This window comes from Terrapene carolina, unplaced genomic scaffold (assembly GCF_002925995.2).
Source record: "Terrapene carolina triunguis isolate 2854851 unplaced genomic scaffold, T_m_triunguis-2.0 Scaffold97, whole genome shotgun sequence".
Taxonomy (NCBI): domain Eukaryota; kingdom Metazoa; phylum Chordata; order Testudines; family Emydidae; genus Terrapene; species Terrapene triunguis.
Genome location: NW_020664448.1, coordinates 12186239 through 12258327, shown reverse-complemented (window position 1 = coordinate 12258327; position 72089 = coordinate 12186239). Strand labels below are relative to the sequence as shown.

General features: G+C 43.5%; 1 protein-coding gene across 1 annotated transcript; it reads left to right on the top strand.

Annotated features, from left to right (window-relative positions):
* The first annotated feature begins 18581 nt into the window (after positions 1 to 18581).
* Positions 18582 to 48838, top strand: RAB38 (RAB38, member RAS oncogene family). The gene is made up of 3 exons (XM_024215256.2): positions 18582 to 18786; positions 36138 to 36418; positions 48427 to 48838. Exons 1-3 carry the CDS (start codon positions 18582 to 18584, stop codon positions 48577 to 48579), a joined length of 639 nt encoding a protein of 212 aa, XP_024071024.1. The 3' UTR covers positions 48580 to 48838.
* The last annotated feature ends 23251 nt before the right edge of the window (positions 48839 to 72089 follow it).

Below are 72089 nucleotides of genomic sequence, written 5' to 3'. Positions count from 1 at the left end.
TATCCTTCATTCTTCCCACCCTCCCTAGGGACAGGGACTCTGGGAAGCTAGATGCTCTGTTGGTGTAAATTGGTGGAGCTTCATTGACTTCAATTAAGCTTTGCCGAGTAACTCTGGCTGAGGATCTGGAGCTCTCTTTGAGTTGCCCGTAGAGGGTCATGAATACCTGTGGCACTGCGGAGAGCATAGTCAATTGAGGATTAAAGGGCCACTTAGGTCATTTTACCAACCTGCTGAAAAATATTATACTTTGTATACGTATGGGTTTCTGATGTGTAAAATGCTGCCAGATTCCATACTCCTTTGGCTAGACTATATAAGCCACTTTGTGATACAGAAGTCCTTCTGATTCCAAATATAGGCTCTCCACTAGGCAAAGCAGTTTCTGTAAAAAGGAAAGCCTTAAATATGAGGCTGGAGAAATGGGGAGATGGACGGATAAGGTAAATTCACAGAATTAATGAGTTCCATTCAGTCAAAATAAAGGTTTTAATGAGAGCTGTGAGATACAAAGCTTACACAGTCTTTGTCATGCCTGTGCTGCTTCTCAGAGGAAAAAGTGTGAAAGGGCCTCTGTGATAATCCTTTACTCGGGCCAAATCCCATTGATTTTAATAGGAATGTTTGCCCAAGTGAAAAATGCAGCATTTGACCCTTGTAGAGATGAGATGGTTATTCTCTTGGGAACACGTTCTGTGCTGGAGATGCATAAACTGTATACATTAGGGCTAGAATCTGGACCACGGTAGCAGCATGCTCTACCACTTTGATTCATGGCCTATGTCAATGCCCACTGAAGTCAATGGAGGTCTTCAATCAGAATCATATAGAAGCTGTGTTCTCCATGTTAGCCAGGGAAAGCATCAGGGCTGGAACCACCTTTTACTTATATATATATATATATACACACACAGTACCTAGCACAATGGGGTCCTGAACCTGAAAGAGGTCTCAGGGCTCTACTGTAGTATGAATAAAACCCATAGAAATTGGTTACAGTATGCAACACGTTACACTTATTATCATACACCAAGCTGGAGTTCCCAGCAAGGTACCATAGTCATGTCTTCCACGCCAGTGGAATGTCATGAGAATTCATTTTTAATGTACCAGGGGAAGGATTATTATTATTCTTTTTTAACAATAGGCTCTTAAAAATGTTTCTAAATTAAGTTGTATTGAATCACTGCACTTTCCACAGAGGAAAAAATATAAAAGCCCTCATCTCTGCAGGTATAAAGCAATCCCTTTCTTTCTTGACCTTTCCCTTGCAAGAAGCAATAATAATCTTTTCAATAGCTCCTATAAATGGTAATCTAATGCACTCTGTGTCCCATAAAGGTAATAGGTATACAGTCCAATATGTCTCTGCTGCTTTGTAAGTAGTGGCAAGGGAGGGGTTGCCGCCTCTTTAACAAGTGTCTAGATTGGGTCATCGCTCATGCTGTGCCTCTCTTGCATATTCTAATTTTACACCTAAATACACCTCTACCCCGATATAACGCTGTCCTCGGGAGCCAAAAAATCTTACCGCGTTATAGGTGAAACCCCGTTATATCGAACTTGCTTTGAACCGCCGGAGTGCGCAGCCCGCCCCCCCAAGCACTGCTTTACCACGTTATATTCGAATTCCTGTTATATCGGGTCGCTTTATATCGGGGTAGAGGTGTATTAGCAATCTGCTTTCTTATCAGGAGAGAATGATGGCATAGTAACCACTTGGAGCAAGTGGTGGGTGATGGATCCATTTAGGCCTTTGAACAGTAATACTGGAAAGCTTCCGCTGGACTCTGGGCTAGAGCTGGGTGAAATTTTCCAAATTTAGATTTTTTCATTAAAAAAAATAAGGTTTTTTTTTTTTTTTTTTAAAGAAAACTTTTCCCAATTTTTATCCATCATTACTCTGGGTCAGATTACCCTTCCTCACAATTTCTAGAACCGTACCCCGAGAGCAATGCCATTGACTTCAGTGGGCCGACTTGGATAGTAACACATTGATCCTTGTGAGTCAGAGTGGCAGAATCTAGCTTTCTGGCACTGAATTTACTTGGAAATTGCCAGCAATGTTTGTTTTTGCACAACCTCTGTTGATATTTGTATGTGGTTATTGTCACAATTAAGCCTGTTGTTTCACATAATCAAGAAGAAAACATCTTTTTAAAAGATGAAGCTTCCATGATGGAGATTTATGTTTTCTAGCTTCTGGTAGGATTTGTCAGGAGAAGCACTGGCAATGATTCACGAATCCTTCACAGGTCTTTGAAGAGGAATGCAGTGATGTACACAACGGTATTTTCTTTATTTTTGCTATTGTTTTCTTTGCCTTTATGCCTTCCTTTAAACTTTAACATCTCATATCCATAGGCTGCATCACTCTCTCCTGCTGGAAAGCCACGGACGGGACTCATGGCAAGGAAACCTCCACTAGGACCTCCTTTACAGAGATCTTCCCTGACTAGTCTGTCACCGATGTGGTAGGGCTTGCACTCCCTCCTCTGTCCAAAATAGATTATGGACCCTATCAGGAGCTCCATGGAAGGCATGGGATCCACATGAATCACTTGGGATCTGCTGGGCTTTCCACACCTTATCACTGCAGCCTGTTAGAGGGCTTTCCCTTCACCCTCTCCCCTGGTTCTTGTCATGCAGACAGAAAGCAGAAGACCAGAAGTCCAAAGTGCAAGCAAAGCGATGTTTATTGGGGTTAGTTTCCAGCAAGCGTGTCCATAACTCAGACCCCAAAAAGCCTTGTTTCCCAGTGTCCAGTCCCCACCTCCTCATCAGGCATAATTATACCTGAAATGCACACCCTCGGTCCCACTCCTTACAATTTATAGTCATGTTCCATTTTGGGGGGGTCATGAGTCCAGGGTCTTCATCCCACCTCTTTTGTATCCCATGGGAGGGGTGAGGAGTGAGGTTGTGCTATGGTCAGGGGCAGGTATTTCTTTAGCCTTTTAGTGTTTTACCTTTCCGCCCAATTCCCCCTGGCCCCTCCTGACTTGACCTTGCCTTGAGATAGGAGTTGAGGCAGTCTTCAAGTGTGTCCTCGTATATTATACTCCCACCATGCCCAGTAACACTTTAACTGTTCTTATCTGTTCCCATTATACTAACAAACCCATCTGGCTAGACAGAAGCAACTTACCCAGTGTCTTTGTCCTTTGTTTACACATATTAGTAAGGATTCCTTTGTTCACATATATTAGTAAGAATGTAAAAAATCAAACAGGCAAGCAAGACCCAAAATTCTATCTCAGGCGAAAATACAGGCCTGAATTCTACATTGTCACTAGCACTCTTAACACTACCATTTCTACCTGTGAAAAAAGAAATTCTTTAGCAATCAAGAAGATGTTGTTAACATGCTCAGGAGTTTACCAGTGCTCCTTGCTGGGATTTCTGTTCTTCTGATTCATTGTCCTTTATGTTCTCATGCTTCCTCTATCCCCTCAGGTAATGTGTAACAGTTCCAAAAGCACCTATGAGCAAAATTTAGGCTTATAAATCACTTGGGTGTTTTTGAAAATTTTACCAAATGTAACTAGGCTCCATAGAGAGGTGATTGCTATTCCTTAAGCTTTGGTTATCTCTCATTTGACTGTTAGTGCCAGCGTTAGTTAATGGCATAAATTTAGGCAAGTACAATATGAATTACTCCGCTTTTGTCTTCTGTGCTCCATGGTTCCAGAGAGGCTCTGGCAATGGACATCAAGAGTTATAGATAAGAGACTCTCCAGCAGGTACTGAAGAGGTGAGATTGTGTGTTTGCATCACTGCGGAATCAGACCTGTTCAAGAATTTATGAATGCCTCACCCTCTAATGTGAATACTTCTGCCTCCAGGAATTTTTTATGCCAGTAACGTCAACCAACGGGAGTTTAGTCGACATTAGACTTGCCCTTAAGTTCAAGTTATCATTTGGAGGGTGGAGGGGGACAGAGAATAGAGGCAGTTCTGTGGAAGCCCCTGGTAAAGCACCAGGGACAACAGAATTCAACTCAGTAGTTTATACCTAAGCGTACAGCCCTACGCAGTCACATATCTTCAGGCCACTCTAGAATGCTATGGAATCAATCCTGGAAAGTAATTACTAAATTCTTTAGGTTTCAGAGTGGTAGTCGTGGTAGTCTGTATCAGCAAAAAGAACAAGGAGTACTTGTGGCACCTTAGAGGCTAACAAATTTATTTGGGCATAAGCTTTTGTGGGCTAAAACCTACTTCATTGGATGCATACAGTGGAAAATACAGTAGGAAGATATATTTCCCCATGCTAATTCCCCCCCCCCACACACACACACTGTTACTCACACCTTCTTGTCAACTGTTGGAAATGGGCCATCCTGATTATCACTACAAAAATTTTTTTTCTCCTGCTGATAATAGCACACCTTAATTGATTACTCTCATTATAGTTGGTATGGCAACACCCATTTTTTCATGTTCTCTGTGTATATATATCTTCCTACTGTATTTTCCACTGCATGCATCTGATGAAGTGGGTTTTAGCCCACAAAAGCTTATGCTCAAATAAATTTGTTAGTCTCTAAGGTGCCACAAGTACTCCTCGTTCTAAATTCTTTAGGTAAATGGCAAAGTCTACAAGAGCTTAGTAATAGGTTTTCACCAACTTTGGCCAGCAATGATGTTCAAGAGTTAGACACCATTAAGAGTTTAATTGTTCCTATGTGGAGGTTCTGGGGACTTGTCCACTAATTGTCAGTCTTGAGGACATTTGGCCCTTAATGCCATGGCCTGTTGGTAGAGCACTTCCCTTTAACATCCAATGAACGTTCCATCACTTCTACTTGAAGCTTATAGCACTGAGTAAAGCCAGAGCTAGCAACGTACCTTAGGAAATTGATCTATGTCCACTTTTCCACTGGACCACAGAGGACAATGCATTCCCTCACTGAAAGCTGGGCAGGAATTTCATGTTTCCTTGGAGAGGTTGTTTCTTATGCATCAGGTTGGATGCACTGCACCAGTGTAAACCTGATGTCACCAGCTTGTCACGGTTTACATTGGTGCAGCATGTCTACGCTGGAGGTTTATTTTAACCAGTGCAGCTACATCAGACATGGCCTGAGACAAGGCCTGAAAAGTTATTTTCCCCCTCCCAACTCTCCCTGCCTCTGCTCCTATGCTGATTCCCAAGCAGGAGCCTTCTTTTCTCTGGAGGAGGTAGAAGCAGCTGGATCTCTCACAAAGCCCTGATATACGAGTTGTTCATGATTTCTCACATTGACTGTTGGCAGTCTTACAAATCCTACTTCTGGCCTGATATGGAGAAGTGTTAGAACAGGAAGCACAGATTCTGAAACAGCAGAGGGACAGATTAGACTCCTACACAGTCAACTGCAGCTGGTTCCATCCCTACCATCTCTGCATGTGGCATTTCTCAAAGGAGGTGACCCACACAGACATATGGCCCAGTTTGCACTGATTTACAGAACCCACAAGTTGCCACCCACAGAGCAGACAAGGTGAGCGAGGTAATAACTTTTATTGGACCAACTTCTGTTGGTGAAAGAGACAAGCTTGTGAGCTTAAACAGAGTTCTTCTTCAGGTCTGAGAAACATACTCTGAGCGTCACAGCTAAATACAGTGTGGAACAGACTGTTTAGCATAAGCATACCCACAGAGCCATCAGTCATATGGATTATGCCCCACATCCTCCTAACAAATAGTTGTAGCTACAAAGGAAGGCCAAGAAATTCCATTATGCAGTGGAGGAAAATTCTTTCTTGGCACTTATATCATCCCAGTACCCGTGAGCAAGAGTGCCACAATTAAGCCTCTCATTTTGGATGACTGTGCTTCTTTCTATTCAAAATTAAAATGATCTGATATTGGAGAAACGTATGACTATGACGTGGCTGTCAATGGGAACTACCCTTACACACATTGCATCAGTAATATGATGTATGCAACCCATTACCCATGTCCTGTAAGGTTCCAAGCTCCTCTTCTGAAGTGCCAAGTGGCCTCAAATCCCGCTGGCTCCGAAAGGAGCTGAGAGTACATTGCACTTTCCAATAACGGGTCATAGGACCAAGACCCCTGATCAGTTTTCTTGTGATGGCTGTTATAAGACAGGTTATTAACGTACCGTACAGCTCCTTGAGGGGCTTCACTATGCAGACAATTCCCTGTGTGGTGAGACAATAGCAGCAGGGCACAAATGAAGCAAAGAAGATTGTATCTGACAGAGCTGTATAAATAAATTGCACACGTTCCTGTAGAAGTGGGCAACCAGTCTAACTCCTAACACAAATGACCCAAATCATTTTGCTGGATGTTCCTTAAACTGATTCTATTGCTCCAGGTCTTTTCCTGTTGGGCAGAAGAATAACCCTAGGTTTTCAAAGCCATGTCTGAAGAATGGAGTGTATAAACTGTACTCTCTTTTAATATTGTTTTTAGTTTCTTCACTTTGGGGGCCAAATTCTCAACTTGTGAACATCAGTGTAGTTCCATCAAAGTCCAGGAAGTTGTGCCTGTACATGCTAGCTGAGGATCTGCTCCTTTACATTTACATTTTTTTGCAAGTGATGGTAGTGCTGGATTGACAGCCTTAGAGGCTGATGTTCTCCATGTAACATGAACGGTGGCTGTACAATCTTCACCAATGAGCCTCCAGTGTCTTCTAGAGGGGCCCCTCTCTAGGGATGAGAGGATTCTTCAATCCACATGCCCATTCTGCCTGTGGTCTCTCTGATGAGATGCGTGTGCTAATTGTGGTGGTGGGTCATGGTTTGGGCACTGATCCATTAGAAGCTTTGCCAGCTGATTTCAGACATAGCTATCTGGAGGGCAGCTGCAGCTTATGTCTCTCTCTAAAAGTAACTCTCAAGCCTTGGAGGGGGCTAAAATGAACACACTGTTTGTTAGATGTCTGGTCCAAATTTTTGCTTGTAGCTTCATATTAGTGAGGCTGAAACTAGCTTGATTGGTTCACTAGACTCACTTCAGCAATTACACTTGCATCCAGTTAATTGAATCTGCCTTCACTGAATCTGTACTTTTCAGAATAACTGTGTACTATGGGATAGTTTTACTGCTGTACTAGCCCCAGGGACAAGACATTTCATTTTTCTCACAGTAATATTGCATCTTTGTTATTAGATTTATCCATGACAGATGTCCTTCCCTTTATTACTTTTCACTTGGACCACTTCCATGCTTTGCTAGGTGTGCATTAAAATGCACTAGCTCTAAATTACAGTGCAGCCCATCCACAACTTTTCTTTCCATTTACAAGCGGATCAGATCTGGGGTTTATACTGGCCCAAATCCTGATAAGTGGATTCAAGGGAGGGAGAGAAAAAGAAGTCATTGCAATGTCTCTTTCCCTCTTGGGAGACATTCATACTACAGTGATGGGCAAAGATACAGGAACCTCCATTGATAGGAGTGATGCACAGTGCTCAGCATCTCTCAGAATTTGGCCCATTTTAACCATGTTTGACCATTCCCGTCTAATTATCTTTCTAGTAGGATGTAAGTTCTCAATCATTTGTCATTTGTAGAGAGTCTCTTAGATAGGGTACCCGATTTAGTTGCAGGTTATAAGATATTGTTCTCTGTTTTAAACACATTACTTGTGTGTGAGTGAGCAGTGTGTGTGTGTGTGAGGAGGGGGGATTGGAGCCTTTGGGCAGCAAGACAAATACTAATGAAAGTAAGAAGACTGATAACAACATTAGCTTGACCTCCATATCATGCTACACTGTGCTATATAGCGCTTGGAATTTAGGATTCTTTGTGCCGTGTAGGCAGAGCCTGTAGTGCTACCTGTACTTAAGGTTGCCTGGCAGTTCCCATTACATGACCCTGTTACCAGTTGCTTATAGTTTTGCCAAACGTTATCAATTTGGGTTCTCATTTGGGTGTCTGCCTCAGACAAAATTATTTTTAAAAGTTTCAGCTAAAACAGTTCAGCCATTTCAGAGAACAAGTGTTAAAATTCTGGTGACCTTTTCCTTGAGATGTGCTAGCACACCCAAGCTTTGGAGCTGGAGCTTAATATTTGACAAAGGTGTGACCTTTATGTCAAGCATGTACCTTTTGCCAAACCACCCACATTTGACAGTGTTCTACGCCTTTGAAAAATCTAATTTACAGTTACCAAGTCTTGTGATTTCACTAGAGTCAGTCTCCCTATTATATTTAAATAAAGCCTGGGGCCACACACTGACTGAGGAGGAACAAAAGGAAGATTGAATACTTATTCTCTGAATGAGGCATGAGTCCTGTGGAAAAAAATAGAATGGGAGCATGTATTTAAAGACTGTGATGTCATAACACGCGATGCAAGCGTTGGAGTGCTTGACGTTGCAACCTCAACTTTTTTCGGAGGACTTGCCTGTTTTTAGAACATAAATCAGTTTGGCTATAACAAATTAGTTTTGGATGTAAAGGCTTGCTGGGCCTGTCTACCCTATCCAGCTCATAGGAATGCCATAGAATCATAGAATCATAGAATGAAAGGACTGGAAGAGACCTCGAGAGGTCATCTAGTCCAGTCGCCTCCACTCATGGCGGGATTAAGTATTATCTAGACCATCCCTGACAGGTGTTCGTCTAACCTGCTCTTAAAAATCTCCAATGATGGAGTTTCCACAACCTCCCTAGTGGATTTATTCCAGTGTTTAACCACCCTGACAGTTAGGAATTTTTTCTAATGTCCAATCCAATCCTCCCTTGCTGCAATTTAAGCCCATTGCTTCTTGTCCTATCCTCAGAGGTTAAGAAAAACAATTTTTCTCCCTCCTTCTTGTAACAGCCTTTTATGTACTTTAAAACTGTTATCATGTCCTCTATTGGTCTCCTCTTTTCCAGACTAAACAAACCCAATTTTTTTAATCTTCCCTCATAGGTCTTGTTTTCTAGACCTTTAATCATTTTTGTTCTTCAAAAAATGGCTGGTGTAAAGTGCAAATTTTACTTATCCACACTTTAGGACAAATGAAGAAGTTAGGACAAAGTTAGAAGAAGAGTAGGATGTGAAATCAGGGTTCAGGACTGACTACATACAAAAATATTTCAATGGTGAGGACACTGCAGAAGACAAACAGATGATAGGATGGCAAAGAAAATAATGAAGACACAACCTAGGTCATCTGATCTAGAAGAGGACCACTGACTAGATGGCAGGACATCGTACACAAAGACATGACAGGGCTGGGCTTAATGAAGGAACAAGCTATCGACAGGAATGAATGATGATGCTGTACTGCTCCAAGTTTCTGTAAAGTAATGCACATTGGAAAACAAAGCTTATAATCTACTGAGTGTGATCATCCTATTTGTATAAATGTACCACTCTTGTATCTAAAACTAGAAATATGAAATATAACTCTGAGGGCCTAGTGTAATTATGCAAAGTGGATGGACTTCTTTGCTGCACTGGGCACTAGATGGTCAGCAGCTTAGACTGCCTTAGAGTTACTTAGAGCAGGGGGTCAAATTAGGGGGTGGAAAAGGGTGGTGGTGCTCTTTCAAACTCCAATCACAAAATAAATTCCACCTATTTGAGTCATCAGAATGACACACCGCACACAATGTATTGTACAAAGGTTCAAAATCTGATTTTGCATGGTCTCTGGACTCCACTGGGCTCCTTGAACTTGATTTCCCTTTCTTGGGGTTTGACTATGGCCAGGAGCTCTGGTGGGCTTGGTTCCTTCGTGACTGGGAGTGGGGAGGGTAAAAAGTGGTGGCATATCTCACTCACTTGTGGCACCAAAATGAGTCATCACTAACGCTTCGTTTTAGTCACGGGTATTTTTAGTAAAAGTCATGGACAGGTCACGGGAAGAAAACAAAAATTCACGGCCTGTGACCTGTCCGTGACTTGTACTACATACCCCTAACTAAAACTTGGTCCCGGGGGCCGTGTATGCTCTGGGGGGCACCGTGGGTGCTGGGGTGGGCAGCCCGGGGGGCACCATCGGTGCTGGAGGGGTGGCCCGGCCCCCCCGCTGATGCTGGAGGGGGTGGGCCGGCAGCAGCGCGTGGTCCGGGACCCCCACTGGTGCTGGGGGGGGGGTGTATTGGGGGAAGCTTGGCGGGGCTGGCAGGCTTCCTACCTGGCTCTGTGCAACTCCCTGGAAGCGGCCGGAATGTCCCTGCAGCTCTTGGGGGGGAGGCAGGGGGCTCTGCGCACTGCCCCCACCATGAGCGCTGGCTCCACAGCTCCCATTGGCCAAGAACCGCAGCCAATGGGAGCTGCGGAGGCGGTGCCTGCAGCATAAGCGTGCGCAGCCCATTTCATTAGGGTGTGCAGCCAGGGAGCCCTGCCCTAGCCCCGCCCCTGCCCTAGTCCCATCCCCATCCACTTCCTCCTACTTCCCCCCTCAGAACTCCCAACCCCCCCTGCTCCTTGTCCCCCCTGACTATCCCCTCCTGGGACCCCTGCCCCTAACTGCCCCCCAGGACTCCACCCCCTACCTAAGCCTCCCTGCTCCTTGTCCCCTGACTGCCCCCCTAGGATCCTACCCCCTACCTGTCCCCTGAGTGCCCCAATCCTTATCCACACCCCCACCCCCAGACAGACCCCTGGGACTCCCACGCCTATTCAACTGCTTCCCACCCCCTGACAGGACCCCTAGAACTCCCGACCCATACAACCCCCCCCCTCCCACCCCCATGCCCCATCCAATCCCCCGTCTCCCTGACTGCCCCTCCAGAGACCCCCCGCCCCTAACCACCCACCCCGTATCCAACCCCCCCGTCCCCTGACTGCCCCCACCCCTTCTCCAATCCCCATGGCCCCGGGCCCCTTACCATGAGATGAGGCTCCTAGCCTCCCTGCGGAGCCAAACACTCCCCCGTGGGAGCGCACAGCCCCGGCCCCTAGAGCGCTGCGTGCGGCGGCATGGCTCATGGGGAGGGGGGAGCATGTCTGACTCCCCATGGAGCCCCGGCCCCCAGAGCGCTGCGTGCGGCAGCATGGCTCCAGGGGAGGGGGGAAGGCGGGGGAGGGGCCAGCGGCTTGCTGCGTTCGGCCGTGCGCTCCAGCCCGGGAGCGCAGACCCCGCGGCTTGCCGCGCCGGGAGAGGGGGGCCATTTGCCCACCCCTTCATTAGGGTGTGCCTGGGCACACCCGGCACACCCCGTGCGCACACCTATGGCCTGCAGGCAGAGGCAGCGTGCAGAGCCCCCTGGCCCCTCTGCCTAGGAGCTTCAGGAACATGCCAGCCGCTTCCGGGGAGCCCCCCTAAGGTAAGCGCCGCATCCCCACCTCAACCCCCTGCCCCAGCCCTGAGCCCTCTCCCACATCCAAACTACTACTGCTGCTGCTGGGGGCGGGATGGGACACAGTGACCCGAGTGTGGCTGGCTCAGGGGCTGCCTGAGCTGGTCAGGCAGCGTTGGAGCCAGCTGCAGCAGCCACTGCAGAAGTCACAGAGGTCATGGAATCCGTGCCCTCCATGACAGACACACAGTCTCAGTCGTCACTCACCTTAAACTGTGAAGATCTGTGATCCTGCTTCTCCGTTCTTACATGAGGAATACAAAAATGTTGGTATATAAATGGCCATCACTAGGCCATTAACTCCTCACTGAGAAGAATGGGGCAGCTCAGAGCTTTGTGCAGACTCACTGAACATCTCTGCATCAGTTACAATCGGTTCATATTCTTGCGGTTTTCTTTACAACCATGAGAGCGAGAGACTTCCTTAAGAAAGAAAGCTGAGATTCTGGAGGAAAAAAGACAGTAGCTTTGGAGGAGTTCTGGTAGGGCATATTGGTGCATATGAGCAGTTTCCAATCCTTTTGTAACACCCATTTACTGTCCTGTAACTTGTTGACTCACTAACTTTATTGATTGATTAATTGATTGGCTTTTCTAAAGCAATCATCACCATATTATCTGACCAATGCCTAAAATGAAGCATCTTCATTCTACCCATTTCATTTCAGAAAAGCCAACTGCATGGAATTCTTTCAAAAGCAATTGAGTGCTGTGATAATTTTTAAAAAAGGACCATGCCCTTCAGACATGGAACAACCTATGAACTCGATAAATAATTCAGCATTAGGAAAAGAGGAGATGGTTAATGCTGATATAAACTTGTATTCAGAAAAAAAAGCATGATTTTAACTTAATGGTAGTGTCTTGCTGATGTACTGCTCTAACTCACGTAGAAAGTACAATGGATCATGGCCTTCCATACAAGTGTTTGCTTTATGGCATGATTTGAGTAGCTAAGTGAAGTCCTCTCATGAAAATGGGTGTTTGTATCAGGGAGCTTTTAATTCTCATTTTTAAAATAGGATTATTAATGCACTAATCGATTTTAAAATTTGGAATCTATTTCCACCTGATGTTTGGCTCTGTGTGGGAAGATCCCCTGCACATAGCCCCACTGATATCAATTAGTTGCATGCAGGGGCAGGATTTTACCCACAAGCCCTTCATTGCAGGATCAGGACCCAAGCTACAGTATTAAGTCACTTTAAGTCCTTCTCTATACTGTGACTTAACTGTGCTAGAAAAATGTTCCCAACCATTGTGGATAGGGGTGTTTCTGAGGTTAAATAAACCTTGCTATAGACTCCCCCTGAAAAATTGTCTATAGCCTGTTTTAGTAACAAAGTCAGAACATAATTCAGGGGAGGAAACTCATGCAAGCCACACCTCTGATAACATAATTTCAACTGTCATATGGACTGGGATTTCAATGTCTTAGTACCAATGCATGTTGAAATTCTAACCTACTTCAGAATAATAACCTTTGACACTTGACCACAGGAACAAATTAATAGCTACCTCTCTGGATTGCGCAAGAGATTGTTTGCATATTAATGCAAATGTCTTTTCTGATAAAATGTCTATCTGCAAGTTAATTATAACTTAAACACAATAATTTAATCAATGGAGCTCTATACTGTGTTTGGTAAGTCAACAGCCATTCCATTACAGGTGTGTTTGACGAGTCAATAGTCAATTCACCCCAAGGAATGTCTTCATCAGAAGAACTTTAGAAATAGAGAGAAATCCAAACTAATGCAATCTTTCTTGTTTTAAGGAGAAAAGTGGAAGGAAATTCACAGCTTTCCCTAAAACAGTATATTTCTTGGTAAAAGGATGTTTCTGCTATGTGTTAGCACCCCCATAACAGAGTCAGTGAATGTGCCATGACAAATGAAGGAGATAATTTGTTAATGAAAGGTGAACTGTCTCTCTCTTATTTAGCAAGCTACAGATATCAAGACATAGCATAAGAAATAATCTATGATCTCAGAGTTTGGCAGAAGCCTAGGCTTAAAATTTCTTTTCTATAATTCATATTACTTTTAAAGAGAAAAATCTAAAGTACAAAATAGTACTGTGTCATTTGAGTTTTGTGTAAATCTTTTTTATTTTACTTCTCTGCTCTATATAATGCAAATTCTGTTGTATACTGTTTGACTGAGAGCACAGTCCATGCCATCTAAGACATGTGAAGCAATCAGAAACTGCACTGATGGATTTTATATAAAAACCTAGATAGTTAAGTGCATATGAGTACATGCATTTCTCATAGTCCCCATCAGCCTCTTTGACTAAAGCTATGGAAACCCAACTACTTTTGCATAAAGCCATTGCACCACCCAGGAAAATATTATTTACTTGTATTGCAGTAGCAACCAAAGACCTCGATGAGGATTGAGGCCCTACTGTACTAAGTGCTGTACAAAGACGTGATGAAATCCTGGGCCCAATTACTACTGACTTCAATGAGATCAGAACTTCATCCATGGTCCCTGGCCCAAAGTCTATGATCTCTGGCACTGATGTCAGAGCAATCCTAAAAAACACTACTGTAGACAGGGTTACACATCTTCCCTCAAACTACTACATCTAGTTTGTTGCAGCTTTCTGTTCTTGTTATTTATAGAATGCCTGGCGTGTATGGAGCACCTACCAGGCCACTAAAAGTGACAAATTCCCGCCACAAGGATTTCATACCTGAAACAGATGTAGCATAGCAAGAGATGACAATAAATATGGGTTGAGAATGGGGGATGCAAGTACTTGGATTACAAAGGTAAAGTAATATGAGAAACTATTATTGTCACATACGTTTTCATTTTTAAAATAATTTGTATTGACAATAAAATAATTAGTCTATATGTGTTTGTTAGAGGAGACACAGATTATTAAAAGCTGAACATTAAAGTACCAAATAATTTGACATTTTGTTTACAGTATGCTTATTCCCTGGATCTCATAGAAATAGACTGATGGACTAGTTAAGATGTATAGAATAAGGTCACGCACCAACAATAGAGAGAAAAGATTGTCTTGTGGTCCCTTCCAGTCCTACGATTCTATCATTTTTGAGTCTATTATTTTAAGAGGTCTCTGATGGCAAGAGTTTAGCAAGATTCAAAGAGGGATTGGACATTTTTATGACAAACAGGAATATCCAGCATTATAATAGCTAATACTAACAAGAATTTTGAAAGGGATATAAAACCTCATGCTTCAGGGTTTAAGCCAAACTCTGATTATTAGGGATTGGGATAAGACATTAATATGTGGCAAATTATCCTACCCCTACCTACTATGGAGTTTCTTGCACCTTTGGCCATTAGTATTGGCCACTGTCAGAGATAAGATACTGACTAGATGGATGTTGGGTCTACTCCAATATGTAAATTCCTATATTTCCTATGTTCCTAACCACTCTTTGCATCAGTTTTCTCGTCTGTGAAATAGGGTCACTAATACACCCTTCCTCACAGGTGTGTAGTGAGCACTTGGAGATCCTTGGCTGGTAAATGCTGCATAAGTGCAATTTATTTGTGTTCTAGAGATATGCAGGAATAAGAGTCACATGTTGTATACCCAAAGGTAACAATGCAAATTCAATGCGTGGTTTGACAACACAGGATCGGGCCAAAGTTAACAACTGTTTGGATGGAGTATGTTGACTTTTCCCCTAAATTGTTGCCATCTCAGTCTGGCTGGCTACAGTCAACATAGCAGCTATTTAGATTCTGGGTGTGTCCAAAACACAGTGAGGAGGTGTGATCCCAGCACATGAAGGCATACCCAAGCAAGCCGTGATTGAGACAGCTCACAAAAAATCGCAATGAAGCCAAGGCAGCACAGGGACGTTCCCCAGGCGGGCTTGTAAAGCTAATGCCATGCTGCTATGGCTTCACTGCTGTGTTTAGCAAGCTAGCCCAGTTAAAGAGAGGTATGCCACATGTGCTCAATCACACCTCCAATATACAGGGTGGGCATACCCTGTCAGTAAGATTTTGTCATGCATATATTAAGTAAAAGTCACGGACAGGTCATGGGCAATAAAGAAAAATTCACAGAAGCCGTGACCTTTCCCTGACTTTTCCAAAAATATCTATGATAAAATGGGAAGGGGCTAGGCAGCTGGGGGTGGCTGGGAGCTCTGGGCCCCCCCACCACCGTGGGGGGCTCAGAGCTCCAGGGTCCCCCCTGCCACCAGCGGTGGAAGGAAGCTGCAGGATCTCCCTGCCCCCTCCCCAGAGGTGGGGAGCTGCGGGAATCCCCCTGCCACCGCCGCAGGGGGGAGCTGCAGGGGTCCCCCTGCTGCCACGGGGTGAGTCGGGAGCTGCAGGGTCCCCCTGTCCCCGCACAGCAGCAGGGGAGCTGCAGGGGTCACCCTGCCCCACTGCGGTGGTGGGGAGCTGCAGGGATCTCCATGCTGCTGCTGCAGTGGTGGGGAGCTGCGGAGATCCCCCTGCCACTGCTGCAGTGGAGAGCTGCTGGGGTCCTCCTGCCCCATGGTGGCAGTGGGGTGCTGTGGGGGTCCTCCTGCCCCGGGGTGGTGGCTGGGGAGGTACTGGGGTGCCCCTGCTGGCATGGCTGGTGGGGAACTGTGGGGATCCCCCCATGCCTGCGGCGGCAGCTGGGAGCTGTGGAGTACCCCCACTGCCCCTGGCGGCTGAAAGTTTGGGGGCTCGCTGCCTCAGGCGGCAAGGGTATCTCACAGCTCCCAGTGGCCAGGGCTGAAGTCACAGAGGTCTTTGGAAGTCACGGATTCCGTGCCTTCCGCGACCTCCATGACAAAGCCGTAGCCTATCAGTGTCATTGTTCCACATAGAAGGGCTACAAACAAGAGTGGATTGAAATTGTTTGAAATAAAGGGTTTATTTTATCTTTAAAAACAAAAGAATTTTAAGAAAAACTATTGACTTTTTTGAAATTTTCCATTTTCACAAAAATTTTTGCAAAACTTTTAAATTCAATTTGTACAGAAGTTTTTATGAAAAATCTTATTGAAATGGTTATTGGAATGTTTTGTTTACTGAAAACCTGTATTTTAATAAATGAAAAAATTCACTAATCATTTAAATAAACATTTGGATAAAAACTTCTATGAAAAAATGTAAAAAAATTGAAAAAAAGAATAAATGGATTAGTTCAAACTTGGCAAAATGGAAATAACTTCAAAACTTTTTTTCCATTTAAATATTTATAAATATTCTCTATCAATCTACTTCCTATTTAAGTTCTCTTACCACATCCATTACCATATTTAAAAATCATCAATGATGGAAAATCCACCACGATCGTTGGCAAGTTGTTCCATTTGTTAATTACTCTCATCGTTAAAAATTTACACCTTATTTCAAGTCTGAGTTTGTCTAGCTTCAACTTCCAGCCATTGGATTGTTTTCTACCCTTCTCTGCTAGACTGAAGAGCCCATTATTAAATAGTTGCTCTCCATGTAGGTACTTACAGACTGTGCAATATTAATTTTATATCATTCTAGTTTTTTAATCAAAATGTTGTGTGGTACCAAGTCAAATGCCTTACAGAAGTCTAAGTATATTACTTCAACACTATTACCTTTATCAATGAATCTTATAATCTCATAAAAAAAATATCAATTACTTCAACAAGATGTATTCCATAAAACCATGTTGATTTGCATTAATTACATTACCCTCGTTTAATTCTTTGTTAATTGAGTCACGTATCAGCTGCTCCATTATCTTGCCTGGGATCCATGTCAGGCTGACATCCCATTTGCCCTTTTTAAATATTGGTACAACATTAGCTTTCTTGTAGTCTTCTAGAACTTTCCCAGTGCTCACAGACTTATTGAAAATCAGTATTAAGAGTCCAGTGAATTCCTCAGCAACTTATAAAACTCTTAGATGTAAGTTATCTGGACCTGCTAATTTAAAAATGTCTGACTTCAGTAGTTTCTATTTAACATCCTCCAAAGATACTAGTGGAATGGAAAGAGTTTTATAATCACCATATAATAAGACTGTATCATCTGTTTTTCCTCAAATACAGAATAAAAATATTTACAGAACACTTCTGAATTTTCTGCATTATTACTGATAATTCTATCCTTTTCATCTACTGATGGACCAGGATTCTTTTTGTTCTTAATATACTTAAAAAACTCTTTTTTATTGTCCTTAACACTGCTGGCCATAGAGATCTTCTTGTGTCCCTTGGCTTCCCTTATCAATTTTCTACAATTCTTAACTTCTGATTACCATGATAGCTCTCAAAATGAAAGCCTAGGTCTCCTAGCCTAGACAAATGGGACCACTCATACTGTGTAAAGTTAAGCATACATATATGTTTTTGCAGGGTTGGGGCTTTTGATTTTGACAAACAGAGCAATGACCACCCACATCCATATTCTGCAATACTGTCCTGTTTCTCATGAGTGAAGTTTATCAGCATTCCAGGAAAACGCTGCTGGAACTGGTGTGCATCATGTTTCATTTTAGATTCCAGTTCTATGAACAGGAAGAACAACACTAAATCAGTTGTGTGGAGTGGCTATGAGCTTGTTTACCCTTAAATGGTATACAATCTTAACTATTCCAGTATAGTTAAAGTGGTACAAATCCTCTAATGTGGAAGCAGTGATATTGATCTAAAGATGCTTTATATTGGCGTAACTATTTCCTCTATACGGGAAAGGGAATAAGTCACCTTTGTACTGGAATAACTTCATCCACATGAAGGCTTTTACTGGTATAACAATTATGCTAAAAAAACCTTGCATCCCTAACCATAGGTATATCAGTAAAACTTTTAAGTGTATACCAGGCCTTAGCCAAGCTGTGATGATCTGAAAGGAAATTTCTTTTTCTTCTTTTTTTTAATGCCTGGTATGTTGCGTGCTTGTTGAAACACACAGAGGGGAAAATATCCATTATTAAAGGATGAGTGTTCTTAAAAATTGCCTTAAATCTAATTCACACATGAGGGACTCTCGGTGCAACAAGCAGTGAAACATGGCCAGGGCTGTCTATTGCATTGTCTTTCATGCAAACCCTTTAGTCCCTGTGGTATTACTTAGCCCACAGACACCTTACACTAGACTCTGCAAAAAAAAAAAAACTTTGTTGGAAGACTTTTCCTGCTTGATTTGCTCTCATGTTTCTTTCATCCTCCAGCTCGGCTGGCTGCTGGATCTGGGCGTTGCTGCTTCTGTGATAGGGGAGAGAGCCTCCACCTCCCTTCACTTCTTCCCTCCTTGGTTCCTCACTCCCTCTCTCCCCCTGAGCCTGGCAGGATCCTACCAGCAGAGCATGCAATCAGGGAGCAGCAGCAGCAGGGAAGATGCAGAAGCCTAGTCAGAAAGAGCATCTCTACAAGCTACTGGTGATTGGGGACCTAGGTGTGGGCAAAACCAGCATCATCAAGCGCTACGTCCACCAGAACTTCTCCCCTCACTACCGGGCCACCATTGGGGTGGACTTTGCCTTGAAGGTGCTCAACTGGGATGCTGAGACGGTGGTACGGCTGCAGCTCTGGGATATTGCTGGTTAGTACAGAGGGGAAGGGACGTGACAGAGGGAGGGGTCCAATTCCCTTGCTCCCACATCTGTCTAGTATTGCACAAAGTATTAACCCAAAACAGCAACAAGCCTTGAACTGGGAACTACTGATGCTTTAAAACCAATGGAGGAGACCTAGGAGAGAACACCTCAGGTTAGATCAAAACTTCAGAGCTCCCCAAAGGGTGGGGGAGGGAGGGTACGCCCTCCCCTTGGGGATTCAGTGGTAAGGAAGTTCTGTCTAGTCTCGCTCATCTTCTTCCCCAGCCATGTACATGCACACTGTGACAGGGGCACATTGACAGAGTCTCTCATCACTTTTATGATTTCCCCCTCTCATTCAAATTGTTCTCACTCACCCTGCCTGACAATCATAAGAGGTTTTGGGGTTTGGGTTGGGTTTTTTTTGTGGGACTGGGGAAAATGGTCTCCTCATTGTGCGTTTTCTGGAGGAAGAAAAGGCTCATCAGGATTGTTAATGTGATTTTTGTAGTTATTAACCGAGGAAAAGCTATTGTTGGGTTATTTTAGCAAACTTCTTTGATTTTTTTCCTTTCTGTTCCTCCCCTCTTCCCCCCCCCAGTGCAATCAAATAGAGTTATTCACACCGTTTTTAAAAAAAAATCACTATTTCTATTTGAGGAATAACCTCACTTGTCAATAAATGGTTTACTAATATTTCCTAGACATTTTACAGTAATATAAAGCAAAATTTGGTAAATTATTCTGCATCATGAAAAAAAGAACAAAAAAGGAACAACATCCTGTCATGCCTATTTTATTTCCATTTTTAAAACAGAATAAGGCCACATCATTGCAATAGATATTTTGAGAAAGTTTTTTTTTGCGCTGTCCTATATTTTGCTTCTAATTAAAATCATGAGTTTTCATTTTCACAGTCTCTCTTTATAATCATTAATTGGGTTTCAGTGTGCAAAATGTAAATATGTCTCAACAGCATATTTAGCATGTCAGTACCAATTTTTCATTTAGTCTATATAAGAGAGGAACCTTAAATACTACTACTATAACTCAGAATTTTTTATACTACTATAACACAAAGGAAGGCCTTTTTCATTCAAATGAATTAAGAAGTTACCTTTACAAGTAAGGAACTTCAGAGAAAATTTTATCTGCTCTACTTACATTCTGACTTCTGACCTGTATTTTAGGTTTATTGACTTACTCTAGAATTACATCTACTGAGGCCAGTGAAATAAGAAAATTCTTAGCATGCTTTTTGAATAAGGGGATTTTATATACTTGTGTATTTGGCATAGACAGATGAGCTAGCTCATATCTGAGCTCTGAATTTGGCACTGTACTATCAAAACTACACACACCACAGAAGATGGTTTATGCACAATATTAAAACTATTTAAATCCTTAAAAACAGATGCAGCATCTCTAATGAGACATGTACTCACAGTTTTTAAAAACTTCTTTTGCATGCCTTGTTCCAGAGACTATATTAAACTGCTAATCATGTGCTGTTGGATCATATGATGTAGCTTTCAGTCAGGCAGCAGAAGGTTTGAAAGCAATTACACCAAGCAGTAGTATTCAATGGCTAGTACAATCTCTGAGTGATCACACATGACAGAGAGAATTACAGTACTTAAACTTAAACTGAATTGCTAAACTCCAAAAATCTCAATGAAGGTCAGTACAGTGCTCAATAACAAACAGAAGTTACCATCTGAGTTCTAGTGTCTGGCTTCTAAGGAGTTTTAGTTGCTGACCAATGTAAAATAGAAAATAACTTCTGTAAGCTACACTTTAAATTCAAACCAGCACAATTCTGGTTTTAAAGCTACCATGAGTAAGGCAGCTGGCTGGTGTGAAAAACACGTTGCTTGAAAATCAGAGGGAAATAAATTTGATTGGGGACAGGCAGTGAACACAAGCAGTGTTTTGTTTTGTTTCTTTTATTCTGACTGCCAAGAACCACTGCGAGCAAAATACAATATCCAAAGTATAAGAGGGGACAAATGAAATTCCAGAGCTGCTCTGGGTCTATTTTGGAAAATATCTTTGTAAGGTAATGCTTAGCTTTGCAGAGGAAGCAATGCCCTTTATCCTACAAAACAAATGGATAGGTTTGGCTTTGTATTAGGGCAGCACTAAAAGCAGAAGATCCTGCAGATTTATCAGTCTGAGTTCTTATACGCTCCCCACTTCAATGGTCACTGAATGTACTACCAAACATAGCGCTTACTCGTATGAGTAGAACAATTGTCCATTTCAGTGGCGCTACACACGGTAGTAAATTGCAGGATCGAGCCCATAATTTGCTCAGCAGAAAAAGTAGCATGGGGCTTCATTCTGAATGGTGCTGAGCATTGACAATTGCTATTACAGCACCGCCGAAGATTAGAGCCCCCGGTGACTGCATTATTTCTAGAATGAATTTATACTTTCCAGTGAGGTGTTTGTGCACAGAATAGCTCATTGAGACATAGAAGTAAGAGATGGAAAAGACAAAACTAGCTCATTCCGTGCCATCCCCTGCCACTGCAGGAATATCCCTGATGATATATCTCTTAGTATTCTTAATGTAGCAGAAAAAAAGGCATAATGAGATCTAATAACTAGAAGCTGAAACTGGATTAAATTTAGACTAGAAATAAAGCACAAACTTTAAACAGGGAGGGTCATTAACTATTAGATCAATTTAACAAGGGATGAGGTGGATTCTCCGTCACTTGACGTCTTTAAGTTAAGATAGGATGCCTTTCTAAAAAATATGCTCTAGCCAAGTTATGGACTTGATGCAGGAATTACTTGGTGACGCTGTACAGCCTGTTTTCTACAAAAGCTCTGACTAAGTGAGCATAATGGTCCACTTTGGCCTTTAAAAAAATCTATGAATTTAGTGTTTTAATCAAGGCAAGTTCTAAAAATGCCAAGCAACTGTGTTTCCGGCACATCCATGGGGAGGGTATTCCACAAACCAATACTGCAGGAAGTTTTTCCTAATACACAGCCTACCTTTTCCCTATCTTAACCTCATTCTGTTACTCGTAGTTATATTTCAGAGTATGTCCCTACATAAATACTCTTGCAACTTGGATTTCACACCCTTCAAATAGTTGTAGGCTGTTATCCAATCCTCCTTTAGCTATTGATTAGCCAAGAGATAGATAATTAGCTCTGTTAATCTTCCAGTCCCTGCATGCCCCTTATCTTTTTGTTGTTCTTTTCTGAGCTCCCTCCAATTTGTCAGTATACTTTTGGAAGGTGGTGCCTAAACCTTAAACCAAAAATACCAGGCATAGTTTGAATCAGAGCCTTGGAGACAGATACTATTATCTACTTGGCCTGCAGTGGTATGCTTGGCAAATACAGTCCAGAACTGTTTTGAAGCCACAATGTATTATGCTGCAAACTCATGTCTAATTTGCTGTTCCCTATCACTCCCTAGGTCTCTTTCAGAATTATAGCTTCCAGGTTTCCCTGTCCCACTGAGCACATGCATGTTGGATTATTGCTTTCTCCGATATATTGGTTTGCATTTTCCTAGCTTGGATCGACTCCTGTTACTTTTTGCCCGTGTCTGCCCCTCATATTGAAGACAGTAGCATTGTATTATAAACGGGTTTGTTTTCCATCCATGCCATTTTCACCTTCAGAGACAGACACATTCGCACAGATACTATTCAAATGTTTAAAAAGCTGTAAAGTCTATAACAGCATTAGGCTCTATCACGAGCAAACGAGCCTTTCATTAATGCTGAGCATATTATGTCCTCAGTAGATCATGCCCTTAGAAGGATGCCAAACATTTTGGGTCATATGCACAAAGAAGATAGTCACGGTGATTTCTCAGCTAAGCTCCCTTGAAATTACTGCTCTGCAGTCATAAAGAAGAAGTCCCATGTCCTTAAACAGGGCCGGCTCCAGGCACCAGGCACCCAAGTTGGTGCTTGGGGCGGCACCTGGAGGGGGGCGGCGGCGCGGCGCTCTGGCTGCCGGGGGGGGGGGGGGGGCCGGGCCCCCCCCGGGCCCCGGGCCCCGGGGGGGGGGGGGAGAGCCTGGGGCGGCGAAAAAGCCAGAGCCGGCCCTGTCCTTAAATGCGCTTCTTCTTTCACTCTTGCACAGAGACTGTCTGTGGTTTGTAATGTGATCTGTCATCATCTATGGGCCTGGGCCAGCACACTATACTTGGAGCCTGATTTCCAAGCTGCCCAAGTCTCAGTTGATGGCAGAGACTAAATCCACTGCATGCCATTTTAGGGTCCAGTCCAGCCCCCACTGAAGCTAATGGCAAAATTCCCACTGATTTAAATGGTGCAGAGTCTTCCCCATAACCAGAGAAAAGCCATTTTGAGGTGGAAAGTCCCAGACCGAAAGCTACTCACTGGGAAATGGGGGGAGAGGGGAGGAAAGGGAGGGGTATGGAGGTTTCAGAGCTCCCTGAAGAAAGAAAGCTCTTGACCCTGTCCATTCTCCCAGCAAAGGTTGGTGGTTACTTAAACCATAGGGATGGAGGAATACATTTAATCTCTTGTAGCTCCTGGTGGGCAAGCAGATGGATCTGGGCCTGGTTTTGGACTGGATTTTTTGTTTTAATTTTTACTTGAAAGTGGAGGTAGAAGGAGATGTCCTGCCCCCCATTTGCCCCAGTCACCAGAGAATATGGGCAAAAAAGGGAATGTGGGCTCAACTATTTTTAAGCTGTGGGTGGAATTCTCACATTACCCTAGAGTCCATGGGAGGGGATTCCTATTTCCCTTCATCACCAACCATTTTATTTTCAAATCAGTGGGACCCTTTGCCTCTCACAAGGTGACAGGAACAAGAGTTGTCTGAACCAGGAAAGTCTGATACATTCAGTCAGTGACCCTTTACATTTCGCTCCCTAGCCCACTGACTTTCCATTAGCTTGTTCATTAGGGGAGGCCCAATACCCAAATTTAAAGTGGACTTTCAAAGGCTTTGAAAATGTGGCCATTGTTGTAGTGTATAAGAATTAGATACTACCCAATTCCTGAATACAGAGACCTCACAAACAATTTAAAGGGGTAATACCTGGTTCCTATACACTATGACCACATTTCCCCCCAATATCCTAATGTGAGGGATGGGCATTTCTTAGGCTGAATGAATGTCCATGACCTAGCATGAGGCTTCTCAGTGAAGTGATTTAAAAATGTACTGTAACATGGACAAAACAACATATTAGTCCCTAATCTTGTTTTAGCAAATGGCTGAACCATTTTTGCTTAAACTTGACAAGAAAATTCAGCCTGATGCAGACACCTTGTATGTGAAATTTCATCCCAAACTGTTAAAGTTTGGCAAAAACATAGGCAACTGAAAACAGGATCTTAGAATAGAAACTATCAGGAAACCTTAACTATAGGCAGCACTACTAGCTCTGCCTATAAAGTATTTCCATTTTTTCTTTTTTTGTTGTTGTAATTATACAAATAAATATCGACTTCCCTCAACTGTCCTTCAGTGTAGCCATCAACAGGTGCTGCAGAACTTGCTCTTGGGAAGGGATTTGAAGAAAAGGCGGGGAGAGTAGTTTTATGGCTCAATTAAAGAAGGGTATTTCATGTGAAAGAGCTTTGTGGGAAGAGCGAATGAATGGGTGCTCAAGGCTGGCATCGTTGACGGAGTAAAAAGGGTCATGGGGTGATGTTATAAGAGGCAAGAGTGGACAAATAGGGAGGAGCAGAATTGTGACAGGCCCCTAAGGTGATGACAAAAAGCTTTATACTTGATATGAAGGAAGCCGGAATGTTGCCATAATCAACATGGGAGATGATGGCCTGAAAGAGCTGTGTGGGCTGAAGGAAAGGGTTAGATTTTAGAAATGCTATGGCGGAAGAAGCAGCGGTGTTTGGATATGGCCTGGAATTGTGCGGGGAGACGGGGGAGGAGTGAAAGATGACTCCCAGCGCCCAGGCCTGGTTGAGCAGCAGGATAGTGGCACCAGTGACAGAGAATGGGGTGAGTGGAGGTAGCTTTGGAGGAAAGATCAGTTCAGCTGTGACCTGGCTTTTAACCTTCCACAATCTCCTAGCCATGGAGATTCTCTGAAAAAGTATTTATCCTGGAGACAAAGATGAACCCAAACCTGTCTGTTGCAGGGCAGTCTGCATACTGTTGGCTGACAGATTCCTTGAAAGACTGCACAGCACAGGGGACACGAACATCACAGGCTAGAATGTGCAACCCTACCTCGCACTGGTGAACACTCACTCCCACTGGTGACTACTTCTGGGAGTAAATGCTCAACAGTGTGAGTCAGGGGTGCCCAGTCTAGGCCTACCCATGTAACTTAGGTACCAAAGAGACAAAGATCTCTGGGACATACAGGATGTAACATATGTTACAGGATCCCTATTGAGAGGCCCCCAGGAGTTACAACCAAGTGAACTATGGTAATTTTTGAGAATATACCATTCGCTCCAAGACCCTTTGTCATTTTTATTACCTGCAATGGCCACACTGTCCCCTAGACATCCTTAGCGTTCCCATCTATGATCATGTCCTATTTCCACACTGCCTCACTGGGGTGAAGTTCTACTTTAATGCCATCCTTCACTGACCTGCTGGGCAGGTCTATACTGCACCTGGGAGCGAACCTTCCCTCCCAATGTGTTCTCTATCCCCCCTGTTCCTCATACATATGAGGCAGCTGGGTGGAAGGTGCGGGGAGGAGGGAAGTGAGGTAGTTTGGGCTGCAGTTTCATTAGTATGTGGACACCAGTCAGTTTTACTTCTACTCCTACACCAACACCACCAACAACAATAAAACTGGGTGGTGTAGTGGCCCTGATTTCCAAGGGCATTTGATATAGGGGCTTGAATGAGGGTGAGCTGACTGAAGCTCAAATCACGTAATATGGGAATGCTGATAACTGGCTGCAGGGAAATATCTGTCCTCTAGTATTTGACTTCCTCTTCACTTCCAGGTGCAATTGAAAAGGGTGCTAGTGACTTATAAAGCACATGCCTATCTCCATGGGCAGCAGGTATCATAGGTAGGGGAAGGCTGTGCCTTCCCAAACAGCCAGGTGTGGCCCTGCCCATGCTCTGCTCTCAGGCCCCCTCCTGCTTCCCGCTCTGGCTCTTCCTAGTTCCCCTGTGCCATGGCCCCAGCTTGGGATGGGGCTGGGGCTGCATGCACCACCTGCCCTCCTGGAGCTCCGGGGCTGGGGGCACTAGCTTCGGGCAGGGGCCGGTGGCCATGGGGGGTGGGCTCTGGGCTCTGGTGGAAGGGGCGGGGTAGGGGACTAGCCTCCTTGAGCCAGCGGTACACACTCTGCCCATGACTATCTCCCCAAGAAGTCACCTCTCTCTTCATGATCTTCTGTTGCAGCCGAAATCAACTACACCGCTTGACCTAGATTTAAATGTCTGGGAATGGCTGGCAGGGTGTTTTTAGTGGAGGGCTCTCAATTCTGGAATTAATTTCCTCCACTGCTGATAGCTCAAATGATGGCCTTAAGGGCACGGTGCAAAGCCTGCCTGTTCCACAGACTCTAGCCAGATACGCGATAGAATTGTGGAGCAGAAAGCGTTTGTTTTAACGTTTGGTTTATATTTTTCAGACTCTGAGCAGATACAGAGGCAGTTTTTAAAGTATAACTGGTCAGCTACATGTTCATGGTTTCAGTATAAATTATGATGTGGTTGCTGGTGAGATTATGTAGGGTGCATTTTTAGAAATCAATAAAGCCCAGATTTTGGTGTCCTTTATCTTTACTTGTGTCGAATGATACCTTACGCCTCACTAGTGGTTCCACTGAGACCAATGGTACCATTTGTGGAGTGAGGTTGTATTCAGATCCTGATTGCTCATGGTGTATATGACCTTACTCCAGTACCTTGAGCTCATTGGGGGTCACTTGTAGAGTAAAATACATGAGTGAAGGTACTCTGAATCTGGCCGTAAATAAATAAATTGTGTGATCTGGAAAGAGATGCATTGTTGTACCCATGAGCCAAACAAACAAGTATTCCTTAAATTTCTGCTGCTTCTGATGACAAGTTACAGCCCAGCCCCCTTCTCCCCATCCCTGTAAAGGAGGAAACCAAAGATCCTCTGAGGAGCAGGAGATAATCCTGGTGTCTCGATCAACACTCCCTCTTGCAGTAAAACAGATTCTAATGTTCAAGGCTGTGTTTGAGATACTGCTGAGTGCATAATGACTGGTCTGTTTGCTAACTCAGTCACTGCACTGTCTGTGTCTAACTCCCCACTTGTAAAGCCAGGTTCTGCTACCTACACTCACAATGAATGGGACTGTATTCCATGAGTAATCCCACCGATTGGGATTAAGTATACCTGCAGAGTAAGATATTAGTTGGTATAGGTCAAAATCCTTGGGGTAAAGGAGTTTGGCTGGCACTTTAGCTATAACACCACTTCAAAGCACCATACAAACATTAATGCAAGGGATCACTTTTCCTTCATGAGGATCACATCTTAATAAAACACATGTGTAGTTTGTGGAGAACCTCCTTTCCCATTCACAATTATACAAAATCCTTACGGCATCTAATGTAATTGGAAAAAGAACATCAGGAAAGAATTTAGGCCCAGACCCTCAAAGGTATTTAGGCACCTAACTCCCATTGCGTTCAGTGGGAGCTAGTTGCTTAAATACCTTTGAGGATCTGGGTCTTGGTTACTTTGCTCAGCCGTTGGCTCCAAGTCTGCACGGCTTCTTTTTCTCCTCCTCCTAATGTAATGAGGTTGCTAATGTGGTCTCCGCTTTGTGAATAGCTGCTTTCACATGCATCCAGGCTCTTCTTTGCAATGAAGAACTTGGACATCTGTTAAAGCAGCGGGAGCAGGAGGCAGGGTCAACACTGTAGCACTTGCCAGCTCTTCGGGGACCACCAGTGGTGAATGGAGCACACTTTGAGAGCCTCTGCATTAAGTAATTGTTTTGATTATTAGTGACTGACCCAGGGACCCCTTGATGCCAACCAGCAGCAGATACAGCGGGGTGCATAGGGTTTTACAGGGATTCCCTGGGTCAGATATCTGCGTAATAGCTCACCAAAGGGTGGCATGTGAGGTCTCTACCAAAAGTCCATAGCCAAATGGTCGTCATAATCATTGCAAAACGTATGCATAGATAATATTTAAGGAGTTATATATCTATACTGCAAATTTTGCTCTTAAGGTCTTGGAGATAAGACAGGTCATCAGGAGCTGACATACCTCTGAGATTTCTTTTCAGTCAGCAGGTAACTGACACCTATCTCCCTGTCTGACCACTTGTGTATTGTATGCCTCACATTGTATGACTATTTGCATCCTAAGCCAGGTGCAAACTGAGACACTGTGAAATCTACAAGAAAGGAAATCTACAGGATGAAACAAACTGCAGAGGGGTATCCCATTTATGAATAAAGACAAAGGATGGCGTGGTATATCTTGGAGTGCAAAAAGACATGCCTTCTCCTAAGAGGCAAACTGACCACATGCATGTCTCAGGAAAGAAGGGTCACAGCCTGTCTAGCTGTAAAGCACTGTAAGGGTTTGGGGTGAGCATGAGATTAGACATGAGAGTATCTTCTTAATTAAGTCTAGGCTCTAGAATGTGTTATTTTGTATATAACCATTTTTTTCCAATATTTCTACTTCTTGCAGCTATAGTACTTGAATGTCCGTGCTTTGTTAAATAATCATATACTTTATTTCACCATTAACATATCTAAGTGCTGTGTGTTAAGCGGAGCAGAGATCTGAGTTGGAACTGGTAAGCGGTGGTGTATTGATTCTTTGGAAGAAGTGGATCTAGTGTCAAAAGCTTGGTCTACACTAACCCCCCAATTTGAACTAAGGTATGCAACTTCAGCTACGTGAATAACGTAGCTGAAGTGGACGTACCTTAGTTCGAACTTACCACGGTCCAGACGTGGCAGGCAGGCTCCCCCGTCGACTCCGCATACTCCTCGCGCCGAGCAGGAGTACCGGAGTCGACGGCGAGCACTTCTGGGTTCGATTTATCGCATCCAGACAAGACGCGATAAATCGAACCCAGAAGTTCGATTGCCTGCCGCCGAACCAGCGCGGTAAGTATAGACAAGCCCTAAGGGTTGGACACTCCAGGGAGATGCTTGGAGGGATCGAGGGTTGGAATGTGCCAATTGCTAACCTGTAGAGTGACGGTGGGGCTGCCAGGCCTAGCGGGGAATGCTTGTGTTGCCTGCGGACAGTGGAATTGGGGAGCTGACAGATTCAGCTTCCTTATACTAAGGGCAAGAGTAACCACATGCCTCACAACCCTGGGTAGCCCCAGGAAGCATCACAGTGACAAACAACCTTATGCTGCAACTGCATTACTCACAAATAGATCATAATGGATTAACTACAATAAAGTTTTCAAATTTAGCCCATAACGTCAGTGATTTATCCCAACAAAGTTTTTGAAATACACGCAACAACTGGACTGAATAATGAGGCCATTAGTTACACTATCGCAACAGGAACAGAGTATATCTTGTGCCAATTTACCAGTCATTAGTGTTACACTTGTCAGTTTCCTGGTACAGTGACTTGATACAGTCACGGTGCAGTACTTTACAGTGTACAGAATATTTAACTCATAGTTTCCTTAGAAAATAATTGGAGTTTAGTGAAAGTGGTTTATTCTGTGTATATGATCAAACTGTTTGGATACCTAGGACACAATTCTTGCCCATTGGTTCATAGGCTGGTGACCACCTATGTTTTAAAGAAATAATGTGATTGTATGAAAGATGAAGGACAACCCTCTTTTTTTATGACACAAAAATGCATACTACCTTACATGCTCTTGCCAGGAGGGACTTGTCTGCTAGGAAAAGGACTTTGGCTAGTGGCTGCAGAGTAGCTGCTTCAAAAAGACTGAGTGGGTTATTATGCACAGACCTGTGCTCTCAGTTGTCCAAGGTAACAAAAGTCCAGCTCACATTGTTGTATTACATTGTTTAGAAAAAGGTCCAAAAGTTAAAAGACAGACTAGATTAGTCTGAACAAAAATGTCTGCTGATCCCACCCAAGGATGGTGTTAAGAACATCACCAGGAAACAAGAGTCTGGAACTGGAAATTAATGGCCCAAAATGGCACGCCAGAAATTAGGCCTAACTGGTGAACAAAATTAGGGCAGGGACCATTCCACCCATTGTCCCTTTCTGGAGTCTTTAAAAAAGAGATTTGTGGGGGGGGAACAAAATGTGGAGGACAGGTGGGAAGAAAACCAGTGAGCTCTACCATCATGATTGCCACGCCAACCATCTCCTGGGACCCAAGGATCCACCAATGACACTGTTGGGCCTTCATTTTCCTGACCAGACTGGGCCAGAGAGAGGGACCTAGATTATAGTGCCACCTCCACCAGCATCAGCTAAATCCTGAACACCTAGAATGTGAGCCTTGGTTTTCCTGCTTCCACCTCCTTCCTCATGTGTCATTTTCCTTCCCCACTTTATTTCTTCTCTTTCCCCTAACTCTCTTTTTGCCTTTTGTTTAATGAACACCTGGCTTAGCTGGCCAAGACTGCACCTTTTGCAACACCGCTGTGAGCCTGTGACTAGACAGGCAGCTAAAAACAATGCCCTAAGCAGCCCAGTGCTGGTACAAGTTTGGCAGGTCTTGGCGTGTCTGACCAGACCATGTGTTGTGCCTGTGTTTCTCCAGCAATGAGGTTGTAAGTTAGAGTCAGCGCCAGATAAAAGCTGCATTTTCTGTCTTTGCTGCTCCCCTTTTGCATGTGTTTGTCTTCTTTTGCCTTCAAGGAAATGGAAGAACAGATTCATGACGGATTCCCTGCAGAAAGGCTGCCAGGCCTCTGCCTCGCTCCAGAGACTCTGTCCTTCATTGGTGAGCCTCTTTGGGATGCCCAGACCATCATCACACCAGTGAGGATGCTTGACCATCACCACTGGATCATGAAAGACCCCAGCCTCATACATGTGAAACCCTGCTCTGTCTTCCCATCCCTCGTGTTCCTTTCTATCCCCCAATTTCCTCTGGTCCTCTCTCTTGGCTTTTCACCTGATCCTGAGACCACCTATACTGCACAGCAATGGCACAATGGGATGAGTCTGCCCAGCCTGGCAAGGACCAGTGAAGGAGAGGAACCCGGTCAGGCCAGCCAAATGGCATCCCAGACTGGGGACATCAAGCAGGGTTCAGAGCAACTGTTGTCATGGCAGCTTACCATCCATGACTGACCAGCCACTTTGTATAGCCCTATTTTCCCACCTTCACTAGACTATCTCTTGTTTTGTGTCTGTCTGTTTTGTCAAAAGCAGGAAAAATAACCACTATTCACAGTGGTCATCTCAAAAATCAACAGAACTAACCCTTTCTTCCCCACTAAGAAGGATTGCTTGACAGAGTAAGGGACTGTAACTGACAGTCTCAGGCTGAAAAAGGGACTTTGATAAATTTTGATTAAATTTGTTTTGCATAGCCACTCAGTTTCAATTTCAAAATGCTTTGTTTAGTTTGCGGGGGGACCCAGTAGGCCAAAGCCTCTGTACTCAAACCCCTGAACTAGGGCTGACTTTTTTATTATTCTATGGTGATAGGATCATGTTAACAGCTTAGACTTGCTTTTATTCCATCAAAAGTAACACACCAGGGAGTAAATCTCTTGGTCTGGAATTCTCACATTTTTTAGAACGTTGGCCAATTTTAGAACGTTGGCCACTCCCCCCTCCTTCCATTTGCCAAAAGGCCGCATCCCTGCATCGTGGACAGGGGGAATGCCTGCCTCAGGCGGTGGTCCATGTCTTATCCACAGTAAGTCTCCTAATGTGCTTCTGAAGTGGTAGCCAATGACTTGAAATCAGGTCTGGAGATGACCTCAGTTTATTAAAGGTGACCTGTGAAGGATTTTTTAAAATTGATCTTTTACCCTCTTTATGCTCATGATGTTTAATGAAGGCCTGACAAGCTTGTTTCTATCTTAGAAATATCAGGAAGCTCAACTCTGGTCTCCCCTAGTTTTGCTGGTTGACTTATTAGAGACAATCTCAGAGGATGTAAATTGTTCTCTCTCAGCCCTGGTTTGAAGAGGTGAGAGGGTGCTGAATTTTTAACAAGGTCTCCACATCTTCAAAATGTTCATTAACCAAAATTTTAGGCAGCCTTGACTAAAGTTCCTTCCCTCTCTCATTTGCTCAGCTTTCACACATTAGGTTACTGTGACATTATCCTTCCATTCGTTCTGCAATCAGAGAGTTTTCCAGGAAATTTTAATGTTAAAACACAAGCAGAAAATAAAACTTTGAAACAAAGCCAAAAACCTTTCAGGCTTTTTTTATCCCACAGAAAGAAGCAGAAAAAACCTCCCAAGTCCAGGTTTTTTTGTTCCACCCTTCCTGCTTTGCAGGACAACTTTTTAGTCTTCCATTTCTGACCCTTGCTCAGGGAGCTAGTGAGAGGCTTTCTGCCAGCGTAGATTCTCTGTCCAGCCAGGTTAGTGAGGCTGGTGGAATGAGACAGGAATGCCACACAGAAGCCTGTACCAGAGGAGAGGAAAGGCTCCTCTTTGCAAATGGCCATGATGGTGACATTGACTGAGCTAGCCAGAGAAGAGCCATAGTGGTGAGCTGTAGGGCCATCGTGGTGAGCTTCCCAATGCAAGGGCCGGAGAGGTTCATTGTGAAGGGCACGGTAAACACCCCAGTGTTAAAGATCAATGAGGCCTTATTTACCCCTTGATGCATCAATGCACATTCATTCACTTCGGCCAACGTGGTCCAGTTTGCATTACTAGTTTTTTCCCGGTAAACAAGTCAAGGTTCTGCAGTATATTTTGCAAACGTAATTTAGTAACGTGGGGCCTCCCTCCTTGCAGCACCTTGCTGTGAAATCCTCACTGGAAGGTGGAGAGAGGCCAGCACTGGGGGTGAGTGAGATCTGCAGTAAGCACATTAATGGATTTGCAAGGTCCTACTGGGACTGGAGGCATGTTATTTATATACTGCACTGATCAGGGCTAGACTGAACTGTTAGGCTCAGCCCAGAGTAAGAAGTGGGGAGGTATCTGCACCGCCCCAGGAGGAGACCTGGGAAGGAAATGTGCCCTGGAGGCACAGTCCCTCCCCTCTTCCCTTGCTTGCGGAGGAAGGAAGTTACTGCCCCCCTGTGCTCCCAGCTAATTACTCTGGCCAGTGAGTGCAGGGAGCAGGGTGGAACCAGGGGTCCTCTAAATCATTCTCCTCTCTGTCTCATCCCTGCTAACTTAGTGCCAAGGGGCATTATCTGGCATGCACCCTCATGGCCAGAACTTCAGTCTGAGCAGTCTTTACTCAGCCAAGTAGAGAGCATAGAAGGCAGGGAGACTACTTCCATGTGAAGGAAAGCAAGGGCTAGCCCTTGGTGAGCAAGAGACCATGAGCCTGGTGTATCGGTGCGGTCTATTCCCAGCTCTGCCATTGACTTGCAGTATGACCATTAGCAAGTTTCTGAAGGTGGCTGGGCCTCAGTTTACCCATCTGTAAAATGGATACAATCGTTACTCCCATCAGAATGACACTGCGAGGCACAAGTTTACTGATCTAGTTTTTATTTCATGCTTATCACCAGTGTCAACCCCTTGAGAGCCTTCCATGAAAAATAGGAAGTGTTACTGAGCCATGGTACGTGAACATTATTTATATCTGTTGCTGTTGTCGATCCTAGGCTGTTGGACAGAAATTAACTTTTGTCTGAAAAAAAATCTTCCCAACAAGTAGATTATTGAATAACACATGACTTAGCCACTCATCTGATTAGCCCATTGAGAGAGATCATAAGACACTATTCTAAAACATGTCCGTAATAATAGTTCAACATGACCTTATGTTTTCCAGCAATGATATGTCCAAGTCTTCTTTCATCAATGCAGAGCAGTGTTTGTTTAAGGTATACGAAACCAAGACTAATTTAGAAAAGATGGAAGTTCACTCTTGGCTTCTGTATCATGTGAATGAAGATCTCCTTGTTAGCCTGAATGTTAACCTAGAAAACAAAAGCTAAATATCACAGATCTGTGGTACTGTCTGCGTAATACACATTCTCAGAATTCCATGTGCTAGTGCTGGGTGTGCTTGCTCAGTGTGACTTCCAAGAACTGGAAGATAGCATGGAAAGGCAATGGGGCCTAATGATGAGAGTACGCGTTCCAGGAGCCAGGACTCCTGGGTTCTATTTCCAACTTTGTGGTTCAGGTTCAGGGTATATCTCCTCTGCAGCTGGTGGTGTCATTTCTAGCCCAGGTAAAAGTAACCACTCAATCTTTGATTGCTCTAGTGTGCTCAAAATAGCAGTGCAGTTGCTGAAGCACAGGCAGTGGCTTGGGGTAGGCACCGAAGTACAATCCTGTCCAAGCTATTTGGTGCGTACTTGGGTGGCGAGGCTGAGCTGCTGCTCATACCGCCATGGTTATCCTGCTATTTTTAGTGTTCTAGCTCGATCAAAGCTAGTGTGTGTGCATCTACGTGAGCTGGAAATCACACCTCCCGCTGCAGTGGAGCCGTACTCTGCACCTGACCGCACTGTGTGACCTCACAAAATCCCTTCATGCAAAAGTCTGCCTTGTTCTATGTAGGAGCAAAGAGCTAAGGAGGCTCCATGCGCTCCCATGCTACCCTCAGACGCATGCAACAGGGGCAGGGCAGATTAGATTGAGCATTCCTCTGAGTGCTAGGCAGGGCTCTGGTGTGACGAAGCAGGACTTTTTTGTAACATTTTGATGACGCCTATTTGTGCCTCAGTTTCCCCCCATACTTTGCATTCCTAACCAGGGGTGGGGTAGTAGCATGCCCTGAAAACAAACTTCATTCTCCCAGGAGAGGAGGGGTGTGTGTGTCACCTAGCTGTCTGAGTGGATTGAATGTGTCATTAAAAAAAAAAAAGGTTGTCTGAGGCTGACCCATATCAATGGAAAATCTGAGAAGACAATGGGAGCAACTAACCAACAACCCAGAGGGAGGAAGATTTCTCCACCTTTCATCAGGGAAGCTAAATACAGATCCCAGCTCTAGAACAAAGGACTGGGTGGAATGAGGCAGGATAAGTGCGAGCTCTGGAAGAAGCTTGGGCTCTCCGACTTTGGAAGTGACTAAGGTCTGGTCTACACTAGAAAATTGTCAGCTTTACTGTCACTCAGGCGTGTGAAAAATCCATACCTCCTGAGCAGCATAGCTGAGCCAGCCTAATTCCCAGTGTAGACAGTGCTAGGTCTATGGAAGAATTCTAGTGACCGCCTCTTGATGAGGTGGATTACCTATGCTAACTAGAGAACCTCAGAGTCTGCAAATGGAGTTTACCACATCTTGGGTGGTGAATTGCTATAAGCTGACCAGAATGGACTATACTTGAATCTTTATTTCTCTCTGCTAACCTAAGCACTGGCAATGCTGTGTTCCACCTGACTAAAAAACCCTACTCTGTTTTGAAAACAGTTTGGGGTGTCATTGTAAACACTGCCTGGGGTGCAGGCGAAGAATGTACAAGTCTCTACCAGGAGTCTCTCTCAGATGGACTCACTGGACAGAGCTCACTGTGTGAACAAGGAACGTGGGAGCCCAGTATCTCAGTCTAGGAGGCATTGGGGTTGTATAACCTACCCTGAAGGAAGAGTGAATCCTCTTGGTTCTTCCAAGAGACTGTCTAAAAGCACAGATACTGTGGATCCACAACACTTGGCTATTATAACAGTAGCACTCCAGAGCTCCAAATGAACATTAACAAACAATTTGGCAGCATGGCCAGGCATTAGTCTTACACATATGCTCCTATTGTCATGAGGTGCATATTACTCCTTTTTGGAGCAGTAATCGGGGGCTTTATTATGGACCATGTTGCTCCCGGGGCCCATGTGAACCATGCAGCCCTTTGGTTAACCACGGCTGCTCTACCTTCCACAGTGCATTTTATACTGTAAGGCTAGAATTTTGCCTTTAGTTTCTCTAGTACTTTTGTTTTCCCATCTGTAAAATGGGGATAACATTTATATGCCTTGTGAGATGTATTAATATCTGTAAAGCCTGCTAAGATCCTTGGTATTTTCCCATAGGCCTGGAAACCTACTGGCTTAATAGGACTCTAGCACTACTAATATTTGAGCTTATGATAAAGTTATTACATTTCCTTAGACTCTAGCCCTATTAAATGCTTTCTGCTCTCTACACTCACTGGCATTTTCACACAAATGAGTCTATCACTCTGTATTATTGTTTAGATGAATTGTAGCTTTCCAGCTTTACAGCATTAAACTCCAGGCTAGATAATGTTCTGCCAGATAACACACTGGCATGTGAAATATTGACTCAGCCTGGAAGTGATGATTCAAATGATTTTTTCCCCTCCCATCTTCATCATCACAGGTCAGGAAAGATTTGGAAACATGACAAGGGTCTATTACAGAGAAGCCATGGGAGCGTTTATTGTCTTTGACGTTACAAGACCAGCGACGTTTGAAGCGGTGACAAAATGGAAAGAGGATCTGGACTCTAAGTTGATTCTCCCGAATGGCAAACCCGTGGCGACCGTTCTCTTAGCAAACAAATGCGACCAGGGAAAAGATGTGCTTACGAACAACGGTCTCAAGATGGACCAGTTCTGCAAGGAGAATGGGTTTGTGGGATGGTTTGAAACATCGGCTAAGGTAATTACATTTCTTTTTTAATAAACCAAATGTGTGAGAAGCATTCCCCAAATGCAGAGACATTAACTACTAAAATGGGTTACTCAGTTGCAATGTGTACCTTGCAAAGCTCTTATCGCTGCTGAATTAATGAAGGGTAAACGGACGAACTTTTAAAAAACAATAACACCTTTTGAAGAGAATGTATATCTATATTGAAGCTTTCATCTCAAAGGATCTCAAAGCACTTTAGAAGCTACATGCAGCACTCTGAAATGCAGCCACTCCTAAGGTGTGTATCTGATGCACAGCATATGCATAACAGTGTGAGGAAGAAGCAAGGCAAGCTCTAGGCACCAGCAAACCAAGCACATGCTTGGAGCGGCACATTTTCAAGGGCGGCATTCTGGCACTTTTTTTTTTCTTCCGGCAGCAAAAGCTTAGACCTGGCCCCGGCAGCTGCAGTGCGTCCTGCGCGGGGGGCACCCTAGGGCTGCTGCTGTTCACGCCGCGGGGGAGCAGCGCCGCACCTTGTGGCTGGGCCGGGCAGGCTCCGAATGGGGGACACTCGGGCTGGGGGCCGCCCCGAGGGGCACATGGAGCCGCCTGCAGGTGCCATAGGGCGGCCGCCCCCCAGCGCCGCAGCCGGGGCTGGGCGAAGCAGCCCGAGCCGCCCAGAGACTGCGGCAGGGCGGCCAGCAGCAGCAGCAGCAGCGGGGCCATAGAAGGCACAGCGCTGCTGTGCAGGGCCCGTGTCCTGCTCTCCAGGGCTCCGCTCCCTCTGGGGCTACCCTGCCCCGGCTCCTCAGCCCCCCTGCCGGGGCGGTCCCCCGGCTCTGCCCTCCCGGGTCCCGGCCGGTCCTGGAGGCGGGAGCCCTGGCTGGAGGGACCCTGGGCTGAGGCACGGCCCAGGAGCCCCGCTGCTTACCCCGACCCTGCCAGTGCCGGACTGGCTGGAGGCGAGGGGGGCGCAGGCGGAGTCAGCACTGGCACGGGGGAGCCCAAGGCTGGGGCAGCAGGTGGTGCGGGTGGGAGGGGGGAAAGAGAGAGCCCAGCACTGGGGTGGTAGGGGGTGGGCGGGGGAAGAGAGAGACCAGGGCTGGGGCGGCAGGGAGTGCGGGGGGAGGGGGGGGGAGAGCCCAGGGCTGGGGTGGGGGGGCAGCCAAGAATTTTTTTGCTTGGGGCGGCAAAAAACCTCGAGCTGGCCCTGGGAAGAAGGCGTGTTGGCAATGGAGCTCCTCTTATGAAAGATGCCGTGAGCTCGTTCATTCCCACACAGAGAAGAGACAGCCTTTTTGTAAGCTATGGCAGTTCTAATATTCCCATCATTGTAAGTATTCAGTCTGAAAGATCTGAGCTGTCAGGTCCTCACATACAGAGAGAGTTTGGTTTTGTGGTAAAGGCATGAACTGTTTGAAAGGCATGGAGCACCATACGAGTCTTGGGCTGTTGTTAGCACTGCTATTTACTGAGCTATCTGTGTATTCAGTACTCCATAGTCTTTATCTTGTTAATAAGTAGATCATAAAACTAGTTCCAGTAGCCTGCTTTAAGGCAGTGGCTCTCAACCTTTCCAGACTACTGTATCCCTTTCAGGAGTCTAATTTGTCTTGCGCGTCCCCAAGTTTCACATTACTTAAAAACTATTTGCTTACAAAATCAGACAATTAAATAAAAAAGTGTCATGGCACACTATTAATGAAAAATTGCTTACTTTCTCATTTTTACCATGTAATTATAAAATCAATTGGAATATAAATATTGTACTTACAGTTCAATGTATAGTATATAGAGCAGTATAAACAAGTCATTGTCTGTATGAAATTTTAGTTTGTACTGACTTTGCTAGTGCTTTTTATGTAGTCTGTTGTAAAACTAGGCAAATATCTAGACAAGCTGACATAGCCCCTGGAAGACCTCTGTGTTGAGAACCACTGCTTTAAGGGAATCAGTTTGGCCAAAGTCTGTAGCTTGTCTTCTTACTTGTTAGAAATATTTTTCCAGTGCTAAAATTTCTTGCATACTTAGGACTAGATACTCAACTGGTGTAAGTTTGTGTAGCTCCATTGAAGTCAGTGGAGCTCTGCTAGCTTACTCTAGCTGAGGATCTGGCCACTAGAGTCCAGTGTTTCACTCCTGCTGGTGGTGGCAGTCGTTCAATAGCATCTAGTTTTTTGTGGTATTTTGACACATCCACTTCCAGGCCAGACTGGAAACCAAGAGAAGAAAAACATGAAAAAGAAGCGTTATCTAAGCGTTAACAATAAAAATTGTTTGGGTTAGATTCAAGCGATGGGTGAAGATGTCTTACACAGGCTTCTGCACAATAACATTGGCAAAAGAAGAGAGGCCAGACAACACATCTCGTGCATTCAAAAAACAAAGACAAAAGAGGCATTAAGAACAGCAGCTGAAACAAGGAGGGGTGGAGGAGTTAGAGGTTTTAACTCAAGGGGAATTAGGCAGTAGGCACTTTTGAAAATACCACTAGGTACCTATCTGCATCTTTAGGCACCCAAATACCTTGGTGTTTAGGGCCCAACTCAAAGGTGATGTGTAAGGTGAGGTATGCTAGACTTCTATAGACTCAAATTGTCTTACAACTACTTCCACCTTCTTACTGATGTGCCTGGGAATCTAAGTTCATATCATTTGCATGCTAGGGACCAGACAAATGTAAGTTTAAGTTAACGTCTGAAGACAAGAAAGACTCAAAAAGTCTGTGATCAAGTATGAAAAGCAGCTAAATTTAAGTTCCCTGACCTAAAAGGCTTACTAATGAATATCAGTAGGAACAGGATGAGCCAAGTCATAATTTTATTCTGCCTTTCTTAGTTACAAACCTCTAGGTTACCAGTTCAGGTTAGCAAGGTCATTCATTTGATCACTGGTGTTTGACCTGTGAGAAATGAGTTTGTGGTGTTAATCTGGTTCCTAGAAGTCAGGTGTCCCCATGGTAAAAATGAACATGGCAGTCGTCACCCAGTTGTTGGCAGTCTGTTCAGAGAAGCCAAGCAAGCCCTCTGAACTCAGCATTCAGTCATGTTGAGGGAGCATGAATGTACTGCTGAGCTCAAGGATGGTTCATCTGTAGCAAAGTTGAGCTATTTTGCCAGGGTGATGTTGGGAAGTTATTCTGGGTGGAACCTGGAAGAGCAGAGGACAATGAAAATGGAAGAATACCATGGGCGGACCATTAATCCAAACTCCTTTGAACCAAAAGAGGTTGGATTTTTAGCTAATTCTAAATTAGAGAAAGCTCTGGTTCAGATCTTATATTATTTAGTTCCCACATCTCTAATAGTCAAACAGTTCCCAAAGCATAGTTCGAACCATGTAGAGGTGGGGAAGAAATCAAGTATGACTGAGTTTTGAGTCCTGCAGCCATGTTAAAGTGGATAACCAATTATTATTTAATGGTCAGGGGGCACAATGCACATCATCCCTATCTTTTGTACCTGTACACTAATGGATGACGATCTGATGTCTTGAAATGTTCAGATACTTCCTTCACTCCCAACTGTGATTGGACACAGAAGTGCCACCATTATCCTGATAAGCTGTTCTTTGTAAATTTCCACACCAATTTTTCAGGGTTAGCTAGTAGAAATAATTCAGATAAACTTTGGATTTGTATCTGAACTTTGTGAACCTGATTGATTCATTTTAGGAACTCATCCTGCAAACACTCGCTCATGTAAGTAGTCTCATTAAATCCAATGAGACTACTCACATGAGTAAAATGACTCACATGTTTACAGGGTAAGGACCTTAGAAAGTTTCAAATCAGGAGTGACTCCACTGAAATCAGGAGAGTCACACCAGTGTATAACTGGTGTAAGTGAGATCAGAATTGCTTCCCAGTTTGGTCTTAGTTCTGAATTTAAGGCCACGATGCAACTTTTTAAAAAAAGTTATGATTACAATTACTTTAAAACCAGGAAAGACTCTAGTCTTTTTCAGCCAGGGGCAAATTAAATCATTGAACTCAGGGGTAGGGGAAATAAAAATCCACCTACATTTTACATAGCGAATAGAAATTATTTTCTGAAGTAGAATACTACTGACTGAGAATCCATCATACAGCAGCTAGCAGTTCAAACAGGTAATGACTCTTTTTTGCTCAATTCTGGTGTAATTAGCTCTCCAGAGGATTTTTTGGAAACATGCTTGGAATAGTTATAGCTTTCAGAGCAGAGTGAATATGATTCATGCCTTTTGGGAAAAGAAAGGTGATTATTTATAAAAATGCCCCCTTTAGTTCTGGATACATTGCAGAAGGCTGTGTATTACATACATACCGATCATCTTTCAGGCACCCAGGGAGTTTAAAATTCCATTTGAAACTGTTGGAGAATTATACCATAGGATATTGTTGTATCCTTCCTTAGTGCTATTTTTTCTTAACTTAATGATCTTAAAAACAAAACATTTGGGGACACAGAATGTATTCATATTTTTTTGGTTCTTTGATATTTTTAAGGGAAATATTTAATCCATTTCTATTTTCAGGGTACTGAAAGGACTTGGAGATTCACTCTGACAGGTTGGTTTGCTGTGTAAGAACACAGTGCAAAACAGTGATAATTGATACTTATTGCTACATTCTCACTTGAGGGCCTGGTCTTTCTTTGACGTATGCTTATCTCCCAATATTTTATTTAGTTGTATAGATTTCAGTCTAAAAAACCCTCCAAATTTTTTAGGCAATCCTGTCATAAATTTAAAGCCACAATATCATAGCAGTTGCAAAAGATGCGTTGTCCAAAGCAGCAAGACTTCTCCTTCCTACCACACACCATTTAAATAGCCCTCGTATGACCAATAAAGCTGAAAACCTCCTCCGTGCTTTGCTATCAGACAGAGATCCATGACTTTCAGCACACACCTACGCATCACCACTATTGCCTGCTCAAATAGATGGGCTTTAAACTGTGCCTGCAAGGACAATAATTTCAGCCTCATTGTCACTTCCCAATGAAAATGAACATGATTTGTATGTGGAAACAAGCCAGGTCAGGCAAAACTAGATATACTTTTAAGTCTTGGCTCGGAAATCACTTGAAAATGTATTGCAAGTTGCTAAAGTTTTGTGTGTGCTGTTTTGCACAGAATTGCTCTAGTTCTAGTTTGATTACCTCCTCTATCCCGTTCCCCCATATACATAATATCTGGCTGGCATTACTAATTTATGCAGGAGAAAGGAAATTAATTTTTGTCCTAAGTTGTCCAGTAAGTCTATTAATAATGCGTTGCACATCTATAGTAACTTTCATCCAAAGAACTTTACAAACATTGAGTAGGTGTGTATTCATTCCATTGAGGTTATACATAGGTAATTTGAGGTTAAGTAACTTTCCTAAATTCATATAGTGACAAAGCTGGGATTATTCCGAGGTTGACTAGTCCCCTACCCTAACCACTAAACAAAACCCCTGAGGTAAGAGTAGGAAGTGTGGTTAGGGTACAGACTAGCAAGTGGGTGATTTGGGTTCACGTCTGGGATCTGCTACTGATTTCCTTGTGATCTTGGGGAAGTTATATAATTGTTCAGCTCTTCATCCCTAAACTAGGGATGATAATGGTAGTTCATTTGTTTGTCAGGCTATGCACTTCCTCTCCATACTGTGTGTCCTAGTGGCAGCTAGTGTGCAAGACTGGGACTTGGGGGACCTGTGTTCTAGTCCTGCCATTGACCTACTGCGTGACTTTAAGCAAGTCACTTTCCTTAGTGCCTCAGTTTTCCCATCTATAAAATGGAGATAATGTACTGACCTCCTCTATAAAGCATTTTGAGATCTATGGATGAAAAGTGCCATATAAGAGCTAGGTATTATTTATTTAAGTAGTAAGCGCTTCTAAGTAGCAAATATGACTATTAAAAACAAGCCACATCGAAGATTTTCAATGGAACAGGGTAGCTAGTTTTGATTTCCACAAAGAAAAACTAGGCTGGGACATGTATTTGTCACATCAAATCTAATCTGTTCTTCAGTTAATTATAATTATAATTATAATTGAAACCAAAGTGTCCCATTTGAAATTGCCAGGCTGGATTCATGACACTCTCTTCCCTAATTTCTCCTTTTTAATTCATCCAAGGAAGTTTCTAGCACATGTGATCGCAAAAGTATCTGCTGCTGTTATACACTGTCTGCTGGAGCCAAACCAGTAAGGGGGACTCTTTCATTTCAGCTGTACTCTTTGCAGAATTCCTGCAGACTCTGTTTCCCTGAAAACACAATATAAGAGCAAAAATCTCCTGTTGAGACCACAGGCCGGGTGGCTGCGCCACTCTGCCCTGGTGATTCTCTGCTGCATTTCTTGAAAGGGAGTATTATCTGGTTGCAGTGGGGACCGAGATCACAGGCTCCCAGGTGGCTGATTCACAGTCAGTCTGTTCCAGTGTTTGGTGGGGAAACTGTAGGAAAAAATGGTTAACTTGCACTAGATGAGTGTGAGTGTGGGTCTGTGCCCCCATCTAGTGGCTGGAGGTTTATGCATCTGCTACTGCTTGCAGTTAGAGGGAGGTATTTTCCTATCAGTTCCTTTAGCTCAAGTGATACAGGCTTGTACTCTTACCTCTGAAAGTCCAAAGGCCAGACCCAAGTGGGGTCAGCTACACCTGCATGTGTCTAACTCTCATTTATAGATCCCTGCCGATTTCAGAAGCAACACATTTGCAGTCATAGAAAGAAGCTACTTGACAATAGAAATCTAGGAGTAATTTTGCACCCGAGGGCAACCCGGGCGATAAATCCAAGCTCTCCACATTGCAAAGAATAAAATGTTTCATTGGAAGTGTGAAAGGCCCATAAAACTAACAAAGGTCCTTTTTTCATCAGTAAAGAAATAAAAGCCCGTCTAGTCCAAGCGGATTTATTTCAGATATTAAAACGGAATGCTCTTGATGTTAATGGTTTGCATTTGTGTTAGAATGAGATGACAGATAAGGGGGCGGGGAAACAAGTCTGGAATACTAAGTAGCACACTGAGACTGTGCAGTGCTCGGAGACCCTTTCAATAAAGTGTTTATTTTTTCATTCGTTTAATGTTACATTTCTAGACAGGGACATTATTTCCTGTAGCAGTTGGCTAAAAAGTTGTAAGTCATGTAAAACCCACAGAAAGCAGCACACAAATAGAGGTGCTATCCCTTCCTTTATGGAGTTATAGTTAAAGGTGTACTGCAAAGCAAACTAAAATTTGCTATATGCCCTTTACTGCTCCCTTCTGCTGTTCAGCAATGGTCCCAAGTTTTTTTTTTTCTCCTTGTTATTTTTAACATTAAAAATAAAGACTATCAGGTGCTAAGCTTTACAGTTATATTCTTTCCTGGCAAAGTAGAGAAGAATGGAATATGTAGGGTGCTAGCCTGGGTCGTGGAAAACCTGTGATCAGTTCTGTTCTGCCAATGAGTTCTTGTGTGACCTTAGACTGTAGACAAATCACTTAAGTTCTCTGTGCATGAGTAGCTCACCTGGTCAATGGAGATAATAGTACTTCCCTAGCTCACTGGGGGGTTGTGAGATTCTGCTATGGTGATGGGGCCATATAAGTATCTTAGATAGCTAGAACTTCCATATTCTTTGGATATCCATAAAGGTGACTTCACAGGAGGCTAAAACGGGAGTGGCAGCAATCCCAGGTGGGGAGTAGCATTCCCCACAGTATCTGTGGGGCCAGGTCCATGATGATCTAAAGTGGCACAATCCCAGAGATGGGTTCTGTATTGCACCCTTTAGAATGAAGGGAAGAGCATACTCAGCATGCAACTATAAGGTGATTAAAACATAAGGAAAAGCCAAGGGTGGACTGAGTGTTTCAACATTTCTTTGTTTGAATTGCATTCAGAAGTGGGATTCCTGTGGCCTGTATTGTACAGAACAAAGGCAATCAATAAGGGAATGGTAAAGGAGGAGAATGGGAAGACACCACTTCAGTCTGTCAGTTGCTCCTCCTATGTTTTTCGTCTATTTTAGAAGACAATTAATGTAATTTCTTGTTATACTGTGAGCTGTTTCAGTACCAGCACTGGGGCATGTTTGATTATTCTAACCTGTCCATCATCACCATCTTATTGTGTGTTGTCTCTGGTAGTTATCTTTTCTTTTGCTTCTTTGAACACACCCTTCCCCTGATTTTTCAGCACATCCGACTCTCTAAAATCCATGAACCTGTGGGTGCCCATGTTGGGATAGCAGATCACCTTCTTTTGTCTACAGCTGCTTTGCAGTCTAGTGGGCTATTGATTTAGTTGTAGAACACATTGGGGGTGGGAGTGGAAATCAATATTTCATTAGGCAGACCAGAAGGCAGCAGTAATACAGCAGAGATCAATCCACGGCCCTAAGATGCTGGGTCAGACACCATGAGTTTAGGGTCACAACAAAAGGTGATATAAACATAAGGAGGCAAGTGGTTAAGGAACTGAATGGGGACTTGGGAGCACTGGATTCACTTCCTGGCATTGCTACAGACTGCCTGTGTGACCTTGGGCATGTCACTTAACCTCTCTGTGCTGCAGTTCTCACCTGTACAATGGGGATAGGTAATACCTCCCTACTTCACAGAGGTGACATGAGGATAAATTCATTAAGGTTTATGAAATGCTCAGATTGGGCCACAGATATACTTGGGGGTTAATTAAAGTGGGTGGTTTAAGAGATATTTTGTGGTAACTAAAATGTTAATAAAGATGTTTAGAAAATTATATTTGAAAAATTAAATGATTAAAAACCAAGGACTCATTCTCTTCATCAGGCCACCGAATGTAGTAGCAGGGTGTTTATTTATGCCTTGGTTGAATTCAGAGATACAAAAGACTAAAGGCTGTATGGGGGCAGATGGTGTGTGAATGGTATATTTGAAATAAAATTAGGCACATATTGTTATAATGAAACCGCTCTAAAATATACACCACCTGTCTAGAGCATATGTGCAAGGTATAAAATAAGAAGCCACCAGCTGTATAATACTGAGATTTGCAGGTTTGTTTATCCTCCAGCTTAGGGTCTGATCCATGAAGTCCATGGGAGTTTTTCCAAAGACGTTGATGTCTGAGACGCTAGGCACGTACTTGAGGCAGCTAGTCCCTCCCACTGCTCCATCGCTGTGGTGACACTCTATTTTTAGCATGCTAGCTCAATAGGAGCTAGTGCAAGTATGTCTCCTCGAGCCGGGAGTCACGCCCCCTCTGCAGGTCAAAGTGTAGACACACCCTAAAATCGACATATTTCAATTTAGCGTAAATGTGTTCCTAATTGACTTCATCTAAGTGAAATAACTGATTTAAAATGAAACCCGTGTGCCTGTGTAACCCACACACCTTCTGCATGTGGTGTTGTGTCCCATCTAGTGGCATTGAGACCACTTAGAGAGAGAGAGAAAGCAATTAATGAGTCTGCTCTACAGCCTTAGCTAACAGCCAGTTGGCTTTTAGCTTATGCGCTAAGCTCCAGAGCAGGGCCGGCTCCAGGGTTTTTGCCGCCCCAAGCAGGGGCGGTGGAAGCTGTGATTGCGATCCGCAGCAGCTCCACCGCGCCACTTTCTTCTTCGGCGGCAATTCGGCGGCAGGTCCTTCCCTCCGAGAGGGACCGAGGGACCCTCCGCCGAATTGCCGCCAAAGAGCCCGAGATGCTGCCCCTTCCCCTTGGCCACCCCAAGCACCTGCTTGCTCAGCTGGTGCCTGGAGCCGGCCCTGCTACAGAGGTCCCACGTTTGATCCCACCCACTGACAACCGGGGTCTGTCGACGTTGCACATGCAGCCTGTTACACCAATCTATCAGATTGGGTTTAAAATAAAATCTTGAGTTACAACAGTGGAATGCTGTATGTAGACAAGCCTGCGTATCACCTCTGTACAGCCAGTATAAGTGATGGTGCAATCAATCCCCCACTCATCCAGAAACATACTCACTAAGCATTTGTGTCCAGTAGGTAGCACAGGAATATGCTCATCCTCAAAGAATGGACAAATATCAGGGTTGGAAGGGACCTCAGGAGGTCATCTAGTCCATCCCCCTGCTAAAAGTGGGACCAATCCCCAGACAGATTTTTGCCCCAGATCCCTAAATGGCCCTCTCAAGGACTGAACTCATAACCCTAGGTTTAGTAGGCCAATGCTCAAACCACTGAGCTAGCTCTACCCCCGCTTACTTAAGTTTCACTTTATGCCTGTGGTGGCAAAAAGCACGTCTTCAGCTGTTTTTACAGAATGGGAAACTGAGGTAGAGAGGTTACTCCCTTTAATAATTTGCCTAAGGCCACAGAAGGAATCCATGAAAGGTTGAGACCACAGGCAGATTTTGTTTACCTCGTCTACTTATAGTGGAGATGCATCTTATGCCAGCAATAGAGTTCTTTTGCTGATATAGCTTATACCAAATTCTCCCCAAAAAACCAAGCTATATCAGCAAAAGGCTTTTTTGCCAGTCTAACTGCATCTATACCAGGACTTTTGCCAGGATATTTGTTGGCTGGGGTATGATTTTTCCCCACACACACTCCTAACTGATGGAGCTATGCTGGCGAAATATTCACACCTCCCGCTTGCTCATTTCCAGTGTTCCCTTCCCTTCTATCATCCCCTTAGGAAGCTTATTTCAAGCCACAAATAATGAGGCGTTTTGTTTGCTGTTTTTAAATATTACTAGAGTTTAGGTAATTTTCAGATAGTTGATGAAGTATTCCTTAGAACTCCGTCCTGCCTCTCCAGAAGGGAGGCAGCCTGGGGGTAGATGGAATGTTTGTCACTTTATTAAGGACATCAAATACAATGTGGCAGAAGTGTGTGTATGTGTGTGTGAGAGAGAGAGAGAGATTCTATTTCATCTTCTTTTTTCTAAACCGGCGCTTTGAGATCATTTTCTTGTTGGCTATGTCTTCTAATTAAATTTCACAGTGCCCTGAAAATGACTTGTTGCATGGCTGAGGAATTTAGGAGTCTGGTCTCAGAAAATCATGTGATGCACTGTAGTTCTGAGGTTGCAGGTGGTGTATATTGATTCCCAGTTCTATACTAGCTGTTAGATTTATAAATGTCTTGTGTTATGATTTGTTTGTTTACAATCAAGGGATATTATTTAGAGGTCAAAATTTCAATATTTAAGCACAGTCGTGTGTGTGTGTGTGTGTGTGTGTGTGTGTGTGTGTGTGTGTGTGAGAGAGAGAGAGAGAGAGAAAGAAAAACCTTTAAAACCCAGGAACCAATTAAAAGACTGATCAGCTCCCTAGATTTCAGCTCTTTATTATAGTACAAAGGGATGAGACCTGGTTCCATTGTATCTATGGAGTGTTGCTGTTGGCTACAAGGGGAGCAAGACAACTAAAGACGTGAAGGCAAATGTATAAAGATATGCCAGGCTTCTGAGCCTAACTCCTCGGGATCGGGATCTCTATCTCTGAAGCTGGACTAAAAGTGATATTGCTTTCTGAGAATTCAATAGGTGCTAACTCTGTATCTATAACAGACAAAACAATGAACCCAAATATTGCATTACAGCTTACTTGTATTAGGAGAAACTCAATTCTGTATCTGCGTATTCAGAGATCTTGTTCATCACGTATCGTTTTGGGCACTGGGCAGAAAAATCAACTGAAAAAATGGACAAGATTTTAAAACAGAAATGCGATAGAAGGCAGTAATGACTGCTGAGTACTCAAGACTTTTGAAAATCAGGCTACTTATGCAGGTGCAAATATCTGGCTATTTATTCAGGTGTACCCATTTTTGAAACTCTCTGCTGGTGTGTTATCCTTCATAAAGCAATACACATGACCAATGATTTTCGTAGGCTAAATGGTATTGCTGTGTGTTATTTAATAGATATTTGAATGACAATGTATATAATGCCTAATAAATATAATCTGTACAAAACATTATTACATGCTGCCAATTTTTAAAGTCTGCTTTTATAGGAAAGTAAACGTTAGATGTTGCCCAGAATTGACCTTAGAATATAGAAGATATCCGACATGGTGTGCCTACTGTTTGGCTAATTAATTTCTCTCTCTCTTTCACCTGCAGGAAAACATAAATATAGACGAAGCTTCCAGATGCCTGGTGAAACACATAATTGCTAGTGAGAGTGATCTAATGCAGCCCATTGAACCAGATATTATAAAACCACACCTGAATTCTTCTAATATTGTCAGTTGTTCAGCTTGCTTTAAATCCTAAGGGACGCCCAGACTATTCCTGGATACTAGAGCTGAGCAAATAGTTAACAATGAATAATTTATCCAAAATACACAACCTGTTTTTCTGCTCACAGAATATCCATGAGCAGACTGCAATTTTCTCAAATGTATGTGTTTTTTAAAATTATTCAATGATTTTTTGACTCTTTGGATTGATTGTGAACAGTTCACTTTAATAGTAACTATTCAAATTGTTTTGGTTAGTTGTGATTGGTCAGATAAGTCACACTGTGGTGTTCCTACTCCCTGATTAAATGAGTGAGCAAGAAATGCTCAGGCAAGTGATTTTAAAATTTGGTTAGGACATAAAAATGGCTATACTGGGTCAGACCAATGGTCCATCTAGCCTAGTATCCTGTCTTATGACCATGGGCAGTGCCAGACGCTTCAAAGAAAATCAACAGAACAGGGAAATTGCAAGTGATCCATCCCCTGTCATCTACTCCCAGCTTCTGGCAGTCAGAGGCTGAGGGATACCCAGAACATGGGGTTGCATCCCTGACCATCTTTGTTAACAGCCACTGGTGGACCTATCCTCCATGAACTTACCTAATTCTTTTTTGAACCCAGCTATAATTTTGGCCATCACAAATTTCCCTGGAAATGCGTTCCATGGGTTGACTGTGCGCTGTGTGAAGAAGTACTTCCTTATGTTTGTTTTAAATCTGCTGCCTATTAGTTTTATTGGGTGACCCCTAGTTCTTGTGCTATGTGAGGGGATAAATCACACTTCCCTGTTCACTTTCTCCACACCATTCATGATTTTATAGACCTCTTCATATCCCCCCATTGTTGTCTTTTTTCTAAGCTGAACAGTCCTAGTCTTTTTAATCACTCCCCGGTTATTGCAAGTACTTACTCATACGACTTGGAAATTTGCTTTCTAACCATAATTTTCCAGTAAAACTTAAATGCATGAATGTTGACAGAAAGTAAAAACAAAGGGGGGCTGGAGTGAATATTCATAGGATGTTTTTTGCAGTATTTACCTAGCTCTCCTGGGTACCTATTATGAATAACACATGAAATCTGAATTGTGGCAGTGTGGTCCAGTACATAGCGTCTGGATTCTAGTCCAGCCCTGCCACTTACCTTCTGTGCATCCTTGGGGAAGTCACTTCTGTTTCCCATCCAACTCTTTGCCTATCTTATCTTTTGGGGTAGTAAGCTCTTTGGGGCAAGGACTGTCTCTTACAATGTGTTTGTACAGTGCCTTGCACAATGGGATCCCAATCTCACCTGAGGCAGTTAGACACTACTGTAATATAAATAAGAATAATTCAACTGACTGCCGAGGTGGAGGTGAATGGGTGGGACACACATAGGCCCATGCTTAGGTCTTGTGTGGAGCAAAACAAAGTGTCCTTAAATTATGAAACAGGTCTTAAATTTTGGTCTGTGACTGAACCATCTCTTATTATTAAATATGCATTACAGAGTAGATCCAGGGACGGAGCTGTGACCAACCACAGCTTGCTAGTATTTGGTTTAAAGCCTCAAATTGTAAATATATTTTAGAGTAAGAAACAAGTCACAGCTTTTTAAAACAAAAAAATGCCAGTGCAGAACAGTCTGTTCTGTCTGTATCTAGGGACAGGTGTCATGCATAGGGAATTGCTGAATTCAAATCCAACCTCCGACATAGGCTCCTGCTGCGGCCTCGGTCCAATCACTTAACCTTTCTGCCTCAGCTTCCCCATCTGTAAAATAGAATTAATAGAATTTGCCTACCTCACTGGGCTTTTGGGCAGGTTATCGTCTGCATAGTGCTTTGGAGATTAAAACAGCTGTATAAGGGCTAAGCATTATTAGTGCGAAGCATGATGGCTACTGCCCTATTGCATGACTACATGTCTCTCTGATGTCTGTAAATAAAACTAGGGTTTGTCTTCACTGCAACAGCTGGCTCGAGTTTCTCCACTCCAGCTAGTCTAGTTTGAGTGGCAAAGGCCACACTGCGAAATAACAAGCTACACACTGATTGGATTAGCAGCTGATGAGTTGTGCTACCTCGAGCTTTGGCCTGTGGCTGCATCCCCACTGCATTACTAGCTTGAGCATCAGCAGCACTCAAGCTTCAACCCACATCTCCTGCTAGGCCAGCTAGCTTGAGCTTAAAGCACTGCTAAACTCCAGCGAGAGGTTTCTGTATGTGGACAGGAGTCAGGTCATCATCACTCGAGTTATACCTTGAGTTAATGCAGTGAGGTCCAGACTCCCTGGGACTAAATACTTTTTGATCCTCAGTGCTTTAGGTAAGGAACTAGATGTCTCAATGGGACCAGAGACATCTGATGTCTTGCTTTTCCAGAAACTAATATGTATGAGATTGTGGAGCTAAACTGTGTTGTAACTTGGTCTCCAAGTATCAGTGTGCTCTAGCTGTCCTCATCTTTACTTGTCCACAGCAGATTCCAATCAGTGTTCCTGAAACAGAAATGTAACCTCCTCCCAGACGTGCCTGTGGGAGAGCTTTGCCTAACCAAAGAGTTAGACATAATATTTCCTTGTTAAAAAGAAACAAAAATAAAACATTGAAAAACTAGTTTCTTTCCCTTAATGTGCTGTCTTAATGTCTGGTAAGCTCCCCACCTCCCATCCTTAGTTCTGCTGTGTGCTTTTTGATCAATCAAAGATTGGGGCCCGACTTTCCATTTAGGACAGGTACAGATCCACTACCTCATCTATCAGGGCCGAATTCTGCCCTGACTCTCTATGGATTGCATGACATGAACGTCAGTGCTGTGGTCATAAGTAGTTTCTCTTTGTTATGCTGAATAAAACACTGCAGTGCAGTGAAGAATCAGGCCCCTTTAAGGTGTGTAAAGGTAACATCATTCCAGATTTTTTCCTGACGGCTGTGCGCTGTTTTTATTTTACTTAGATGATGAGTAACTGCTAGGACACTTGCAATAAAACAAGAAATGCACAAACACCATCGGGTAAACAGAGATGCCGCATGCTGAGAGGATATAAGCACTCCAGAGAGAATGCATGAATGTGATCACGTTGTGACTAGATCCTTTCAGGACTGAGTATGAAATTTAATTTATTGTTTAAATCCCTGACTGGATGAGATTTCCTTGCGTGTTACTGATACATTTGGTATTATCTTGTCCTCTCCAGTGTTGGGGAGTGAGCTTTTGAATTCCATGGGCATTGTGAGGCAAAAAGGCTTTCACTCTGGACTTCTGGAATGCCCTTGCCCTGCTATAAGAAATGAAGGGTGGGTAGGGTGACCAGACAGCAAATGTGAAAAATCGGGACAGGGGATGGGGGTTTATAGGAGCCTATATCAGAAAAAGCCCCAAAATTCGGGACTGTCCCTATAAAATCTGGAAAGCTGGTCACCCTAAAGGTGGGCATGATTCTCCAGTGCCTTGCATATTGTGTAGTTATTGGCATCTGTGCAAAAGCGGGGTTAAAATGATAACAGATTAGAATACACCACTCGCACCACACGGTTAGTTTTTTACAATATCTTTGCACAGGTACAAATGAGCATACAAGCTGCTAGGCAGTGGAGAATCAGGCTTGAAATCTCCTGATAAGGAGACTTTTCTCTTTATTCAGAATTTTGGGAACATTTTGATGTTTTAGTGCCAGACTTTGCAAGTTTCCCCCTGCCAAACGTGGTAATGTCATTTTGCATTTTTATGTTGCTTTATATCTTTAGAGTTCTGTACGATCAGGATCTAACTGATTCTTACACACTCTTGGAGAAGCACATAAGTATCATTAACACCACATTTCAGAGGGGGAAATTTACACACAGAGGGGCAAGTTTGGCTCTCTTACACCTGTATGACCCCAGTGAATTTGGTGGGGTAAACTCCCATGGGAGCATCAGGCATTTGGCCCCTTTTAAAATCAGGCTTCATTCTTTTTATGCATTATGACTGCAAAGAACAAAGTTGTCCTTAACTTTTGCCAATCAGAAATCAGCTTATTCCCAACAATACATGTTTTGGCCATTACATCCTTCGTGTACATATCCTCAATTGACTGCACAGCTGATATTTTGTTTCTGGAGCCCATTGCTTTGGGTTTAAACCTACAAATAATTAGACCTCTTTTTTGCCCACGGATTTTTAAAGAAACTTGTCCATCTGAATTAAATGGAAATGGCAAATATATTTTAATGCAGGGAAATGCAATTTATGTCAATTGCTGGGAAACAGTTAATGCAAATACATTTAGTGCACCTGCATTTAAGCATATGACAGAAGGTTCTCATGGTAATTAATAATAATAAAAACCATTTCTGGCAGAACACAGAGTATGTATGTTCTGTAAAATTAATCAAACAAAATAAATGTACATGAATCCTTGTTTAACCCTATGCAAATTCAACTGCTCTCATGCAACACATCTCTGCTTCATGATTTTCTTTTTAGAATTGTTTCCTTTTGACTGTTCACTTGTTTTAACACACTCTATATAACCTGTCCCTTAATCTTTTACGATAAGTGTTTGGCATTAATAAAAGTATTATATACTTGAGAAAGGAGCTTTTCCTTCCCTTTTCCCCTCCCTCCTGCTGCCCCAATTAATCTTTTCCATTTTAAAGAGGCAGTTTAAGTCCCCAACTTCTGAAATGGCCTCAATTCGGCTTCTGTTTTTACAGGCACATTTTTGCGTCCACAAATAAATGCACCCGCAGTTTCGTGAGCCTATCTGAATGGCGCATGCAGTCATGGAACTCAGATGGGTAACACATTGCCTGTGTTTGCAAATCAGGTAGCTCTTAACTGGACCCATCATTAACTGTGAATGCAAAATTGTGATTGCAGCACTATTGCCCATCCCAACCATACAAAAATGAGTCAGCCAATGAGTTGACTCTCTACAAATATGAGATTGGCTAAAAAATCGTGAGTTTTTAAAAAAATAATAAATTTAAGGTAGGGTGCCTTTAGGTTTTGAATCCTTCAGGGCTTGTATTTTCAAGCTTTTTGCAGCCATGAGGGCTAGAGATTTTATTTAAAAAAAAAAAAAAAAAGAAAACTGAAATTCCCACATTACACCGTGACTCCAGAAACTGGGGCTTTAAGTAAAACAGTAAATATTGTGAGACTTGTGATAAAACCACAACATGTGGCAACACTGCTGCAGTATTACAGTGAGTCTCAAAATCAGGCCTTAGCCCCATCAAATAATTTGGGAATATTAATCTGATGAAAGCAACAAACAATTTATTTGCCGCTGCAGCACATAAAGCACCTAACTACTGGGCTGAAGTCCATGTTCTTTTTTATGTTTTGAATATAGGAATATCAGTTTACAAAGATAAGGAGCTAATCCTAACAGAGCTACAGCAACCTACTAACCTGTGTCAAAACTAATCTGATGAACATGCCCTGGTAGACTTGGCTGCAGTTCAACAGTGACACAAAGTTATTTGCCAACAGTTGTGTGTTTTCCTATAGGAGATGAGCTGGGGGGGGGGGGTGAGGGAGAGGGATACGTCTCCGTCCAATTCTCAGAGGGCTGGTTTTCACGTCAACAAAAAGTACTGTGATCACTCTGGTTGGCCAGGGTTTAAATGGACATAGAGCAGTGGCTCTCAAACTTTTGTACTGGTGACCCCTTTCACATAGCAAGCCTCTGAGTGCGACCCCCCCCCTTATAAATTAAAAAACACTTTTTTATATATTTAATACCATTATAAATGCTGGATGCAAAGCGGGGTTTGGGTTGGAGGTTGACAGCTCGTGACCCCCCATGTAATAACCTCGCAACCCCCTGAGGAATCCCGACCTCCAGTTTGAGAGCCCCTGAGAGTATGAGCTACATTTCCCCTAGAAATGGAACCTCTATTATAGGCTCACAGGAAGGTTGCTGGGGAAGGGGGGGCTTGCACTGTCCCCCACCTGTACTTTAGCCCGTCTGCAGAAAGCTGGAGGATCTAAATCTTTCAGGCCAGGATATCTCACAAGCATTACATTTGCATTTAAAAGAAACACCTTCCTGATTAACTTGTGCATGTATTCTTTAGGCTTGCACTAGCATCACAAATGTTAATGACCACTGGGAGGCATTTCTTTGGGAATGAGACCTCAGCCATGGATTGCACACAAAGAAGACAGATAATGGGTCCAGCGAGTGTGTACAAAAGAGAAGTCAGATTTACAGAAGTCCTCAAATAGCAGGTAAACCTAAGGGTTGGGGAGGAAGTGTCACTAGTAGTATAGAAGTACTGTCAGGATGGGAAGAAGTCTGCAGGAGTTCCAAGAAGACCAATGTGAGGAGCAGTACCTGAGGAGGGAAAAGAGCTATCAGTTGTAATCTTAAAATGTTTTTTTCCCATTGAGTTTTCTCTTACTAGAAGGCTGCTCCAAAGTGCTCTCAGGTGATTCACTGGGCTGAGCAACTATCTATGAACTATGGCTTGCCGTTAAGCAGCATTGTGGCAACCTCAAATGTCAACTCAGGAAACAATGGAAGACATTGAAACCTCTGGAAACATAATCTACAATGAGAGGGTGCCTTAAAAATACAGTAGAAGGGCAATAAAGTAGTGCTGGGTTTAAATGACTTCCAATGCTACATCTACACGACGAGTTTCAGGTGCGAGTCCGAAGTTGTGTACCCAAACTTGCTCTAGCTCTCATTGATCTAGTGCGAATATAATAGCAATATAGCTGCAGTAACATAAGCAGCAACAGCAGAGGCATGACTTAGCCGTGCTGAGTGTGTACTCACCGGTTTCTGGCAGGTTTGTACTTGGCACAGCTAGCCCGTTCTACCACTGCCCAGGCTACACTGCTATTTATATTACCACTGGTTCTTGCCAACTTAGCATGAGTATGTGTGCATGAGCTCTAGCTAGTAGTGTAGATGTAGCCTTGAAAAGATGCTGTAGCTCAAACACAAGATGCAGGAATCACTGGATGAAATCCTCTGACCTATGTTGTGTAGTAGGTCAGACTAAATAATCACAATAGTCCTGGCTTTATAATATATGAATCATCCAGGGCATAAAGAACTACATTTTATCCCATTTCCATAGGGACTTTTTGTTCACTGTTGGCTATCTTGAATAAACCTGCTATTTTATTCAGGATTTCTCAGAACAGCTTGCAGTGCCGATGAATATATATTTTAGCCTGCAATCAGCCTTACTTTTTCATCTCCGTCTCTCATCCATTCAGTGAAGAAGTTTTGTCATCCCTGTTAGCATTGGGTCTTTTGATCTAGTATGTTTATGGCCTCTGCTCTCAAGTTCACCCTACTCTTCTGCATTAGCCCTTCTGCTCTACAAAGACAATCAACATCATTGTCACACCTGATTTACAAAGCACATAGGGAAGCCTCATTATGACAGTCCATCAACCAGTCTGCAAGAAAAGGCTGCTGATGTCAATGCCCAATCTAACATAATACTAAGGCTTGTCTACACTATCCGCCAGATTGACGGGGTGCGATTTATCGCCTCTAGTATAGACGCACTAAATGCACGATAGATGCACTCTCCCGTCGACTCTGGTACTCCACCAAAATGAGGAGTGCAAGCGGAGTCGACGGGAGAGCGTCAGCTGTCAACTTACTGCAGTGAAGACACCGCGGTAGGTAGATCTAAGTACATCGACTTCAGCTATGCTATTTGTGTAGCTGAAGTTGTGTATCTTAGATCGACCCCACGCGGTAGTGTAGACAAGCCCTAAGAAATGCCCTACCATAAAAATACACTAAGAAAGCAGGACAACTAGAAGAAGCTAAAGACATAAGTTTCCCAAAGGCAACTGCTCATTGTAGCCTATCAGTTACATTAAGATAAGGGGGATGTAAGACATCCCTCAGACTGGCTAACATGGTATTCTTATTATGGGATTTAAAGTCTTGCTAGAAATATTGTGTCCATTGCCTACCAGGATAGGGTAGGCTGGGAGGGATGCATGGGACGAAAACACAGGACACTGCCAGTGGGTATGGGGAAATGTATATACTCTAAACTAAAGAATGTCTATGGTTCTGTTTTTTTCTTTTCCTAGCTGACTTTCTTTCATTTTTGTGTGACCTGCAGCTCAAGCATAAAGGCCTTCCTCTGACACAAGAAATATATTGGGGGAAAGTAGGATGTTTAATAGGGCAATCTTTCCACGCAATTATGTATATAAAAGGTGATAAAAGTACACACTTAAGAGGCCAGTTACTTATTATATTATTAAACCCAGAGACAGATACTGAGCTACATATTAATTGATAAAGGGTACCTTATTTTGTTGTTTGCAGTAAGCTGATTAGGTGTTTATTGCAATGGGCTGGCCAGTGAATGCTACATTGTTGTTTAGCCTGGATATCTCTTTGCATTCAGGAGCTCCCTATAATGAAGGCACAGAATGAAGCTGGGGGCGGAGGGGTTATAACTAAGAGAGGGGAGTGAACCCTCTCATCATCTAGCAGTCATCTTGACAATCATTTTGTAGTATTCTGGGAAATGTAGTTCAGTCCCACTGTTGTAGTCATGTCTGCCCATTGTTAGGTAAATAAGGAATGGGAGTCTATTTTCAAAAAAAAACCAAAAACCTCTTTTCAATGAAGGATTATGGGGAAACCGCCTCCTAAAAAAAGAGGACTGAACTGGTTAGCCAAGGAGGAAGAATAGGTCTGTCTCAGCACTTAGGCACCACAGTGATCCATGGTATTGAAAAACAACAGATAGAAAACTTGGGTGATCCTAGATATTCCTCACCTGCAATGTATTGAGCACCATTTTAATGCTACGTAACTAAAAAGTGTATAATCCACAAGTTATTGGGCTCAATGCAGGGGTAACTGGATGAAATGCAATGGCCTATGTTATACTAGAGATTAGACAAGATGATCTAATAGTCCCTTCTGCCCTTAAAATCTATGACTATATCATAGTAATTGACCATCGACCCAAGACTTGGCCAGTTCAGAAATTATGGCACATAACACAACATTTGGTTCTCAGTAGGATCTTTGCTAAGGTCATTTTGAGGCAAGGCAGACAAAAACTTAGGCCTAAGTGACTATCTGAAATGTTGCAACTTCTCAAGGTGCCTTTGGAGGGCAGCTACTTAGACATAAGAGGTAAACAGAATCCGTTGTGTTTGGAATGAAGGGGGAATACAAATGAAGAACACATTGAGGTGAATGCCAAGAGGAAGAGAGAAATTAACAGATCAAATGAAATTGTTTTGTTAGGTTGGTTGATTGACAGGCACTGCTTATCCAATTAGAAAATTGATGTGCACACAGCTCACAGAAGCCAGCCATTGCCTGTCAGACTTGGGAGGCTGACATTACTGTGAGGTTTGTTGTTCATTTGGGATCAGACTGTGCCAATTAAGCCCCAAGTAGGGGGCAGTGCAGAAGGGCATCATCTCAAGGTGAGTTCCATGTAGCATTGCCACTCTGAGAGGCTTTCTGAAGCTCCTGAGGAGTACAACCCCTGTGCCAGGCCCTAGGAGGAGACAGCATGCATTTCTCTTTGTTTCACAGGCAAAAAACAAATAAGTCAATCAAGTAGTCTGTCACCATGCCACCTGGTGATGTGATCTCATCTATTCTATACACTAAGCATTGTTGGGTCTGCCCAGTAGTTGGATGGGAGACAACCCAAGAAAGCCCAGGGTGCTGCAGAACAGTGCTATTGGGCAAGAAGTAGCTGGTACACTTTCCTCTGAACAGCTTGGTCTTAGGGGACACTGTGCTGATTTAGAAGTTTTGGGGAGAAGAGAAGTCAAGTTTCTTCTGGCAGCCTAGTCCTATCCTAGGGAGAGAGGAAGGTTCCTCAACTCTGATGTGGTATGTGAGAGCTGGGTGACTAGGAGGAGTGGGGAGTGAGAATTGGGGATCTGGGGTGATTCAGAGAAAGGTATTGAAAGATACTGGAGGAAGAGATTGAGGAGTGATTTAAATAGGATCCAGATGGAGAGGAAGGAGGAACATAAAAATACAGAAGAAGGAAAGACAACCTATGCAGAGAAAGAATGAGGGAATGGCAAGAGAGAGAGAGAGAGAGAGGGAGAGAGAGGAAATCAGGTTGAAAAAAAGACACAGGAAAAAAGTGCAGTAAAAGATTGGAGTGAAGAAACTAAAATGACAGGAGAAAGCCAAGGAGTGTTTTGAGGTTTTATTTAATATTAGATTAATGATATAATGCTTGCTATATATAAATACACATAACATTGCACTAATGTTTGATCTATACAGTATTTACACACTTACACATACAGTAATGCACTAATGTTTGCTACACATGTATGTGTGTATTCAATGTATGGATACAATTTTGCTCACAATTATTTGCACGTAAGTTAGACACATCTGGGTACCATACTGCACCTTCAAATCAGATACTTGGTGTGTAAATAGCCCTAATTGCACTCACACAAGTAATTGCATGTGTGTAATTTTGCTCAATTTTTGCAAGCACAAAATCAGTGGAGTCTATCATGGCTATACCCCATGCTGGCCTCCTACTCTGTTCACAATAAATCTATTTGGGATATGATTTAGCACCTAATAAGGCAAATGAGGGGGAAAAGATTAAAAAAATGAAATTAGAAAAGGCAAATGAGGACAAATTCATTGCAAAATGTCTCTCAGATTTTAAGGAACATATAAGAGATTATCTTAGAATGGAGATTCATACATGGCTAATGTTATTAAGAAAACAATTTCAAGTGTGAATACGTGCATATGTCAAACAGATGTGATTGTCAGCAGGAGCATAGTGGAGCTATGTGTCACAATGAGTAAAGAAAAGACTAGGGCCTTGAGGAAAGTGAAAAATGACATGATAAAAATTATTTCTATTTAAATGGGAAAAAGACCACACTGCATAATTATTAGGGAAACAAAGAGAAGTTACTGGAGCTTTTATTGTAAGGCAATGAGTAAAGGCATATCAACAGTCCTAAAAAAGAAGTAGATTAATATAGACTTGTGGTATTTGTGAGAGGAGAAACTAGAGGCCTGATCCGAACTCAGTTGAAATAACTGTGCTTTGGATCAGGCCTAAGACCACTATGCTTGATGCAGGTTGTTTCAAGAGACACACACCAGCATTTCTTAGGGTTAATGATCTAAATCCATAGTTAGGTACTTAAATGAAAATAGACTGATTTTCAAAAGCACAGGACATCCACTGAACTCAATGGGAGCTCTGCCCTTCTGAAAATCCGGCCTTCCACATAGGTGTAACAGGGATTTTAATCCTTCACATTAAGCATTTAGGATTGAAATTTTGGCCACAAATTATAAGCACACACTTCCCTTTAGCTAGAAAAACATTACGCAGAAAAGTGACTCACCCATTGAGCGAGAGAGACTCTAGTTCGACCACAAGTTGAGATGTAGGAATCCCTTGGAGGAATCCCAGTGCCTGTGTTGTGTAGGAGGTCACACTAGTGATCATGGTGGTCCCTTCTGGCCTTAAAATCTATTAATCTGAAAATCACGAGTTTTAAATTGCAATTTAAGCCGGACATTTTCAGATTGGCTACTGATTTTAAGAGACACAAATTTTGGGTGCCAAACTTGAGGCACCTAGGCCAGATTTTTAGAAGCACTTTGATGTAGCTCTGGTGCCGTATTGCAAGGCCTAAGGGACTTGGACATCTAATTTTCAAAAGTGACTGAGACACTTAGGCCCAGATCCTCAAATGTACTTAGCATTGTTCCCCTTGCTATTGTGACACCTGCCTACCAGGCCATCTGCCACCTACTAGAATACTTGACTTCAAGTTAGGCAGCCAGGCTTCCCATACAATGCATGGGGAGAGTTAGGTGCCTAGGAAAGGGACCCTCAGAAGCCAGGAAGTTGATTGGGAAAACTAGCCAGGAATGAAATGCCAAGGAGATGGGAGGGATGAGGACACCTAAATGTCTGACCTGGTGTGCCCGGCTGATGTGAAGAGACGCTCTCTATAAATCAAGTTGAAGCTCCCCAGTCTAGTTTTGTAGTCCACATTTAGTAAAATGCCAAATATCCTGGTGTAAATGTGGAAAAGTAGATTTGATATGAGAGATCCTTTCAGTTTTAATAATCTAAAGTTAATAGTAACTGTTATAAGGGTGTTTTTCAATATGATTTTTTATCTTGAAAATTTATCTTTAATCTCTGAGAACTACATTTCCCCCCCCCTAAATAAATTAGTGCTGATTTCCATTTCCATGTCGGTTTGTTCTTAATTTACTCTGCCATTGTATCTGGTTTGAGGCCCTTTTACAAATTGAAGACAGCCATCAAGTTGTTGCCTTTAGTGTGTGTGTGTGTGTGTGTGTGTGTGTGTGTGTGTGTGTGTGTGTGTAATAGGTGGTTATATGTCATTTACCATAATGTCTTTCATCTTGTATGAAAGTCAATAATGGCTGATGGCTAAGAACCTTTCTTTCTTTCTTTCTTTAATTTTTCAGTCTAAGAAGAAAGGTTATAGCCAATAATCACACACTGCAATGAATATTCCCCTGCAGGCCAGGACACACATTTTGAAGTATAAGCACTTCTGAACAACCTTATGTGTGTTAAGTCTGTGATAATATATCAATGGTTGTTTGGCTAGTCAGTCTAAAATAAAAATAGAAGCTACTGGTCCAATCAGTGACACAACCTTTGCATGTGTTCCTCCTGTGAATGCATTTGATTTATTCCTTCCTGTCTCACTTTCCCCTTTATATTCTGTACAGTTTGGACAGATGCTGTTGACCCCTTTACATTGATTTAATTGATTGCCTGAATTATGATGACCCAACAGCCACATTAATCAACGTAACACATCTGACTCATTTTCTCATATTAGCCCTCAGGGAAATCCTCTAGCAAATTATGTCCACATGTTAATCTCCTTTGAATAATCAGTTCATTTAAAGCCTCAGGCACTAAAAATCAATGTATTTTCTTATAAATCAGCTTCCTAATTTAAAACGACATAGCCTTTTTTCTTCATCAGGCGAAAGCCAAATTATACACCTAATTCATAGCCAAACAACACTCATTTAAGGCAGGGGGATAGGATGAGCATCATATCCTTCAATGAATGTGAATTGTAAGCTTTCAGAATCTAATGAATTTACCTACAGCATTCGAGTTCAAAGAGCATTCTCATCCTTAATCTTCTCCAATAATGAACTGCAATACTGATAATCATCAAGATGAAACAAAGGTGCTCACGCTTCATCATCTCCAGGAAATCTTTTCCTCTCATAATCTCATGCTGTGTTTTAGATGCAATACCAATAGCCTGACAAAACAGGTCAGATTACCTGGTTTATTGTTTCTAGTGCCTTCTACAAGGAATTTCAAAGGTCTCACTTTGTGAACTCTTGCACCTAATTTGCAGGTACAGTTACTGCAGTTCTGTAGGCATATTGTGCAGTTGTGCAGCTAGATGACCAGTTAGATGCACAAATGTGTGTGCAAATACTGGATTTGCATAGATCAGTGGTTCTCAAACTTTAACAACCCGAGGACCCCCATTTTAATTTAAAAATTTCTAAGGACGTCCCACGCCGGCTTCTAATTTTCCCCGGGGGTGCTCAACCCCGCTCAGCCCCAGGCCCCACCCTCACTTGACCTCTTCCCCCAAGGCCCACTCCTGCCCCACCTCTTCCCGACCCACTTCACCCCTGCCCCTCCTCTTCCCTGCTTTTTTCCACCCCCTCTCCCAAGCGCCCCCTGTCCCTGCTCCTCCCCTCCCTGCCAGCACCTTCTGCAGGAGGCACTGGGAGGGAGGGGGAGGAGTTGATCTGTGGGGCCGGCAGCCCCAGACATGACTCGCAGACCCCCTGGAGTCCCCGGACCCCAGTTTGAGAACTGCTGGCATAGATGATTGTGGTAACTGTATATGCAAATTAGAGGTGAAACTCATCACCTCCCAGAGGGCCAACACAAGGTCTACGCACCCCTTAATTGGCTCATAAGTCTTATTCTGTCTAGTTGCATATGAATGAATCTCTCTCTAAATGCACAAATTAGAAAAATCAGGCCCTAATTTTGCCATAACATGTTTGGTAAAAGTCGGTGTTTAGGTGGGTATCCATTATCAAAACTCTCCTTCCTTCCTGGACTATTGAATACGGATTGTTGTTGTTGTTTTTGCACTTGAGCCCAGAGATGCCTGCCTTTCAATGGAGCGTTCTGTGTATAAGCCATATGGTACTTTGGATGGAAGACACCATGTAAGCATCAAGTAGTCTGACTGAGACAGGAAGCAGATAGACAAAGTGATGGGTTATTTAACAGTAGATGTTTTTAAGGATCTGGCTGGAGAAAGATTTAAATGAATCACTGCTCAAGCATGGTGATACATCAGTAGTTCTAGCAGTAATGGCACAGCATTAGCCAATCCATTAGGTATGGGCTTTTGTCAGAGGCACAATGCTGTACTAGGTGGACCAATGGTCTGCTCCTGTATGGTAAATCCTATGTTCTTATGCTAAATACATGCGATGAAAGTAACTCCAAAATGAATGAACAGTTATGGGCCCTGCCCAGTGATGAGCTCCCAAAAATCAGTTCCCTACCAGGTCCTCGGCAGCACTTAGGCGGTGGGTGGGGTCTTCACTCGCTCCATGTTTTCAGCGGCATTTCGGTGGCAGGTCCTTCACCTGGAGCGAGTGAAGACACACCCCCCACCCCCACTGCCGAAGTGCTGCCGAAGACCCGGTAGGGAACCGCGCGGTGAATACAAGCCCCACGTGCCTGTCTCCCCGACCCACCCATCTGACCCCAACCCAAGTCCTGCCCCCGACTGCCCCCCTCAGAACCCGCAACCTATCAACCGCCCCCCCACTCCTTGTCCCCTGACCACCCCCTCCCGAGACCCCCCACCCTAACTGCCCCCCAGGACCCCACCCCCTACCCAACTCGCCCCGCTCCCTGTCCCCTGTCTGCCCCGACCCCATCCACCACCACCCCGACAGACCCCCGGAACTCCCACGCCTACCCAACCCCCCCATTCCCCGTCCCCTGACCGCCCCCCCCAGAGCCTCTGCCCCCTCCAACCGCTCCCTGCCCCTTATCCAACCCCTCCTCCCAGCCCCAGCTCAGCCCCCTTACCATGCTGCTGTGTAAGGATGCCGCGTGGCCGCTGGAGCTCGCAGTCCCACCCCCTTACCATGCCGCTCAAAGCGGCAGGAGCTGCAAAGCTGTCCAGAGTGCTGGCGCTGGCAGCACGGCACGCTGGGGCTCTGCGAGGGGGAGAGGGAAGCGGGGGAGGGGCCGAGGGAGCCTCCCCAGCTGGGAGCTCAGGCGGGCCAGACAGGACGGTCCCGCGGGCCGGATGTGGCCCGCGGACCGGAGTTTGCTCACCCGCCCACCCCTTTAGGAACCGGTTCTACACCGGCTTCTAAATTTAACAACCGGTTCTTGCAAACCGGTGCGAACTGGCTCCAGCTCACCACTGGCCCTGCCTCCAAGAGCTTACAATCTAATTATAGATGTGGCATGATGAATGAGAGTAACAAACAGAGTCTGGGGAAGGACAAGTGTTACAGCATTAGGATCACATGGTTTCTTATCATAGGCATGTGAATTACCTGCATGTCTCACTTCTAAGAAAGCTTCTTTAAAATAATAATTATTGTTGCTTTGTTTCTTATGGGTATCATGGAAGCAGTGATTCTTAAGGAGGGATCTGAGAGAAAAGGCAAATTATTCAGTATCTGTTACCTGAAAAGAGTTTTTGATTCTTCCCTCAGGGAGAGGATGTTTTTGAAGTTACTGTGGATAACTCCCTAGACAAATTATTCAGCTGCTCTATTCTTCCTAGGAAATCTTCAAAATGGCATTGAAATGTTAGCTCAGTGTTTTTTTTACTAATAAAATTGCTCTGTGCGTGTCTTGTGTGTGGTGAACCAAGAAGAATTAGGAAACATCTGTATGGTAATATTTCTACACTCGAGTAAGCCTACAATCTAACCTACTGTTGTAAAATTTAATAGATTCCTCACTCAATAAGATGAAACTCATGTTAGCAGAAGTGGTTTGGTGCTAAGTGCATACAAAGAAATATTGACAGTTAGAAGTTACATTAGAATCATAAAGGTTTTAAATCCCACAGTGTCTTCATGGCAGGAAATGTAACGGGAGTCTTTACAAACCTTCTCATTAGAGTATCCATCAAATTACTCTAACAAGTTTTCCTCTCTGTCCACATTAAACTGTGAATGGAGGTGTTCTCTCAATCTCTATAAACTGGTTGTTTCAAGTTCTAAGCAATAAGAATAGGTTTCCTTTGTTGGATTGATACAATGTTTGGTATATTTTATAGATGTTTAAGCATCAACTGCATTTTCTCATGGTTATAGCAGATGACTGAGGATGAAATCTTGTACCCATTGAAGTCAATGGGAAAACTCCCCATTAACTTGAATAGAGACTGAGAGAAATAGGACTCCTGGGTTCTATTCCTGGGCCTGCCACTGACTCATGGGACAAATCTCGTAGGCCTAACTTTTCAAAGGTTCCTGTGCAGACATGCAATTTTAGATATCCAAGTTTATTTACCTGCATGCACAGGATAGTTTCTCTTTTCAAACCATTGAGCTGGTGGAAAATTAGGCCTGAATAATTCATAGACATGGTATGGCTAATCAGTGGGATGTTGAAAAGATGCTTCTGTGTGACAATCACTCTCACCTCCTCCCATCCCTGTTTTCCTCCCTCATCCGCTGTTCTTGCTGTCTCTCTTCAGCTCATTTTGGAGCAACTGCAAGGGATGCTGAAAAGCGGACACGGGCCTGAAAACAGGCAGCTATGAAATAGAGTTTAAGCACTTTGATTTGCTCCAGTGTTGCAATTTTGGAATGAGGATGACAGGGGCAGGCTGGACAACACAGTGTATCTACACAAAGGATCTTTTACTGTGCATACTTTCCCGTGACAAAAAGGTATTTGCTTCTAGCCTGGTGGACTAGACACATCACACCGACAGGACCTCTTAACTGAATTTAGTTGTGGGGGAAGGCTGAGCAATGGGGATAAGGAAAGCACTTGCCCTTGCACAAAATATCCCTCATTCCAAGGAAACTATGGGAACAAATCCACTCTCCACCCCATGGAAGCAAGTTCCTAGAGGGATCACAAACCTGGTAATGTTCTAGCATCAGACTCTAAGCAGCTCTACATCATCGCAAAGGATTGTCCCATTGTGGAAAGCTTAGGCTGCACAGGAATCTTAATGGTGCGAGATCAGCACATAGCTTGTTCACCCTGGCCCCACCGGCACTGTCCTATTTTGGTGCTGTGCTACTCAGCTCTAGGGCTCCCAGGGTCAGTGGGATTTGGGGGTGTCTTGTGCCCCTGCAACCCTCCTTCAAGCCTGAAAATGTGAAGCAAGTGAATCCGAAAAGGCTCAGAAACTGGAAGGCAAATAAAAAGATTTCAAAGTTCATTATTTAAAACAAGCTACTAGTTTTAAGCCAATCTCAGGATTTTTTGGGAGCCCGACTCATGATTTCAGGCATATAATGTTACCGCTTTTCAGTCTGACCAGTTAACCAATACTCAGGGCTTTGTGGGTTGTTCCCATTAGGAGGAGAAATGGGCCTTAGAGGCAGGTAGTTCTTTGATACAGTCCTGTTTGTTGACCAAGAATGTTCATGAATCAAACCATAGGAAGACAGATAGGGACCTCCTGGGTCATCAAATTCAGCAGGAGAGGCTGAGGGAGCCCCACATCCGTGTATACCATAGCCAGTGGCTAGGACACTCATCCCTCTTGTGAAAGTGAAATGAATTATATTAAAGAAATAGAATGAATTAAATAATGCTGTATGTGCCTTTAAGTAGAAATGAGAAATGCTGCGATCCAGGTGTCAGGAAAGCGGACATTAAGATAGAACAATTGCTCCACTTAAGGGCGATTGGTGAAGTATTAGCCTTAGATCGATAAGAGTTAGTAAGGAAGTAGGATATGCATGTTGTGCCCCAGGTAAATTTTACAGTTTTGCTCTCTTTGTCCCTTTGTTTAGTTTGCGCCCTTTTATCTGTATAAATAAGACTTTTTGGGTCTTGCATGGGGGCTCACATTATCTGAATGTATTAGCAGAGCGCTGTGCTAATAAAACAGAGTGGTCTGACAAACTGTGAGTCCTGAGTCTAACTTCGACACTTTTTAGATCCTGTCTCCCCGTCAAGTGGAGGAGGGACTTGAACTGGATGTCTCCCATGATCCAGGTGAGCATTGTAATCAGAGGGCTTGTAGAGGAATGCTAAACTGTATTACACTTCAGCCAGTAGGTGGCGCTGTGTGAATCTTTATTTAAGCTAACCTCAGTCACACCTCATAGAACATTAAAGTTATGAGGGAGGTCATGCTCCGCACCCAGCCTCTTGCATAAACAGTGCAGGCAGAAGCTGCTCTAGCTATAGGCAGACAGGCAGCTGCCTAAGGTTGGTGGTGATGGGGGATGAGGCTGGTTGGGCGGCTGCTAGCCTGGGCTCCAAGGAGCAGGCTGCCAGCGAAGCACTTGCCTGCCTGGTGTGGGTAAGATTATAGCTGCAGCTTTGGGCTGTGCCTGCCAGCACCAAGGCTTTGATCACAAGTGCAGTGATCCACCTGACTACATCAGCGTTGTGCCCGGGAAGTCACTACTCCAACTCTACTGTGTCCAGGCTTTGGAGGGGTCACCACTGAGTGAGTTATGAGTCTAAAAGGGAGGAGCTCATCCGGAAAGGTGTGGGGATGCCGGCTGGGCTAGGTGCTGGAGTTGCAGTGCAGGGCTAGGCCCCGGTGTGGAGACCCCACAACCTGTCTAGTGGGAAGGAACCTGCCACTTCCTCTGTGAGGGGGATCAGCACAGGATGGGAAGTTCATTCTGCCCGTTACCTGTTAAAAGTTATGCTCAGTGTCGCTATGCCTCACTGCCCCAAGTGTCTTTGTGGATCTAGCCCTATGTGTCTAATGAACAAGTGAGCATTTCCGGGGAGTAAGAAAGCAATCCTCACATACTGGAAAGATTTATGCCTCCTATGATGGAGGTGCATTTGTTTTGCTCGTTAATTAATCAGGGTTGCGATTCCACAATTCTTATACTTTTAAAACTCCCTCACACTAATAAGAATGGATGTGAGCACCAGTGGATGCGGTGTCTTATGAAAGGGCAACATAAAGGTTACATTGCTCAGCACCTCTGGAAATCATTTTTATTCAGGAATCTAAATATGGATTGTGTCCAGCGTTAGACATCGACATCTGAAAGTTTTGACTTAAGTGACTTAATTCACTACGCTTGGTGTTGCATCATTTTCCATTTGGAGAGTGAACTCTAAATCCTGTATATAAAAATTGTTGCCTCTTTGCATATTTTGGTGGACAGGTCACTTCTTACCCCAATAAAAAATATTGGAACAAAAATTAAAATAGGGGCTAGGGAGAAAGGTTACATGATATGGACATTTTTTTATCAAGTGCACATAGAACTCATCCCATCTATTTATTTTTCCTAGGAAAGGTGACTTCTAAAAAAATAAGATACATTTTTCTTGGCAGCATTCCTCTCCTGCATGAGATGAGGCACCATCTCACCTGAGCATTGTACCAAAATAAGCAACATGCTCATCAAAACGATCTTTTGTTACAATTTAATGTTTTGATAGAATTTATCGCAATTATCAGTGTAGAACGTCAGTGAATATTGACCTCATGTGTGCAGTACAAAACGATATGCGTAAACATTATAAACATGACCTTTCTATTCCATATGCATCATGTATTCTTCAAGTAAGATGGCTGTTCAGGCCTGCTGATTGAAGACTATATATATTCAAAACAGATTTATATTGTAAGGTCTTTGAGGTAGGGACCATCTTTTGTACAAAGGAGTCCTGGTCCATGACTAGGGCTACAAGGCTAAATAACAGAAATTCCCTTTCTACTTCACCATCCACGGCCCCATTTCAGGAAAGCATTTGAAGTACAGGTTTAACTTTAAGGGTGTGTTTTCCCATTCAAGTCAATGGAATTTGAAGACATGCATGCATCCCATTGACTGAAGCACGTGCAGAACCTTCACTGCTTTTCCTGAATCATGGCCAAGCCTGACATTTCAGATGACAACCACTTTGTCACTCAAAAATAGAGCAATCAAAACTTTTCCATGTAACTGTATTTTTGATGGGAAAAGGCTTATTCTGTGGGGGAAAAAATCAGTGAAAACCATTTTTCCCCCCCACAAAAAAGCCATTAGCCACCAGAAATGCATTTCAACAGAAATGCTTCAACCAGCTCTAATTTTCAATAAAAATGGTAATGTAACAGAAAATAAATTCATTTTAATTGATATTTTTCACTGAAAAAGAACAAAATTCCCAACCTGATTTACCCAAAATAAAACAAATTAACTTCATGCAACATCCTCTCTCTCCTTCAGAATCCACCAGCCCCTGCACACCCTTGGACTTGCCAGCAGACAGTGGTGGCAAACAGCCAGTTGCAGAGGCATACAGTGACCACAGAGACATTGCTTTCTGGGACGGGAGGTGACCTCCTGCAAACACACCTTTGAGCTCTAACCAAGGACAGCCACCTGCGAGAGGGGTGCAGTGGAGGCAGAGGAGAGTGACATGTTAAAAGGGACATTCGTTTGTTGACTTTCCCACTGCAAGGTGGGAAATTGAGGCAAAGTACACTGCCCAGTGCATTGTGGGGTTGGGTTTGCTTATGGTTGAATGCTTTTGAATGTGGTTGTGGTGTTTTTCCAAATTAATGCTTGATTCCCTTTCCCTTTTAATAAAAGTTCTCCTTTGTTCTACGCTGACTCAGCACTTGCGAGAGGGGAAGTATTGTCTCAAAGAGGCACCCAGGGATGGGGTTAAGTTTTGCCAGGTTACTGGGTGGGGGCTCGAGACAGTTCTGTTTTGTATTGTTAAAAGGAACCCCTAGATATTGAACCCAGCCCTTGTTGCTTCCGACTTCACCTGGCAGAAGGGTTACATAAGCCCATGCGTCAGGGCTTTGCTGAATTGGGGGCTGTGGGATCAGATGCGGTAGGTGCTCAGTGCCTCTTATAAGGTGCTACATTCCCTCCACACCTGCTGATACAAAATGTTCTTCATCTGGCTAGATTTGTCCTTATTCCATAGCTGGCTGTGTGACAGCTTCTCAGAGCCCAAGACATTTATCACTTTTGCATCACCACTCTGTGCTTTTGCTGTGCCGTAGGAAGATGTGTGCTATTTATCACATTCGAAATACAAGAAACAATTAAAAAGTCCCACTCTTTTAATGAGATGGTTCTTCTCATGTCAGTTTTTAGAAATGAATATTGCAAACACTTTTTAAGTGTGCTTGATTAGCATTCATCACTCACTCTTCTCAAGGCTAGAGGATCATGCTCCTGACACTTGCAGAATCTGCACTGAGCCTACCTATTGGGTAGCTGTCATGTTTAATTATTATCAGTCCCTGCCACTGGGTCTACTTCTAAGCCCTTGGCCAGATACAGTGAATTGCTTTTCTAGGTACGAATGTATTCACAGTGTGTGTTTCACTAACTTGTATAAATATATGACATGCCAATCTACAAAGCACGAAAGCTAGAGAAATGATTGCTTTCTTACCATTTAAACTGTTTAAATGTTGTGCATGACAAAGAATCTATCTAAAATTATCTAAGCATATTGCTGGTCTTGTAAAGAAACCATTGGTATATAAGTATGACCCTGGCAGATAAAAACCCAAATAAGCACTGAAGAAAATTCAACTCTTTCTCATTACTCAAGCTGTGACAACTGATCATTTTCAAATACTGCTGTGTGTAATAATTGATAAATGTTGACTTTTTAAAGGCAGCCACTGTATGTATTACAGTGACAGAGAGAAAATGTTTTGGACTCCTTAAACAAAAGGATGAATGTGATATATTGACATATAGTAAAGACTTGAGATGGCTGATTCATGCAGAACCAGAATTATGTAAGCTCATGAAATTGCCCTAGCAGTGTTTGAAGGAGACTATTAATTTGTTGTGTTGTGGCAACAGAGACCTACTGTATCTATTTATGAGAGCTGCATTTGTCTAAGCTACGTCCCTATTTAACCCCTTGATTTAAGAAACTGTATGAATATACAATATGAAACTGGAGAAAAGCCTGTTGAGAATCTTTGGGTTAAGTTTAGAGGTGAGAGCAACAAGGATGATGTTGTGATGGACGTCTGCTATAGACCACCAGACCAGGAGGATGAGGTAGATGAGGCTTTCTTCGGACAATTAACAGAAGTTTCCAGATCACAGGCCCTGGTTCTCATGGGGGACTTCAATCATCCTGACATCTCCTGGGAGAGTAATTCAGCAGTGCACAGACAATCCAGGAAGTTATTGGAGAGTGTTGGAGACAACTTCCTGGTGCAAGTGCTGGAGGAACCACCTAGGGGCCGTGCTCCTCTTGACCTGCTGCTCATAAACAGGGAAGAATTGGTAGGGGAAGTAGAAGTGGGTGGCAACCTGGGCAGCAGTGACCATGAGATGGTCAAGTTCAGGATCCTGACAAAAGGAAGAAAGGAGAGCAGCAGAATATGGACCCTGGACTTCAGAAAAGCAGACTTTGACTCCCTCAGGGAACCGATGGGCAGGATCCCCTGGGAGGCTAATATGAGGGGGAAAGGAGTCCAGGAGAGCTGGCTGTATTCTAAAGAAGCTTTATTGAGGGTGCAGGAACAAACCATCCCTATGTGCAGAAAGAATAGCAAATATGGCAGGTGACCAGCTTGGCTTAATAGAGAAATCTTCAGTGAGCTTAAACACAAAAAGGAAGCTTACAAGAAGTGGAAACTTGGACAGATGACTAGGGAGGAGTATAAAAATATTGCTCGAGCATTCAGGGGTGCAATCAGGAAGGCCAAGGCACAATTGGAGTTGCAGCTAGCAAGGGATGTGAAGGGTAACCAGAAAGGTTACTACAGGTATGTTAGCAACAAGAAAAAGGTCAGGGAAAGTGTGGGACCCTTACTGAATGGGGGAGGCAACCTATTGACAGATGATGTGGAAAAAGCTGAAGTACTCAATGCTTTTTTTGCCTCAGTCTTCACAGATAAGGTCAGCTCCCAGACTGCTGCACTGGGAAGCACAGTATGGGGAGGAGGTGAGCAGCCCTCAGTGGTGAAAGAACAGGTTAAGGACTATTTAGAAAAGCTGGACATGCACAAGTCCATGGGGCCGGATCTAATGCATCAGGGGTGCTGAGGGAGTTGGCTTATGCAGAGCCATTGGCCATTATCTTTGAAAAGTCGTGGCGATCGGGGGAGGTCCCGGATGACTGGAAAAAGGCTAATGTAGTGCCCATCTTTAAAAAGGGAAGAAGGAGAATCTGGAGAGCTACAGACCGGTCAGCCTCACCTCAGTCCCTGGAAAAATCATGGAGCAGGTCCTCAAGGAAACCATTTTGAAGCACTTGGAGGAGAGGAAGGTGATCAGGAACAGTCAATATGGATTCACCAAGGGCAAGTCATGCCTGACCAACCTGATTGCCTTCTATGATGAGATAACTGGCTCTGTGCAAATGGGGAAAGCGGT

Coding starts and splice junctions, on each gene's coding strand:
- RAB38 (XM_024215256.2), top strand. CDS start 18,582: ATGCAGAAGCCTAGTCAGAAAGAGCATCTCTACAAGCTACTGGTGATT. Junction 18,787..36,137: donor GCAGCTCTGGGATATTGCTG/GTTAGTACAGAG, acceptor TCATCATCACAG/GTCAGGAAAGATTTGGAAAC. Junction 36,419..48,426: donor GGTTTGAAACATCGGCTAAG/GTAATTACATTT, acceptor TTTCACCTGCAG/GAAAACATAAATATAGACGA.